Here is a 72,089-nt window from a genome sequence, read left to right as displayed (position 1 = left end):
TCCTGAAGACTCTCAAGCAATGCTCAAGTTCATTCTGAATATATTGCCATCGTATTTCGTCCCGTGGATGAGCCTGAACTACTGCTGCTGTCCATAATTGACACCATGGATACATGGAGCCAGTTGTTAAATGAATGACAGGATCATGAAATGCTTTCACCATCACAAGGGAAATCCCTGACCTAGAGTCTGCTCAAGTATAAACTCAATCTGGCCTGATTACAGCCAAACTATCTGGCTTTTTATAGAATACTTGAAGAATTTTCTACACACAACCAACAGGATGCAGAGAGAGTAAAGTAGAAGGAAAATACTTATGTAATAATAGATTCTGTTACTTATCAAAGTGGATGAATTTGACTCGTGAACTCTTAGGTCACGATATAAACTCGAGCTGAATAGACTCCCAGGTCACAGTGCATTTTATAAATCACAAGGAATTCTGGACTTTCAGCATATCCCAGGTGAGTAACCAGCAGTGTATTATTTTACATATTACAGAAAGCTCCCATTACATTTTAAAGAATGTCAGCATTCTAGCCTGCTTTAGGAAGAAGGAAATAATCCAGCTGTCTCCTTAGTAACAAGAGATATCCTTTTGGGCACTGGTCATCACTGCAGAATATTACTCAGATTAAAATTTTCTGGTTCACACCTCAAAGGGGTAAAATGACCCAGGCTGGGAACTTTGCAATTATTTGGCATGCAGCAAGGAAAACAGACAGGGAACGCTGCTTTCTCCAACCAATAAATAAAAGGGTTTAATTACCTTTTATCTCTTAGATCGTATCTAATCACTTACAAAGTCAACCTGGTTCTTGATGATTCCATCTTCCTCAATTCAAGAAAATCACATTTTAGCAAGACTCAGCTGTAGAATAATATAAAATCTAAACATTGGTCTTTGAAGTTGAAAGTAAATTTGTTAATGAAATACATTTACAACCCTGAGATTCATTTTCTTGCAGGCATACCCAGAATATCCATTGAATAATAACTATAATAGAAACAATGAAAGACTGCGCCAAATTGGCCTTTCAACCAATGTGCAAAAGACAATGAACTGTGCAAATGTAGGTAGAAAGAAATAATAATGATAATTAAAAAATGATCAAAAAGCAATAACTATTGGGAATGTGAGATGAAAAGTCGTGAAAGTGTGGCATTGGTTGTGGGAACATTTCAATGATGGGGCAAGTGAAGTTATTCCCTTTGGGTCAAGGGGTGGTTGTGGAGTAATACCTGTTCCTGAACCTGGTGATGTGAGTCCTGAGGTACTTTCTTCCTGAAGGCAGCAGCGTGAAGACAGCATGTCCTGTGTGGTGGATAAATCAAGCGATTTTACATCAGAATTTATAGTAAGTATAACTTCCTTCAACTGTGCATTCATTGATTCAACTCACAGCTGTTTTTAAATTTAACCCAGAGTTCTACCTTGGCCACGCAAACCAGTGTTCTCCTGCCTCCTCCTGTTTAGTAAGATGTCGTCTGATGAAAGGTGACCAAGCTTACCACTCTGTCAGTAAATATGAAGACAGACACATTTCAAGACGTTCTTTATACATTGTTTTATTAGATGTGGTCCAAGGCATTCACAACTGCAGATAGAAAATTACTTTTTTAGAAACATAGAAAATAGGTGCAGGAGTAGGCCATTCGGCCCTTTGAGGATGCACCGCCATTCAGTATGATCATGGCTGATCGTCCTACTCAGAACCCTGTACCTGCCTCCTCTCCGTACACCCTGATCCCTTTAACCACAAGGGCCATATCTAACTCCCTCTTAAATATAGCCAATGAACTGGCCTCAACTGTTTCCTGTGGCAGAGAATTCCACAGATTCACCACTCTCTGTGTGAAGAAGTTTTTCCTCATCTCGGTCCTAAAAGGCTTCCCCTTTATCCTCAAACTGTGACCCCTCGTTCTGGACTTCCCCAACATCGGGAATAATCTCCCTGCATCTAGCCTGTCCAATCCCTTTAGAATTTTATACGTTTCAATCAGATACCCCCTCTTAAATTCCAGAGAGTATAAGCCTAGTCGATCCAGTCTTTCATCATATGAAAGTCCTGCCATCCCAGGAATCAATCTGGTGAACCTTCTTTGTACTCCCTCTATGGCAAGAATGCCTTTCCTCAGATTAGGGGACCAAAACTGCACACAATACTCCAGGTGTGGTCTCACCAAGGCCTTGTACAACTGCAGTAGAACCTCCCTGCTCCTGTACTCGAATCCTCTTGCTATGAATGCCAGCATATGATTCACCTTTTAAACCGCCTGCTGTACCTGCATGCCCACTTTCAATGACTGGTGTACAATGACACCCAGGTCTCGTTGCACCTCCCCTTTTCCTAATCGGCCACCATTCAGATAATAATCTTTTCCTGTTCTTGCCACCAAAGTAGATAACCTCACATTTATCCACATTAAATTGCATCTGCCATGAATTTGCCCACTCACCTAACCTATCCAAGTCACCCTGCATCCTCCTCACAGCTAACACTGCTGCCCAGCTTCGTGTCATCCACAAACTTGGAGATGCTGCATTTAATTCCCTCGTCTAAGTCATTAATATATATTGTATACAACTGGGGTCCCAGCACTGAGCCTTGCGGTACCCCACTAGTCACTGCATGCCATTCTGAAAAGGTCCCGTTTATTTCCACTCTTTGCTTTCCGTCTGCCAACCAATTCTCTATCCACATCAATACCATACCCCCAATACCGTGTGCTTTAAGTTTGCACATTAATCTCCTGTGTGGGACCTTGTCAAAAGCCTATTGAAAATCCAAATATACCACATCCACTGGTTCTCCCCTATCCACTCTACTAGTTACATCCTCAAAAAATTCTGAGATTCGTCAACATGATTTTCCTTTCACAAATCCATGCTGACTTTGTCCGATGATTTCACCGCTTTCCAAATGTGCTGTTATCACATCTCTGATAACTGACTCTAGCATTTCCCCCACCACCGATGTTAGGCTAATTGGTCTATAATTCCCTGGTTTCTCTCTCCTTTTTTAAAAAGTGGGGTTACATTAGCCACCCTCCAATCCTCAGGAACTAGTCCAGAATCTAAAGAGTTTTGAAAAATTATCACTAATGCATCCACTATTTTTTGGGCTACTTCCTGAAGCACTGTGGGATGCAGACCATTTTGTAGACCATGAGAAATTGTATACTTATCAGAGCAAAAGATGATAATAGAAACAAATTAGATTGGAAAACTCTCTATCAGAGTGTATGGATGCAAATTTCTTGTCTCTGTTTGTCTTGCCTCTTACTCTCAGTGGCCAGTTTGTTAGGTACACCAGTACACCTGCTCATTAATGTCAATTGTGGCAGCCACTCAGTGCATAAAAGCATGCAGACGAGGTCAAGGTGTTCAGTTGTTGCTCAGACCAACATCAGAATGGGGAATTAATATGATCTAAGTGATTTTGTCCATAGAATGATTGTTTGTGCCAGGTGAGATACTTTGAATATCTCAGAAACTGCTGATCTCCTGGGATTTTCATGCACACAGGCTCTTAGAGTTTAAGAGTTCAAAGTTTAGAGAGAATGGTGCAAAAAAGAAACAAATATTTTTTTTAAAAAAACATCCAGTGAAGGGAGATCTGTGGGCAAAAATGCCTTGCTAGTGATGAAGGTCAGGAGAATGGCCAGACTGGTTCAAATTGATGGGAAGGTGACAGTAACTCAAATAACTCAAAAGTGGTGTGCAGAAGAGCATCTCTGAACACACAGCAAGTCAAACTTCGAAGTGGATGGGCTATAGCAACAGAAGACCATGGACATTCAATCAGTGGCCACTTTAGTAGGCACCTCCTGTACCAATAAAGTGACCACTGAGTATATATCTGTATCATAGTGTTTTAGCCATGCCTGAATCCCCTGCGCATCAAACACCCATTTACACTATTTCTGTGTTTATGCAAAGTTTTATCGTGCTCACATCCCTGTTAACTCTCCTGAGATTCTACAACTCACCTGTACACCAGGAGAAGGTACACAGAAGTAATTTAAACTAACCAGCAACACGTCTGGGATATGGGAGAAATCCAGAGTAAACATGCACAGTCACGGGGAGAACATGCAACCTCCATGTAGGCGGTACTAGAAGTCAGGAATAAACCTAGTTAGTTAAATTGTAAGGCAACGGCTCTATTATCTGCACCACTGCTGATCTTGCACCACAACACATGGCGTGTGAGTGCACAACTCTGCAGCGTATGATTCTTTGACAGACTTCCAACCATAAATTCAAAGATTCAAGATTCAAGGTACATTTATTATCAAAGAATGTGTGCAATATACAACCCTGAGCTTTGTCTTCCCACAGGTAACCACAAAACAAAGAATAACCATGGATCCACACAAAGAAAAACATCAAACTCCCAACATGCAAAAAAAAAGAACACATCAAGCAAACAGCAAAAAAGAAAACAAGTGAAAACACAGAATATAAAACACCAAACTACAAATCATCCAACCAGTCCAGACATATTCAGTTCAGCTCAGTTCAGTTCAATCCAGTTCTGTGTTGCCCGTTAACTTCAGGTTGCAGAGCTGGTCCACTCCAATCAAAATAGTAACAAAAAAAGTGCGACCAGAAACCAGGAACACATCATAACGTGAACTACAGAGTCCAATTCACAAAACACATCAGTTAAACCTTGCCCAAGACCAGGATGCCAGCACCATCTCCCAGCAGCTTTGAGGGAGAGGGAGAGCGAGACCATTCGAATGCCGGGACCTCCCTCTGGGAGCAGCGGATGAGAGGGTGAGAGAGAGAATTGTCACATGCAGACACCTTTCTCTGGCAGCACCAAGCAAGAGGCTGGTAGACGGAGCTGAACCTGCTCACTTTCCACTCTCGCCTCGATAATTTCATTTTTCCTCAATGAGATTGGTGAGAAGCAGTGTGAATCGTGGGCTCACACCCTGTCTCCAGGACTTTTGGCCTTCAGGCCGCACAGTTTGCATGAAATCTCACGGAACCCCCTTGGAGACAGCAAAGCACCAGATTGCGGACTTGGCCCGAAAACACACCACTGCAATGTAGATCACAGGGTCCAACAGTAGTCGAACCACATTTGAGAGGAAAAAAAAGTGAAAGAAGTAGTTTTGTGGACTGTCTGAAAGACGTTGGCTTTGGTCATATTGTTTGCTGGCGCCACCTTCACTTCTCAACAACCCTGCACTTCATGCCACATCTAATGCTGAATCTTCATAGGATGCCTAATGTATTTTTCTGCAATGGTGTATATTAAAGCTTAAACAATGGAATAAATGGTAACTGGGTTGGCTAGGAACTCCTTGTCCATCTACCTCTTCCATTATTGTATTCAGCATTTCTTCTTGGACAACTTCAGTTTGCACTACTATACTTTGCACCGTTCCTTTGGTTTGCACCTGTTGTTATATTTATTATTGTTACCATGTGCACTGTTTACTCTGTGATCTTCACATGAGCAAGGAGTTTTATTGCACTCCAGTGCGTATGACAATGAATAATCTGAAAATGAAATCTTTCACAGAAAAATGAGCATACCATGCAATGACATAATGGTCAGGTAAAATATCAAACATGAAGAGAAGAACCTAATCTGTGTGGGCATGTTGCAATCTTTTGGATTCCATTCTGAATGTTATAGCCTCAGGTAATGTGATTTCTTGGTCTGTGTCAGTTGCCCATCTGTAATATTAGCACAGATTTCCTCCTTCCCTATTTCTTTTCTTTGGAAGTGGTGGACGTGACCAGTCTCCCCCATTCTTTGTCTATGTTATCACCCTCTTACTGCTCCCATTTAATCACTGACCAGATAACTTTAATTGTTAGCCTAACTCCATGGTTACCCTCATTTTATCCTATCAGAAGCATTCCCCTTTCCTCCCATCCTCCACCCTACCTCTTTACGAGTGTCTTTGGTCTCCTTCCCAGTCCTGACTAAAACTCTTCAACCAGAAATGTTACCTCTGTTTCCCTTCCCACAAATGCTACTTAACCTACTGAATATTCTCTGCTTTATTTTGAACTCCTTCGCTCTACCGTCTATGAAATCAACCATTCCCACAGATGAAATCATACATTGTACTAAAGGCCAAAGTAGTTCTTTTTAACACACAAACATCTCAGTAATATGAAAACAAAACATCTAGCACCAGCTGGGCATAAAATGCCCCAGTTGCACTTGTTAAGATAAAGAAGAAAGTGAACAATGCTTTTAAGAAGTCGAGGAGATGTAAGTCTCTTGACGGCCATAAAAAGATTAAGAATACAGTAACGATGGAAATCAGGAGGGCAAAGAGAATATAAGAGATGGATTTGGCACTTAAGATTAAGCACAATTCTCAGAGGATGTCCAGCTACATAAAGAATAAAAAGGTGTCTAGAGAGAGCAGGTCCTCTTAGATACCAGCAGGGCCGTAAATATCTCGAGCCACAGGAAACAGGTGGGATAGATAAGTGAATAGTTCTCCACAGTGCTTGCTCAAGAGAAGGGGAAAAAAGTGGAGATGTTTTGGAAAAAGTTCGTAATGCCAGGAAGGATGTATTTGCAGCCTTACAGCACATTAAGGTGAATAAGTCCCCAGGGCCTGACTGAGTATGTCCTTGGACTTTGTAAGAGGATAGAGAGAAAATTGCAGAGGCCCTTGCAAAGATATTTGTTTCATTGTTAGTCATTGGTGATGTTCCAGAAGACTGGAGGGTGGCTAATGTTCCATTGTTCAAGAAGGGTGGAAAGGACAGGCCAGGGAACTACAGGCTAATCAGCCAGTTATCAGTATTGGGGGAGTAGATGGAGGGAATTCTGAGTGACAGAATCTATCAGCATTTGGGTAGACAGAGGCTGATTCGGAGGAGTTAGAATAGCTTTGAACATGGGAGGTTGTGCTAGTTGAATCTTTTAGAGCTCTTTGAAGAGGTAGCCAAAAGGGTAGATGAAGGCAAAGCAGTGGATATTGTCTATCTGGGCTTTAGTAAGGCCTTCAACAAGGTCCCACATGGTGGCCTGGTCTGCAGGGTTAATTCTCCTGGAATCCAGGGAGAGCTATTTAGAACATAGGACATAGAAATCTACAGCACATTACAGGCCCTTCGGACCAAACTGTTGCGCCGACCATGTAACCTACTCTAGAAACTGCTTAGAATTTCCCTATGGCATAGCCTTCTATATTTCTAAGCTCCATGTACCTATCTAAGAGGCTCTTAAAAAACCCTATCGTATCCGCTTTCATCACCACCACCTGCAGTGCATTCCATGCACCCACCACTCTCAGTGTGAAAAACATCCCCCTGGCATCCCCTCAGTACCTATTTCCAAGCACATTAAAACTATGCCCCTCTTGTTAGTCATTTCAGCCCTGGGAAAAAAGCCTCTGGCTATCCACACGATCAATGCCCCTCATCATCTTATACACTATCTCTATCAGGACACCTCTCATCTTCCATTGCTCCAAGGAGGAAAGGCCAAGTTCACTCAACCTATCCTCATAAGGTACACCCTCCAATCCAGGCAACATCCTCGTAAATCTCCTCTGCACACTTACTATAGTATCCACATGCTTCCTGTAGTGAGGTGACCAGAAATGAACACAGTACTCCAAGTGTGGACTGACCAAGGTCTCAGAGGTAGGTTGTTTTGTGGGTAGGAAGCAGAAGGGTGGTGGTTGAAGATTGTATCTCAGAATGGTGGCCAGTGACTACTCATGTGCCACAGGGGCAGGAGCAGTCACAGGGACACTCATACTGGACCTTGGTTATTCATTATTTATAGAAGGATGTTAATGCACAAGGCTTGATCAGCAAGTTTGTGGATGACACAAAATAAGGGAGGTGGTGTTGTTAGTGAAGGATGTTATCATCGATTACAGTGGATCTTGATCAGTTAGGGAAGTGGGCCAAGGAATAGCAAATTCATTTCAATACAGATAAGTACGAGGTGATGCATTTTGGAAAGTCATATCAGTTTAGGACCTATACTATGAATGGTAGGGCAATAGAGAGTGTAGAGGAATTGTGGGGTTAGTGGTGGTAAGAAGTGCAAGTGATTAGTTTATTAAAATCTGCAACACAGGTAGACAGGATGGTGAAAAAGGTCTTTAGCATGCTGCCATTCATCAGTCAGGGCAAGTATGTATAGAATCAAAATGAGGTTTATTTTCACTAACCTAGGTCATGAAATCTGATGTTTTGTGGCAGTGCAATACAGGACATAAAAGTTACTACAAATTACAAAATAAACAAATAGTGCAAAGGCAAATAATGAGGTAGTGTTCATGGATTTGCAAACTGTTCAGAAATCTGATGGCAGAGTGAAGAAGCTCTTTTTAAAGTGTCGAGTGTAGGTCTTCAGGCTCCTCTGAAGGTAGTAGTGCTAGAGGGCATGTCCCAGATGGATGCCAGCTTCTTGAGCTGCTGCCACTTGAAGGTGTCCACGATGGTGGGAAGTATTGTGCCTGTGATGGAAATGGCTGAATCTCCAAACCTCTGCAGCCTCATGCAATTCTGCACATTGAAGGCTCTGGACCAGGCTGTGATACAACCAGTCAGAACATTCTCCATGGTAGGGATTTGCAGGTGACCTTGGTTACATACCAAATCTCCTGGAGCTGTTGATGTCCCTTCTTTGTGATTGCATCATTGTGTTGGGCTCAGGATAGACACTGAGACATTGATGCCCAAGAACTTGAAGTTGCTCACCCTTTCTACCACTGAGCTGACAATGAGGAGTGGGGTAGATCTCCTGACTTTCCCTTTCTGAAATCCACAGACAAATACTCACACTTGCTGCTGTTGAGTGCAAAGTTGTTGTTATGACACCACTCAATCAACAGATCTATTTCACTCTTGTATGCCTCCTTGTCTCCTGGGTTGGTATTGGGATATAGTGTTGTTGTATAAGTTGTTTGAGAGGCTGTATTTGGAGTTTGTGTCACAAGGGGGGCGTTAATGGCGGACTCAAATGCAAGACACAGACACTGAAGTTCTAGGAACAGGACTAGGTGAGTCAAGCAAGCAAGGGAAGTGGGGAAGAAATGGCACTGGACAAGTCACAGGCCCTGCACGAGGCCAGGATACAGGGCTGGGCTAGGACTATGATGATATGATTATGAAGACACGCAGTCCTCTTTTATTATCATTTAGTAATGCATGCATTAAGAAACGATACAATATTTTCTCCGGTGTGATATCACAAAACACAGGACAGACCAAGACTGAAAAAACTAACAAAACCACATAATTACAACATATAGTTACAACAGTGCAACAATACTATAACTTGATGAAGAAGTCCATGAGCACAGTACAAAGTTCAAAGTCTCTCAAATGTCCCACATCTCACGCAGACGGGAGAAGGAAGAAAAACTCTCCCTGCCATGCCTGACCACAATCCGTCTCTGAGTCATCGGAAAACTTCGAGCCTCCGAATCAGCTCTCTGACACCGAGTACTGAGCGCCATCTCTGTCCAAACAATTCGACCTCAAACTCGGTCGCCAACGGCAGGCAAGGCCGGGGATTTTGAGGCCTTCCCTCCGGAAGATTCCTGACCGCGCAGTAACGACAGCAGCGAATGACTAGGGAAGCGGGACCTGGATGAGGAACAAGGAACTTGGAACCTGGACAAGGACTCAGAGCCAGAGACTGGACAGGGACCCAGAACCTGGGTCTTGACTCAGGCTCAGACCCTGGATCTAGGTGAGGACAAGATGTGGCTACAGGACGAGTACTGGCAATAGGATTGGACGTGAGACTCCAAGACAGGACAAGAGAACCCCAGCATCAGGCTGAGCGAGGTACTCCTGGGCTGGGCGAAGCACATGGACAGGACGAGAACACGAAGCCTTGACTTGGTTGAGGGAGAACAGGAACGCAGAGCCTTGGTCGAGGGAGAACAGGAATGCAGAGCCTTGGTCGAGGGAGAACAGGAACATGGAACACAGAGCTGGGACACCTCCTTGGGAACAGGACTTGGGGCCGGGGCTCTACACAGAGTCAGAACCCCTCCTAGGGAGCAGGACATAGGGCTGGGACTCATACACAGAATACTGAGAGACAGATCTCCACTCAAGGTAGCGGCAAACGGCCAGACCTACCTAGCGAAGGCGTGGACACAGACATGGTTCCTAACACAAAGTAGTGGCAAACGGCCAGACCTACCTAACAAAGGCGAGGACACAAAGAGACAGTTCCAAACAACAAAAGACAGTTCCCTATCTAGACACAGCAAGGCCCCGATCTTGCCCTGGTGGTTGAACCTGACAGCATTACAGGCAAGGACACAGGCGAAGGTAGCAGGCGAGGCTTCAGAAGGAAGAGGAGAGAACAGTCCAGCAACTGAAGCTGAACCAAGGAGCTGTTTATGTAGCCAGCCTAAAATGAGAATCATGTGCCTCAATTAAGGCACACAATAGGACAAGGGAAAACTAGAAAACCTGGAATAAGGAACAATGGACCGGACCATGAACTGGAAAGCGGGCTTCACGGACTGGACCATGACAGTTTGGTGTACAGTTTAGGTCACTTTATTATAGAAAAACTGCAGTTAAATTGGAAAGAGTACAAAAATGAGGGTATTGCTGGGTCTAGAGGGTCTGAGTTACGAAAAAAGTCTGGTCACTCTGGATCCTTATTACTTAGAATGTAAGAGAATGGTGGACAATCTTATAGAAGCATTTTAAATTATGGGAGGCATGGATAATGGGGAATGGAAGCAGTCTTTTCCCTGGGAAGGGAAACCCAAATCAGAGGACATTGTCACGGTCCGGTCTGTAAAATCCGCATTCCGGTTCACGGTCCGGTCCATCGATCTGTACTCCAGGTTTTCAGGTTTTCCCTGGTCCTGTTGTGTGCCTTAATTGAAGCATATGAAACTGATTTTGGGCTGGCTACATAAATAGCTCCTGGGCTCAGCTTCATTTGCTGGACTGTTCCCTTCCCCTCCCCTTCCTCCTGTGGACTCTCTCACGGTGGTTCTGAAAAGAGGATGCTGTCTAAGTTGCAGGCCATCTTGGTCAATGTCTCCCATCCACTACATAATGTACTGGGTGGGCACAGGAGTGCATTCAGCCAGAGACTCATTCCTCCAAGATGCAGCACAGAGCATCATAGGAAGTCATTCCTGCCTGTGGCCATCAAACTTTACAACTCTTCCCTTGGAGGGTCAGACACCCTGTGCCGATAGGCTGGTCCTGGACTTATTTCATAATTTACTGGCATAATTTACATATTACTATTTAACTATTTATGGTTCTATTACTATTTATCATTTATGGTGCAACTGTAATGAAAACCAATTTCCCCCTGGGATTAATAAAGTATGACTATGACTAAGCCCTGCCTGAAGCCTTACCAAGCCTCGCCTGAAGTTTTGCTTCGCCTGTAACCCTCGCCTGCACCACTGTCAGGTTCAACCACCAGAGCAAGATAAGGAACTGTCTATCGTTGTTTTGAACTGTCTCTGTGTCCACACCTTCGCTAGGTAGGTCTGGCCGTTTGCTGCTACCTAGTGTTGAGAAACATCTCGTTGTGTTCTGCATTCTGTGTATGAGTCCTGGCCCTACGTCCTGTTCCCAAGGAGGGGTCCCGGCTCTGTGTTCCATGTTCCTCTCTCCCTCGACCAAGGCTCTGCGTTCCTGTCTTTCCGTCGACCAAATCAGGGTTTCGTGTTCTCGTCCAGCCCGGTGCTGGAGTTCCTTCGTCCTGTGCTGGAGTCTCTCGTCCTGTCCAAGAACCTCGTCTAGTCCTGGCCACGTCCAAGAACCTCGTCTAGTCCAAGTCCTGTCCAAGTCAGGCTTTGTGTTCTCGTCCTGTCCATGTGCGTCGTCCAGTCCTGTAGCCACGTCATCTCCTTGCTTGGATCCGGGGTCCGAGCCCGAGTCAAGACCCAGGTTTCGGGTCCTTGTCCAGTCTCTGGCTCGGAGTCCTTGTCCAGGTTCCAAGTTCCTAGTTCCTCGTCCAGGTCCCGCTTTCCTAGTCAAGTCCTAGCCCAAGTCTGTGTTCTTGTCCCAGCTCCTAGTCTGCATCCAGTCCCGTCCCTAACTCTAGTCCGGTTCCTAGTACTTCAGTGTCTGTGTCTTGCATTTGGGTCCGCTCCCAGCACCCCACTTATGACAGGCATAAATTTAGGATGAGGGGGGAAATTTAAAAGGGATCCCAGGGACAACTTTTCCCACGCAGAGGGTGATGAGTATAGGGAACAAGCTGCCAGAAGAAGTGGTTGAGGAAAAACCAGTATCAGAATGAGAATCAGGTTTATTAATATTGAAATATGTCGCAGAATTCGTGGCAGCGGTACAGTGATAAGACATAAAATTTCTAAATAGTGCAAAAATCATGTGCAATAGTATTATATAAGAACCACTTGAGGGAAGGGGCCTGGAGGGATATGGGCTGAATGCAGGAAATTGGAACTGGCTAGAGATGGATAACGTGGTCTGCGTGGGCTGGTTGAACCGACGGCGCTGCGTTCGGGCCCTATTGTTCCGTGACTCTAAGACTCAGCCGGTATTTCTCGATACCAACCATTCACAGCGGACAAGTCCTCACCTCGCTTGAGTGATCGATCTCTTAAAGCAGGTGATCATTTGCTGAAATGAGAACTTAAGATGCTCCTCTCAGCAAGTCCGGCAGCGACATATTTTCTGCTTTTCTGTTTCATGTCTCAATGAAACGATAACTCAGTACCGATGCAGCGTCTCCATGCGAACTTCCCTCCCACAGATGCTGCTCATTCACCTTGTTCTTCCAGCACAGCATTACCCCTGAGTCTCTTGAATCACACTTTCTCTCAGAAATGATAAAAATTTTTTCTCATATTTTTCTCTGGATGCTCTCTGACCTGCTGAACGTTGCCAAAATGTTTTCGTTTTTACTTAAGTGCATCTGCTAGCTTTTCAGAAAATATTTTCAGTGGTTATTTACAAATTCCAGCTTCTCGTTTGCCTATTTCATCAGTTGTCAGTGCAAGACGGCCAATGCTTGGAACGATTGAAGAGTTGTTTAATTAAACTTTCCGCCAGTCTGCCACACGTGACGCACTGAAGTGAAACCGCCACAAATTCTGCAGCGATTTTACACTTTATAAAATGACCATCAGAGCTGGGTGATTCCTGCCCCGACTCTTCCTTCACCCAACATGTCACTACTCGGAATCTTACTGTACACGCTCTGGCTGTTTCTCCCCGGTAATTCACGCGTTCTCTCCGTTTGACATTTATTCTCGTTGCCTTCTCATAATTTTGAATCTTTTTGCTAATTGTGGTGATTTTCTGTTCTAGGGCCAATTGTTGCTCTGAAAGTGAATCAGACACCTTCAGCTCTGACCCTTCTCCGAGGACAGACAGCTCGGATCGGCTGTTCCCTGTTATCCGGGGACGAGCGGGTGGATTCGGCGAGATATTATTGGACTCGGATTAGAGACCATTCTGTAAACGGGTCCAATAATTTCCTGAAAAATGGCACTCGGTTCTCTGTATCTGTGAAGGAAGGCGGGCTGGTCATTCGGGAAGTGACTGTGGATGACTCTGACACCTACCATTGCTCAGCGCTGATAATGGATTCGAGACCCTGGGAAACATATTTTGGAAACGGAACAGAAGTAACCATCCGAGGTACAGTACGTATGAAACGAAACCAGTAAACACTGGAAATACTCAGCACACCGGGCAAAGTGTGAAGCGAGGGAACTGGGGCCAAAGTCTCAGACCAATGGCCGAGCTGGAAAACGAGTCTTTAGGTCCCTTTCTCCAAACGCCCTCTGACTTGCTGAAGGAATCCTGTCTTCGCCGCGTTTGGTTTGTGTTTTGCTTCTGACCCAAAGTAACCAGATTAAGCAACACCGAAACAATCTCCCGCATGGGGAAGAGAAGACTTGTCGCTGAATACATCAGCGCCACATCCCAAAAATTCAGTGGTAGAGAGGCGGGTAAAATAGCCGATCAGAAATCGGTTAAACACCGGAGGAATTGGTAATGGGGAATCGGAACCGCGAAACGTCCTTGTTGGGACACACTGCCAGTGTAATTTGCATCTTCTGACCAATGTATGTCTGGTCGAAAGGAGCTGAACAATAAAACTAGAAAGTGCTGGAAACACTCAGCAGGTCAGGTCACAGATGCGGAGAGAGAAGCAGAGTTAACGGTTGGTATTGAAGAACTTTCGTTGGACATGTTCGACTCTCCGACCTGACCTGCTGGATATTTCCAACGGGTTCTGTTTTTCAAAAAAATTATTTTTGATCTCCGGCATCTTTTTTTTTATTTTCACGCGCAGTAACATTTCAAATTCATTCCGTTCCCGGGCTGTATTTTGTTTCTCTTCTTGCCGGTGTGAAATTTTAAGGCACAAAATAATCAACTCGGTTCAGAGTGTTACCTTTGTATCATGCACCGTCTTCAGCTGTGTCCACTCTTGCTGTCTGTATCCATCTGGGTTACAGTAAAATTCACAATGTGTTAATTTTCCCGTTATGTGCAGCGAAGCCTGATGTCTCCCTCTCTCTGAATCCCAAGAACGAAGCCGCTGGGGTTCAGACCCTGATTTGTGTGGCGGCGGGATTTTTCCCGAAAGATCTGAATATTTCTTGGACTGTAACGGGAGATGTCTCGTATGAAACAAAGGCGGATCCGCTGAGGGTAAACGAGGACCTTACCTACAACCTGAGCTCCCGGCTGCGGGTGAACGACGCTCGGCGGGAGTCAGTTCCCGTCGCCACCTGCCTGGTTCGACACGTTACAGGGAGTGTGAGGACAAATTTCACTTTCAACCGAGGTAGGTGGTTTACACACGGAGTAAATCTCACAACCTGCTTCTCTCAACTACGGGTGAAATTTGGAAGTAAAATTAGGGATTTTTAATGGGGAATCGGAACCGTGAAACATCCTTGTTGGAACATCCTACCAGCGTAACTTGCATCTTGTGACCAACATGTGCCTGGTCGAAAAGAACTGAAAAATAAAACTAGAACGTGCTGGAAACACTCAGCAGGTCAGGTCGCAAATGTGGAGAGAGAAACAGAGTTAAAATTTGGTATTGAAGACCTTTCGTCAGAACTCTGCGTCTCTTCGACCAGACCAGCTGGATACTTCCGGCGGTTCTGTTTTTTTAACATTCTAAATCTCCAGCATCTTTTTTTATTTACACTCGCTGTAACATTCCAAATTCATTCCGTTCTCGGGCTGTATTTTGTTTCTCTTCCTGCCGGTGCGAATTTTGAGACACAAAATAATCAATTCAGTTCAGTGTTACCTTTATATCATGCACCGTCTTCAGTTGTGTCCACTCTTGCTGTCTGTATCAGTCTGGGTTACAGTAAAATTCACAATGTGTTAATTCTCCCGTTCTGTGCAGCGAAGCCTGACGTCTCCCTCTCTCTGGATCCCAACAACGAAGCCACTGGGGTTCAGACCCTGATTTGTGTAGCTGCGGGATTTTTCCCGAAAGATCTGAATATTTCTTGGACTGTAACGGGAGATGTCTCGTATGAAACAGAGGCGGATCCGCTGAGGGTAAACGAGGACCTTACCTACAGCCTGAGCTCCCGGCTGCGGGTGAACGACGCTCGGCGGGAGTCAGTTCAGGTCGCCACCTGCCTGGTTCGACACGTTACAGGGAGTGTGAGCACAAGTTTCACTTTCAACCGAGGTAGGTGGTTTACACGGGGAGAAAATCTCACAACCTGCTTCTCCCAATTACGGGTGAAATTTGGAGATAAAATTTGTAAATTTATAAAACCATATGTTGAACGCAATTCGTTCGGGTAACGCCTACAATATCTACAGTCTTTTATTGCGAAATAATTTATTCCAATTTATTGAATTGATAGAAAACTTGCGCTGTGTGTTATCGTGAATGTTTCAAATAATTTGCTACTTGTGAAGGTTTATGAAAGGAATTGGATAGAGACAAGAGCTGAGGCTACCATGACCTTGGTCCCTGGACCTGAAGCATACACTGTCGTTTACTTTCTACACAACCCGCGTGATCTGCTAATATCTCCAACATTTTGTTTCTTCGTGCGCTTGCACCAACGAAGTATTCTTTTTCGGAACAGCGTTACTGCAAAACACATTCACGAATTATGGCAATAGGCTACAGATATTATCTAATGAACCAATTCATATAAATCCAATCAAACAAAACTCAATACTGTAAAATATAAATGGCGAAAAAAAAGTAGAATTTTACCGGACTTCGTCCATCGTCCTGTCTGGGTTAGTGCCCTTCCCCAGGTCCCTGGCCGATACTACTTGGCAACGCAAAGTTCATATTGTAAAATTAATCTAATTTATACTGTCTTCATCAATTGACAGTTGAAATTCCACGGTTTATAAACTGCACTAGGTGGCCAATTGCAACACTTTCAGCTGGGTCATAGAATTTATACCCCGAAAGTTGCGGTGCTCGGGGAAGGATAGCAATGGAAAGAAACAACGTCCGAATTGTATTTATTGTGATCATTTGCCGCCGAGAGAATTTTCAATTCATGGGTGGTCGTGAATAGAGAAAATAACAACATTCAGCGGAATTGATTGTTATCAGGGCAAAATTCACTTTCTCCCCGCCAAATTGTAGCCAATTCCAATCGCTATAGTGCGCAGGAAATCGAAGTTTCTGTGTTCAGTGAACAAGTGCCTTGCCCACTCGGCGGGCGCTGCAAGATCAAATCCCAGGTCACGATGACTTGCTAAATTGCAGTTTTAGGCTGCGACGGGGTGTCCCTTTCAATCGCCTCTCACTGAAATTGAATTCATCATCATTCCAGATTTCCCTGCTCTAAATCACGATTGCATGGCGCTGTGCGAAAAATTAAACGGAGAGGAAACAGAATTAATGTTTAAAGGGTTCCAGTTGAACCGCCAACAAGGCTGACTTCCCAAGCAGGTTGAACAACCAATAAAAGAAAAAGAATCAGAGTGGGACAAAGCCAGCCATAAATGAACGACTGCAGCAGGAGCTGCTCCCACAAAAAGCGAGTTTGGGGAATTAATGGAAAAGAAGTTGTAAATCGGGAATTGGAAGAGAGGGAGGAAATTGGGGGAATTGCAATCGCCGTGGTAGTACTACTGGGCAAATTATCGGAGCTGTACGTGGACAAGTCCCTGAATCCTCGTGGACCTCACCTTAGGGTCTTAAAGGAAACTGCTCCTGGGAGAGCTGATGCACCAGTTTTCAATTTCCAGAATACCCGAAAATCCGATTTGTCTGGAAAATGGCATTTTAACCCCTTTATTGAAGAAGGGAGGGGAATAGAACCCAAGAAAACTACAGGCCAATTAGTTTAATATCTGTTAAAAGGTAAAATAGTAGAAGCTGTAATTAAAATATTATAGCATGTCAAAAATATTATAGTGTGCAGAAAGATCAAAAGAAAAGTCAGCGTGGTTTTCTCAAGAGGAAATGTTTGACCAATGCATTGGAGTTATTTAAAGGGGCCCCTATTGATGTTCTATATATAGATTTCCAGAGGTATTGGATAAGGTGGCACATCAAATGTCTTTGCAAAAATTAAAAGCTCACGGTAGAAGTTAATGTTGGGAGGGATAAAAGACCAGAGAGTCGAACAGAAAGCAGAGAGCACACAGAAATAGTTGGCAAGATGAAACAAATGGTATGCTAAATAGATTGATTCTGAGTTCTTATTATGCTATATATGATTTGTATGAAGATGTTGACTGAATGATTGCTAAATTTGTTGATGACACAGGGACAGGAAGGAAAGTAGGATAGAAGCAGGCTACAAAATGATTACAAAATGAAATTTAAGTGAGCTGGGAAGTTCCACCATCTGGAGCATAATATTGAAAAATAGGATATTGTACACTTTGGTGGGAAAAATTAGGAAGTACTAAATTAAAAATAACAAAGATGTGGTAGGATCTTTATCCTGAAATATTGACATTCTGGTTCTTTCTACAGCTGCTGCTTGAACTGATGAGTGATTCCAGCACTTTCTGTTGTTATTCAGATTTGCAGCATCAGCAAAGATGATGAATTCATTGCTGAATTCATTACCACTTCCCCACCAGGAATGTCCACCTGAAATTATTTCTGTTGCTCTCTCCATTGGCATTTCTATCTGCCTGTTTTGCACTGTGTTCTTACGAGGTCCTTAACTTGAAACATTAACCGTGCTTCTCTTTCCACAGATGCTGTCTGATCTAACAAGTCTTTCCAGTATTTTCTGTTTTTTCCCTCTTGTGTAATATATATATATATAAAATATAATCTCTCCCCCTCTCCCCCTCTATACATAGTTAATACAGTTAATTGGGCCCATCCAGTATATTTTAGTGCCTGGCCCAATTAGCCAACCTTTAATAGAAATAGTTAAAATATTATATAAAAAGAACAAACTACCATTTAACTGAGTAACAAAGTATGCATTTAAATGAAATACAGAACAAATTGGAATGCTACCAAAACTACTGATGGTTGCTGTCTTATCCAGCGATGTGCGGGGAAGTTTCTAAAGTGGAAAATCCACTGCCCAAGGACAGTCCCATTGTCTCCTCATAAGTCCGGATCCAGTGATACGGGCAGACAGCACAACAGGGGTCTCCTTGGTTGCAGTGGATGACTATGGCTTCTTCCCTGCCTCATCATATCCTTTGCTGTTCATGGACTGTTGCAGAACTGCCTTCCTGGCTGTTGGATCTCACTTTAGATTTCATTCACCCAGTCCGCCTGACATGACTTTGTATGCTAGAGCAGGCATGTCCCTATCTCACTGTGGTATGAAACCCTTCCCTGGCTACCCTCGCCTGCTTTAGCCTGCCTGTCAAAGCAGGGTATCAGGGCATGGCTGCTGTCGCATGCAAACAGCTACTTTGAGCCACAGGGGAGATGTGACTCTGGTGGGGAGCAAAGTTAACATTCAAGATGATTGTTGATACCCTCAAATTCTTCATAGTTCCTAACTTGTTGAAGTAGTGAAATAATTTCAAGTTTCACTCCCGGCCGATTCGTCAATCTCCAAGCCAGAATGCTTGAAACCACAGTGACAAAACAGTTCTGAATTGTCTTACTGCTTTTTTCTCATCAGAAATCAGTGACAAAAGTCATTGCTTCTTGAACATAAACACACTCAACTGTCACTGTTTAAAAACTGTTCACTCTAAGCACAGTGTAGTGTGCCACGCAGCCACGCAGGCACATGCCTCTGACGCTGGTTAGAAACTGTTCAGCAGCAGTCTTCTGCCCTAAATAAGCCAAGGGAATCCTGGTTGTTTTCTCCATTAGTTTTTGTTTTTTAAATGTTGTCCCAAATAACTTCTGGCCCAATTAACTGAAATCCAATGTATATATTTTATGTAAGATACTGTATAGATACATATAAAAGGTAAGGGACCACAGAGCTCTGTGATTCAGAGATCCTGGTGTTTTGCTGCAGCCAGTAACCCAGAGATGGCAAGTAATTATGAAAGCTGAGCATTATTTATGTTATTGGTCATTGTGAGGAGAAAAGAATACAAGTGGAGGGAGATTACAGTGACCTTCATGGAAGAGTCATCAGAAGAAAACCTTTCCTGCACTCTCACCACAAAATTCAGCATCAGAAGTTTGCAAAGGAACATCTGAACAAGCCTGGTGCATTTTGGAAACAAGTCCTGTGGACTGATGAAGTTAAAATACAACTTTTTGGCCGCAATGGTCTGTTTGGAGAAAAAAGGGTGCAGAATTTCATGAAAGGAACCCCTCTCCAACTGTTAAACATGGGGGCAGATCGATCATGCTTTGGACTTGTGTTGCAGCCAGTGGCATGGGGAACATTTCACTGGTAGAGGGAAGAATGAATTCAATTAAATACCAGCAAATTCTGGAAGTAAACATCACACCGTCTGTGAAAAAAAAAGCTGAAGCTGAAAAGAGGATGGCTTCTACAACAGGATAATGATCCTAAACACACCTCAAAATCCACAATGGACTACCTCAAGAGGCTCAAGCTGAAGGTTTTGCCCTTACAGTCACCCGACCTAAACATCCATCGAAAATCTGTGGATAGACCTCAAAAGAACAGTGCATGCAAGACGGCCCAAGAATCTCACAGAGCTAGAAGCCCTTTGCAAGGAAGAATGGGCGAAAATCCCCAGACAAGAATTGAAAGACTCTTAGCTGGCTACAGAAAGCATTTACAAGCTGTGATACTTGCCAAAGGGGGTGTTACTATGTACTGACCATGCAGGTGCCCAAACATTTGCTTCGGGCCCTTTTCCTTTTTTGTTATTTTGAAACTGTAACAGATGGAAATAATAAAGTAATCTTGCTTAAAATATTAAAGAAATGTGTCATCTTTAACTTTATGCCTTTTGGAAATCTGGTCATCTTTTACTTGCTTAGCTATTCACAGTAACAGAAATTTTGACTGGGGTGCCCAAACTTTTGCATGCCACTGTATGCCTCAGCTATAAAGTAGTTTTATGAGATCACATCCAGGGTTCTGTGTAGAGGATCAGGAGCCTTTCTTAAGAAAGAGTGCTTTGGAAGTGTCCAGAGAATGTTTACTGTTATGTTTCCTTTTGAGGAAAAGTTGGATAGGCTAGGTTTGCATCTTCTGGAGGTTAGAGGAATTAGAGGGGATTTGATTAACGTGTGGAAGATCCTTTATAGGGTGATTATGGAGAGAATGTTCCCTCTTTGTGGCAGAATCTAGAACTAATGATCATCTTAAAAAAATTGTCATTGCCCATTTTAGACTGTTATGGTGATTTTTTTTTCTTTCAGATTGTCTTGAGTCTTTGAACCTCTCTCCCTCAAAGGGTAGTGAAGACAGAAGCTTTGAATTTTTTTAAGGTTGAGCTACATGGATTGATAAGTAAAGGGTTTAGATGTTATTAAGGAGATGAAAATGTGGAGTTGAGGTTATAATCAAAAAAGCCACGATCTTACTAAATAACGGAGCAGGCATGAATGATGTCTCTGTCCTAGATTTGAATTTGTACATAAGTATTAATATAAGATGGTTGGGGCTAATCTACGGAGACTATAGGAAACTTTGCCCTAAAGTCCTGTGCTATATTGAAATAATAATGTGAAGATAGTCAATGATGGTGAAAGGACCTATACCTTAGGTAAGACTGTAAGACATGGCCTTAGTAACTCTGTTTAGTGGCTGCAAAGCAGGTTTGTGGATCCGAATCAGAATAGAAGTGACATTGTAACTCAAGACTTCAGGTTGCAGTTCTGGATTATTGGATTTTCCCTTGACAACAGTCATACAAACAGTAAATCTAATATTAATTTTCAGATTTGGTGTCTATCATTCAATTAGCATCTCTCCAAAGCTAGAAAATTAAACACAGTTGGACAATTTCAGAAAAGCTCACTCTGCCCAGGAAAACTAAGAAATTAATAATAACTCTGATTATCAGCCTCTGCACATAAGAAGCCAAAAACTGGTCTGGCCATTCCACTTTTGCCATAAACATCAGGACATGAATGAACAATAGCTGATGATTTAGAAATGATCAAAGATACAACTGTGTGTTAAAGGCACAAGATTTACTTCAACGAATTACATTTTATAAAACACCTTTATTTTAAAGCAACTGCAACCATTGAATGAAATGCATCATCTTTACAAATCCTTCCATATCTTTCATGGTGAGACAATCCATAAATGAAGACATCAGTGTCCCTAAGTAAAGATAGCTGATGCAGTACTTCCAGGAAACAGCTGCACTGTCTCCAAAAGCTACAACCACTCTTTAAGATATGAACGTTTCATACAAAACAAGAGTTAGATTTACTCCAGATAGTTAATTTGAAGAATATGAGAATAAGTAAAAGTGGTACTTTAATATATTATTTATTCTCTAGTATGACTTTGAAAGGAAAGATTAAGTAAGTGCCCCTACAAATGTGATTTAGAAACCTTCAGCTCATTTTCAGTTGTCCATCCCATTCTTGTAAATGAGAAGTATGAACAAAAGTAACATCAGATAGATTAAATTTTTAACTCCTTTGGTTATGATAGGTTCCAGTAGCAATTTATAAATGGTTTGATTGATTATAGTGGCAATCTCCAATGTGAGTCAAGAAAACACTTCATTTTAACCTCTACACACTGTCAGATTGAAATATTACCCGTCAACCTGAAAAACAAATAATTGTCATTTGTGCCTTGATCCAAATCAAAAATAGCAGAAGCAGATTCTGCCCTTGGTTGGCAAACCTCTGCCTTAAACCTGCATATAGATTAATACACGGAGGAAAGGAGAAGAAAGAGAAAGAACACATAAACATTCTGCAATTAACCACTGTTGTTTGTAGAGGAAGTTGAAGTTATGCTGGTTACTTCAAGAAATGCAGCAGGTATGGGGATAGAGAGCTCATTAAAGGATACATATTTCATGCTTTCAAGTGTGTACCAACAGTTCTGTACGTTATTATCTGATCATGGCACCAGCTTCCACTAATATCATTGAATACAAAATCAACAGACTGATTACGCAAAAGTTGGTCAGTTGCCACATCCAGTCTGTGAATTAGGAAGCAGGCATGCATTAGCCTTATCCTCGTTTCCAAATGTTTGTGTATTGTTTATTTTTCATTAACAGCTTGACGATTTATAACATGCATACTGTGGTAATTTATAATACACCGTACTGTGGTAATTTGTTGATGCCTGGCCAAGTGGTTAAGGCGTTTGTCTAGTGATTTGAAGGTTGCTAGTTTGAGTCTTGGCTGAGGCAGCGTATGTGTCCTTGAGCAAGGCACTTAACCACACATCGCTCTGCGGTGACACTGGTGCCAAGCTGTATGGGTCCTAATGCCCTTCCTTTGGACAACATCGGTGGCATGGAGAGGGGAGACTTGCAGCATGGGCAGCTGCTGGTCTTCCATACAAACGTGCCACCAGGCCTGTGCCCTGGAAACCTTCCAAGGCGCAAATCCATGGTCTCATGAGACTAACGGATGCCTACAAAAAATGTGGTAATTTATAATACACCGTACTGTGGTAATTTATAATTTATAATACACTACTGTGGTAATTTATAATTTATAATACACTGTACTGTGGTAATTTATAATACACTGTACTGTGATAATTTATTATTTATAATACATTGTACTGTGGTAATTTATAATACTGTGCTGTGGTAATTTATAATACACCGTACTGTGGTAATTTATAATTTATAATACACTGTACTGTGATAATTTATTATTTATAATACACCGTACTGTGGTAATTTATAATACACTGTACTGTGATAATTTATTATTTATAATACACTGTGCTGTGGTAATTTATTATTTATAATACACCGTACTGTGGTAATTTATAAGACACCGTATTGTGGTAATTTATAATTTATAATACACTGTACTGTAGTCATATATAATACTGTGCTATGGTAATTTCTAAGACACCGTACTGTGGTAATTTATAATTTATAATACACTGTACTGTAGTCATATATAATACTGTGCTATGGTAATTTCTAAGACACCGTACTGTGGTAATTTATAATTTATAAGACACCGTATTGTGGTAATTTATAAGACATCGTACTGTGGTAATTTGTAATTTACAATACACCGTACTGTGGTAACTTATAATTTATAATACACTACTGTGTTAATTTATAAGACACCGTACTGTGGTAATTTATAATTTATAATACACTGTACTGTGATAATTTACAAGACACCCTACTGTGGTAAATTATAATTTATAATACACTGTATTGTGGTAATTTATAAGACACTGTACTGTGGTAATTTATAATACACCATAATGTGGTAATTTATAATACACCGCACTGTGGTAATTTATAATATACCATACTGTGGTCATTTATAAATTATAAGACACCGTACTGTAGTGATTTATAATTTATAATACACCGTACTGTGGTAATTTATAAGACACTGTACTGTGGTGATTTATAATTTATAATACACCGTACTGTGGTAATTTATAATTTATAATACACTGTGCTGTGGTAATTTATAAGACCATACTGTGGTAATTTATAAGACACTGTACTGTGGTAATTTATCATTTATAAGGCATACGAGCAGAATTAGGCAACTTGGCTCTTCCAGTTTGCTCCACCATTTCATCATGGCTGATTGATTATTCCTCTCAACTCCATTCTCTTGCCTTCTCCCTGTAACCTTTGACACACTAACTAATCAAGAACCTACCTACCTCTGCTTTAAATATACTCAATGTCTTGGCCTCCACAGCCTCCTGTGGCAATGAATTCCACAGATTCACTACCCTCTGTCTCAAGAAATTCCTCCTCATCACTTTTCTAAATGGACGTCCCTCTATTTGGAGGCTGTGAACTTTGGTCCAAGATTCACCCACTATAGGAAACATCCTCTCCGCATCCACTCTGTCTAGGCTTTTCAGTATTTGATAGGTTTCAATAAGATCCTCACTCATCCTTCTAAACTCCAGTGAGTACAGGCCCAAAGCCATCAAACACCCCCATACATAAACCAGGAAATTACGGGCTGCTGAGTCTGAGATTAGTTGTGGTAAGGTTATTGGAAGGTATTCTAAGTGGCCAGATATATGAGTATTTGGATAGACATGGACTGATTAAGGATAGTCAGCAAGGCTTTGTGTGTGATAGGTTATGTCTAACCAGTCTTACAGAGCTTTTTTGAGGAAGTTACCAGGAAAGTGGATGAAGGCAAGGCAGTGGGTGTTGTCGACATGGACTTCAGCAAGGCATTTGACTAGGTCCCCGTGTAGGAGGTTGGAAAAGAAGGTTCAGTCACTCAGCATTCAAGATAAGGTAGTAAATTGGATTAGACATTAGCTTTAAGAGGCCAGGGAGTGGTAGTAGATGGTTACCTCTCTGACTGGAGGCCTGTGCTTAGTGGTGTGCCACAGGGATCGGTGCTGAGCCCATTGTTCTCTGTCACCTATATCAATGATCTGGATGATAATATACTTAACTGGATCAGCAAATTTGTGAATGACACCAAGATTTGGGGTGTTGTGGACAGTGACGAAGGCTATCATGGGTTGCAGAGGGATCTTTCAACTGAAGCTACAAGCATTCTTCAAATCCTTCCCCATCTTTCATTCTTCATCCTGACAAAGGGTTCCGGCCCGAAAAGTAGACTCATCATTTCTGACTGATGTTGCCCAACCTGCTGAGTTCATCCAGCGTACTGAAAGTGTTGCTTTGACCCCAGCATCTGCAGATTATTTTGTGTTATAGTTTGTCTGGTCCAGGTGACTTACCTAGTTCTAGACCTTTCAGCTTCCCAAGCACCTTCTCCTTAGTAATAGTAACTGCACTCACTTCTGCCCCCTGACATGCTCGAATTTCTGATATAATGAAGACTGACGCAAAATACGTATTAAGCTTGCTCCCGTTACTACATCTCCAGTGTCATTTCCAGCATTCCAATATCCACTCTCACCTCTCTTTTACTCTTTATAACTGAAAAAAAACTTTTGGTGTCTTTGATATTTTTGTCTACCTTATCTCCATATTTCATCTTTCACTCCTTGTGTTTTTAACTTTGTCTTCTGTTAGTTTTTAAAAAGTTCCTAACTTCCTCTAACTTCCCACTAATTTTTGCTATATGATATGACCTCTCTTTGGCTTTCATGCTGCCTTTAACTTCGCCAGTCACCCACGGTTGCCTTGTCTTCCCTTTTGAATACCCCTCCATCTTTGCGATGTTTCTAACCTGCACCTTCCGAATTGCCCACAGAGACTCCAGCCTTTGCTGTTCTGCTGTCATCCCAGTTAGTGTTCCCTTCCAATCAACTTTGGTCAGCTCCACTTTCATAGCGGATTATGCTGTGGTAATTTACAAAATACTATATCGTGGCAATTCACTGTATTGGTAATCAATGAAGTATGACAGTTCCTTGGCATGAATAATTAGATCATTACTCTGGATATCATCTTCCATGACAGTGTGGGTTTTGTCCACTGAAAGGCTATTTTGTGCATTTAAGGATTTTTGTAGAAATAGAATTAGATTGTACATAAGCAGAAGTATTGTTGATATTCTGTGTGAAGATCCTAAGAAGGGAATCTATTGGCATATTTCATGAGGACAACCTCTGAGAAATGGTAGATTTAAATGTAGTTCTGTCTTAATGTATGATTTATGTTATATGTATGAGTCTATTTGAAATATTTTATGTAAAGTAACATGCATCAGTTAGAGATCTATTTGCTTTTCATTGTGACATTGTTTTAATTTATGTTTCAATTGTAATTTTGAAGGATTCCCCAAGTATTATTTTGCTCTGCTGACTCTTATCCTCATTGTACCATTATGCTTCTGGATCATTAATAATCGATGCTGTAAACACAAGAATGGAAAAGGTAATCAGATACATTGTTTATTTTTACTTGGTAACGGAACTGAGTATATCAATGTGAACATCCCATTTAGTTCTCAAGCAAAAGTAATTAGAAAAGTGAAAATCTGTTTTAAATTCTACTCAAATAACATTTTCTGGAGAGAGTACTGTTATGTTTCGTAACTCCAAAACATAAAACTAATCAAAAGAAAAACGCGGGGAGACCAGGACAAATGTGTACTCTTCGTATTTATTTTCAGTGAGGTGCGTATTTATGATGTGGTGGCGTAATGATGTATGGCATTCATGTACTTTTACATATAATGAATTACTTATATGAACAAAAAATGCTTAATCAAACAATATATTTACAATATTACTCAAATATTACTGATATATTAAATGCACAACAAAGATAATAATGTAGCCTACAAAATTACAATAGTTCATCTAAAAAAAAGCAGTTGTTACATACACCTGTTAGGGTGCATTCTCCAGTTACCTTATAAGGTAACTGTAGCCTTCAGCCAGGATCAGATGTCATCAGGTGGTTCCCAACCTTCACCGAGTGTTTCGACCCTTAACCACGACACTCTCCAGTTGGTGGGCCGGCAGTGGTGGCCAAATCACTGCCCATCTGCTCCTGGCTTCCAGCTTCCCTCCTCTCGCCTACTCCAACTCCAACAAGAGGCTTGTTCTGCCTCTTCCCCCATCCTACGAGCTGCTTGTTTTTTGCTCCTTTCGAAATAAGCTTATATCAGAAAATGAGTGCAGCTAAATATAAATAGTTCTGCATCCAATTAAGCCAACATAGCTTTCAAATATAATTATTAATAATAATAATTTATTTATAGAATACTCTTCATACAAACGATGTAGTTCAAAGTCCTTTACAATTAGATAAAGTTCAAACATGAAAATAAAAGACAAATAGATGTTAGTTAAAAACAAGGTTAAGTAAATAGGTTTTGAACTGGTGTTTAAAATTGTCAACTGAGTCTGCATCCCTTACAGTTTTAGGTATTCAGTCCCACAGTTTAGGAATGTAGTTTAAAAAAGCTGACTTGCCAATTATTATTTGAAGAATTAGAAATTGAAATGTTGATACTGATTAGTATCCAATTGTTACTTACAGTATCAAGACTGTTACTTTTTTTGTTGATTTTCAATAATAATTAATAAAAAGATTTAAAAATGCAAAACAGTCAAAAAAGACTGTTGCTTCTATGTAAAAATATATGTCCCACTAACCTGAGATGCTTATGATATTCATGGTATTTTTATAGATTCATCAGCCCATGACAAAAATGTTGATAATCAAACAAAGAGAAAATGGAAGAAAGATTCAGTAAACAGAGTAAGTATACACTTTGATATCAAACAACTCGCACCCCCACCCCATACCGTATGCACATGATCTCTGATGTACTGAAAGTTCAGTAAAGTATTGCCAGCTTATTTAAATTAATTTACCAGTGCCATTAGATGGGAGGCACCAAGAAGGCAAAGTGGGGAATACATGGAGTCTGTTGAGTGGAATATATTTTAACTGCCTGCATATTAAGTTAATGCCAGATTGAAGGTTTCTACAATTGAATGACTTTGACAAGCGGTGTCCCACAAAGGCTGGTACTGGGAACCTTGCTGCTTTTATAATATAGCTGTAAGATACGTATTTCAACCTTCATATATATTTGTAAGATAAACAATACATTATAAATGTGTATGGGTGTGGGACGTTTGATGAGTAAGTTCACGGCTGGCATGAAGTTGATAGTGTGGAAGATTGTTTTAGGCTGCAGTGAGAGACTGTGCTGATGAAACATGGTATATGGAATTTTATCCAGACAAACATGAGGTGGTGCAGTTTGAGTGCCAAATGACCATGCATGGTAGAGTTCCGGGGAGTTCTGACAGCCAGATGGATTTTGGAGGACATTCAAAGGTCCTTGAAGGTGATAGCACAGGAAGATAATTGGTTAGAAAGGCACGTTCGATTGTGGCTTTAATTAGCTGGGGAAGGAAATGCAGAGGTAGAGAGGTTATGCTACTAATTTATAAAATATAGGTCATACCTCAGCTGAAGTACTGTGTGCAGCCTGAACCCCAATATACAGGAAGGATATGATAGAGCTGGGATAGAGAGGAGATTTGCCTGGGATGAAATGGTTCACTCCTGAGGAGACTGTTGAAGTCTTATCTGTTCTCTGAAGAGTGGAGGACATTAAGAGGGGACATGGTAAGGTATAAGAAATTATTAGTATAGATAGGATAGACAGTAGGAGCTGTCTTCCAAATCAGAGGCAGTTAAAATTAGATGACATAGGTATAGGTTAAGTGGGAGAGATTTCAGGGGGATCTGAGGGGGACCTTCTTCTCTTGGAACACACTTCTGAGAGTTTAGTAGCAGCTGGTTAACTGAAAGTATTTACGAAGTGTATAGATAAGCACCTAAACTAGCCAGTGGTATAGTGACATCAGCATCAGACTTCGAGGCGATTGGTCTCGGGTTTGAATCTGGCCAGCTGCTATCATGCTTTACATCTGTGTGTTGAGCTAGCAAATTGACCCCATAAAAACAGTCAAATGCTAAGAAAACAGTAAAAAATGCTGTCTGATGTGCCACAAAGTGCGAAAAGGAACAGCAATAGATGAGCACCTGAATCGCTTAGGCAGGGAGGGCAATAGACCAAGTGTTGGGAAAGGGCATAATACAGACGAGTGCCCACTGGATGGCATGGATGAGCTAAGACCATAAGACATAGGAGCAGAATTAGGCCATTCAGCCCATCGAGTCTGCTCCACCATTCCATCATAGCTGATCCTGGATCCCACTCAACACCATGCACCTGCCTTCTCGCTATAACATTTGATGCCTGACCAATCAGGAAACTATCAATTTTCACTTTAAATATACCCATGGTCTTGGCCTCCACAGCTGCCTGTGGCACAGCATTCCACAGATTCACCACTTTCTGGCTAAAAAACTTCTCATTTCCTTTGTTTTAAAGGGTTGCCCCTCAATTTTGAGGCTATGCCCTCTAGTTCTGGATACTCCACCATAGGAAACATCCTCTCCACATCCACCTTATCTAGTCCTTTCAACACTCAGTAGGTTTCAATGAGATCCACCCTGCATTCTTCTAAATTCCAGTGAATACAGACCTAAAAATGCCAAACACTCCTCATATACTAACCCCTTTGTTCTGGCTATCATCCTCGTGAACCTCCTCTGCACTCTTTTCAAAGACAACACTTCCTTTCTGAGATAAGGGGCCCAAAACTGTTGACCATACTCCAGGTGCAGCCTGACTAGTGTCTTATAAAGGCTCAACATTATCTCCTGACTTTTATATTCTATTCCCCTTGAAATAAATGCCAACATTGCATTTGCCTTCTTTACCACAGACTGAACCTGTAAATTAACCTTGTGTTTCCTGCCTGTCAGCCATTCCTCTAACTATGGCAGTATCTGTCCTGTAATGCCATGGGATTTTATCTATAAGCAGTCTCAGTGAGAGGCACCTTATCAAATGCCTTCTGGAAATCCAAGTAAATGACATCCACTGCCTCTCCTTTGTCCACCCTGCTTGTTACTTCCTCAAAGGACTCCATCAGATTTTCCAGGCAAGATTTCCTTTTACAGAAATCATGCTGACTTTGACTTATTTTATCATCAATCTCCAAGTTCCCCGAAACTTCATCCTTACTAATCGACTCCAAAGTGGGTCTGCCTTTGCCCCTTCTCTTGTCAGTAGAAACAGTTCTGCTAGGCCTAGTAGCTAAGGCACAGGTGAAGACCAAGAGTTGGACTAGGTTGTCAGAGGCTGTTAGAGTCGCATGCCATTTAGAGCATTTTATAGATAGTGGGAGCTTATCCCCACTACCACCCCCGGGCTGTGACAACCGTAGGAACTTGAGAGTAGGTTACATGGTTGGCAAAACATTGTGGGCTGAAGGACCTGTAATGTGCTGTAGATTTCTATGTTTCTATGTTCGAATATCAACTCTCACCCTCCTTTTACTTTTTGTATAATTGAAAAAACTTTTAGTATCCCGCCATACTATTGGCTAGTTTGCCCTCATATTTCACCTTTTCCCTTCTTAAAGCTTTTTTAGTTGCCGTTTGTTGGATTTTAAAAACGTCCCAATCATCCAACTTCCCATTCACTTTTACTGCATTATATGCCCTTTCCTTGACTTTTATACATGCCTTAACTTCTCTTGTCAGCCACAGATGCCTACCCCTGACATTTGAGAACTTCTTTTGTGGAATGTATCTATCCTGTGCCTTGACAACTATTCCCAGAAACTTCAGCCACCTCTGCTCTGCCGTCATCCCCACCAGTATCCCTCTCCAGCACAACTGGGCAAGCTCCTCACTCATGCCTCTGTAATTCCCTTTATTCCATTGTGATACTGATACATCTGACATATGCTTTTCCCTCTCAAACTGCAGTATGAATTCAATCATATTATAATCCCTGCCTCCTAAAGGTGTTTTTCTAACCTTAAGCTCCCTAATAAGATTCTGTGTTATTGCACAACACCCAATCTAAAATAGCCTTTCCCCATGTAGGCTCAAGCACAAGCTGCTCTAGAAAGCCTTCTCATAGGCATTCAACAAATCCCCTCTCTTGCGATCTGACACCAACCTGATTTTCCCAATCCTTTTGCAAACTGAAGTCCCCCTTTGCAATTGTGTCATAACCCTTATTACATTCCTTTTTCAGCTCCCTTTGCAAACTCAACCCCACATCTTGGCTACTATATGGAGGCCTCTATATGATTTCCATAATGTTTTTTTCACCCTTGCAGTTTCTTAACTCCACAAAGGTTTGACATTCTCCGACCCAATGTCACCTCTTTCTGAAGAAGTAATTGCATCTCTTGCCAATAGGGTCAAACCACCACTTAAGCCTATCTGCCTGTCCTTTTGATACAAAGTATATCCTTTGATATTAAGCTCCCAACTATCACCATCTTTCAACCATGACTCAGTGATGCCTACAATGTCATAATGCCCAATCTCTAATTGCACCACGAGTTTGTCTATCTTATTCTGAAGGCTACGCACATTTAAATACAGCACCTTCAGTCCTGCATTCTTCTCCCTTTTGAATTTTGCCTCTGTGGTACAATTTAACTCTTTGCACTGTCTGGAGTTGTACACATCATTGGTTTGTCGTTCCTTACATTCGTATTACACCCATCATGTACTTGCAGGCTCATCCTCAGTTCTATCATACTGGTTCCCTTCGCCCTGCCATATTAGTTTAAACCACTCCCAACAGCTTTAGTATATCTGGCTGCAAGTATATTGGTCCTCCTCAGATTCAAGTGCAACCCGTTCCTTTTGTACAGGCCACCCCTACCCCAGAAGAGGTCCCGATGATCCAGAAATCTGAATCCTTGCCCTCTGCTCCAATTCTTCAGCCACACATTTATCTGCCACCTCATTTATTTCCTATCCTCACAGTCGTGTGGCACAGGCAGCAATCCCAAGATACCTACCTTTCAGGTCCTACTTCTCTACTTCCTTCGTAACGCCTTGTATTCTGTTTTCAGGACCTCCTACCTTTTTCTACCAATATGTACCACGGCTTCTGGCTGCTCACCCTCCCTTTTCAGGATATTGTGGATGCGTTTAGAAAGATCACAGACCCTGGTACCTGGGAGGCAAACTACCATCCGTGTTTCTTTTTTGCGGCTACAGAATCACGTATCTGTCCCCTTGTATAGAGTCCCCTATTACTGCTACCATCCCCTTTAGTTCCCTAGCCTTCTGAGCCACAGGCCAAAATCAGTGCCAGAGGCACGACTGGTGTTGCTTCACCCAGCTATGTCGTTGCCCCCCCCCCAACAGTACTTATTGTTGAGGGAGATGGCCACAGGGGTACTCCCCACTGTCTAATGTTTTCCCTTCCCTCTCTTGGCAGTTTATCTGTGTCCTGTAGCCTTGGGGACGAGTTGGGCCAACTGTAGTAGAGTCAAGTGTCCTGTTTCCATGTTGTATGAATCCCTGAGTCTAAGAATTTAATATTCATTTTAACCTACTCCATTTACCATGACTGCACGATTATTATCTTCATTGTTAGCAGCTCCAAAATATTGAGCTGTGACGGAGACTGAAGGTTACCCTGGTTTCATGTCCCAGATATAGCTGGTCAGAATGCCATGCCCATCCCCTTGGTGCAGATTTTTCCTTGATGTTCTTCAAGGTGGATTTTATTTCCATGCATCTACCTATGCACATTAAATTATTGTGGCCTTCATCTAGAAAACCAAAAGCTATGTATGTACACCTCTTTCCTCCAGAAAAACTTTCAAAAACAGAGTCAAGTAATGTAGTTGCCTTTTCTGCTAGCTCTAGTTTCTTTCTCAGTAAATTTTTGATTCAATTTTAACAAATTACATATATCAGAATTAACCTCTGCCTAATGTGAAGAACATTAGCGACACCTTATGTCTTACTACCCCGCAGATATAGCATTCTGCACCATTACAACATTCCCATCGTTATATTCTTTCCACACTGACATCAATGAATAACTACGTGGGTAAGGAAAATGCCTGCTCCATAGTGAGCAGCATGCTAATTTCCAAATGTGGCTGCAGATTGGTGAGAGATAAATCATTCCTCTTAAAGTTGAAGCATTTGAGGGTAAGGCCTATTGATAGAGGTAGGTCAGAGTTGGAAATATTTATTTTGTTTATTTTTGTGAATGCTGCAATGAAACTCTCTAGACCAATGTGTTTCCATAACCTAGCGAAGTATTGGAGGTGGGAACAGGGTTGCTTGTTTTCCTTGGCCAACTATTTAATTCCAATTTTTTGGCTTTTGGTTACACATTAATTTTGTTGAGTTATCGCCCTTTGAGGTATATTACCTGACGTGTTGATAGCTAAGCGGGTGGTAGCTACTATTGATACATTTTGAAGTTGCCAACAACCTGTGGAGCCTATATCTGTAGTAAAAACTGGAAATGCATAAGTTACTGACAATGATGTCCTATGTCCCCTCGGACTACATAGCTAAAATTCCAAAAGGTAAAATTTTTACAAATTTGGAAAGTGAGATGAATTTACATTTTGTATTTTCTTCTCACTGTAAATACCCTTCAGAAAATCAAATCAAGGCATAACAGTTTTAAAAGCATAGTATGCCAGAAATATTACTAAACTTTTCTTTTGCTGTATATTTTTTGTAGAACATAAACATTCTCCTTTCCAAAGTAAAAAAAATCTATCGCTTTTAAAATAATCAAAAATACTTTTTGTGAAAAGTATGTTGATATTATGGTTCCTACCATAGTCTCATGTCTATAGTATATCTTATTCTTTATAATGCTTTCTGTACATTATAAAAGGTGTTTTTATCACTTTGTGGTTTGCTGATTATGAGTATTTTTTAATGTACTCTATTTAGTTTCATGCCTGTTTGGTTCTTTTAGCTAGAATGAAATTGCCAACAAAGTGAAATCCATGTCACAGAGCTATAATGAGTGACCATGTGGGTTTCCTCCAGGTGCTGTGGTTTCCTCCCACAGTCCAAAGGCAAACTGGTCGGTAGGTTAATTGGTCATTGTCAATTGTCCCATGATTAGGCTATGGTTAAATCGGGAGTTGCTGGGCGTTACTGCTCAAAAGGCCAGGAAAGCCTGTAACTCAATAAATAAATAAATAAATATACAAATCAATCAAGGAGGCTTTTCTTTGGTACAGAGTGCTGTTTCTTTATATTTGCCCTTAAATTCAATTTCATTGTTAATAATCAATTGCACAAGTGATGTCACTTTCACTTTGCATTGTATTTCAGTTTCTAACTAAGTATGTAAAATGACCTGAAAAATGCATCCAGTAAATGAGAATGTTTGCATTATGCGACATGTAGTTTGCATTAACATTTAACGGGTTAATGTACTTGAAACTTAACTTTTAAGGAAGTACAGTCTGCAATTTTAAACATCCTTCACCCTTCTACTCCTTAAGACTTGTAAAAGTTAAGAGTAAAAATTCGCCCTCTCAGTGGTTTTCACATTACGGTGCCCAGATGGTTTCTTCAGGTGTTAGACCAGTCCAGGGGCTGTATAGTAGTCAAGTGAAACATCTTGGCCGCAATTTTTTGCATATAAATTTACTCGTGCACATCAGACCGAGAATGCAGTTTTCACTCCACGTGTGAGGCTGTGGTTCAGTGGGTGAGAAACTAAAGTGCTGTTCATCACACGTTTTTACAGCTGGACAGATATAAAGTCAACCCCAATTTTATTGTCACATGTACGTACAAATACATGTTATGTACAGGTGCAGTGAAAAACTTAACTTGCAGCAGCATCACAGGCACACAGAATTACATAAGCAATATTCACAAGAAAAACATAAATTATTCACAATTGTTACAAGAATGAAAACAATTAGAACAAAACAAGTCCATTTTAATGTAAAACCATCAAATTAGTCATAGCGTTGCTGTCGCTTGCTTCTATTGTCTGCATGATGTGTGTTTTTTCCTCTTTCTCTGTGCAGTGGTTATGGTCTTTCTTTATTTTAATTGAGTTCTTTGTGTTTCTTGCTTTGTGCCTGCCTGTAATTAAACCAATCTCAAGGTGTATCATTTATACATTCTTTGATAATAAATGTACTTTGAATCTTGAATCTTTGAAGATGTAGAGTTAAGGTTTTGCTGACTGGTTCAGGAACTGAATGGTTGAGGGAGAAAATCTGCAGATGCTGAAAATCAGAGCAACACACACAAAATGCTGGAGGAACTCAGCAGGCCAGGCAGCACCTAAATGAATCTCGAAGCCATGTGGTGCAAGCTAGCAGCGAAGACATGTTCCCAGAAAGGATACATGGTTGTAGTCGCGGGTCTGGATAAGCACGTGGCCACAGAGTTGGAGAGCAGCAGGGATCACAGAGGGGGAGCAGTGAGGGAGGGTTTCACTGAACTCCCATCGAAGGGGAGGTTTAAACTTCTTCAGGGTAAGCATTTCTGGAAGAGACTTCACAGTGTAGTAATCAAATCACAAACAAGAGAAAATCTACAGATGCTGTAAATCCAAGCAACACACACAAAATGCTGGGGGAACTCAGCAGGCCAGGCAGCATTTAAGGAAAGTCATTGTTGTTGAACCTGATGGTGTGGGAGTTCAGGCTTCTGTACCTCCTGTCTGATGGCGGCTGCACAAAGGTGGCATAGCTTGGATGGTGGGGATCTTTGATGGTGGAGGTCTTCTTCAGCCAGTGCCTCCTGTAGATCCTACCAATGGTAGGGATGGATACGGTTATAATATATTGGGTAGAGTCCACTACTCTCTTTAGCTGCTTATGTTCCTGCACGTTCAGTTTGCTGTGGTGCAACCATTCAGGATATGTTCAGCACTACATCTGTAAAAGTTTGTTCATGTTCACTGGCAAGTTGAAGCTCCTCAACCACCTAAGAAAGTTCAAGTTTATTGTCACCTGGCTCTACACATCTACAACCAAATGAAACAATGTTCCTCTAGACCATATTGCACCCACAAAACATACACACAGCAAATAAAATAAAACCACAAGTAGGTTATTAAAATATAACTTAAAGTTCACATAATGCACAGCACAGTAAACAGCTCACTATCCTAGTGATGCATACTTGGTGGTGACAGGGTATTCATTAGTCCCACAGCCTGAAGGAAGATGTTGTTACTCAGTTGCTTTCCTTACGATTGGATCTTTGTGCTGTCGCGAGGACAGATTATCTGATATGTTAACACCCAGGGGTTTAAAGCTGCTGAGTCTCTTCACCATTGATCCTCCCAATGTAGATAGGTGTATGTGCTCCCCCCTTCCCCTTCTTGACGTCAACAATCAGCTCTTTAGTTTTACTGATATTGAGTGCAAGGTTGTTTTTGCAGCACCAGTCAACCAGGTGACATATTTCACTCTGGTAAGCTGTGACTTGTCCAATAACAGTAATGGCAGTATTATCAACATCTGTGATTCATCCAGAAACAGTAGTCTCACTGGCGAATTTGACAATGGCGTTGGAGCTGTGCTTAGGCACACAGTCAGCTGTGTAGAAAGACTAGAGCAGGGGGCTACGCATGCAGCATTGAGGTGCGGCAGCGTTAAAGATCATTAGGGAGGTGCCCTGCCATCCTCACTGATTGAGGTCTACTGATGAGGAACATTAATTTTTTGCTTGTTAGACAGACACCCAAAACAAGCAGAAATGTTTATGGTGCAAAGGCTGTTTAGTAGGTTCATGCTTTATGTTACAATATTTTTCAAGTTTTTAGGAAACATTCAGAAGAACAAGCCTGCTTCTACTTGTAGAATCCAAGCTCTCAAGTAAATTGCATCGTCTCAGCTGCTGCCTGATGTAGGTCAAGGAAGAAAACCTGGAATCTGCATGGATTAATAAATTCTGGCTGATAATTTACTTGGAGTTCATTACTGAGTACGTAACAGCAGAAAGTGAATGGGGTGAACTCTAAGGCAGTTTATCTAGGGATCTGACTGGTTTAACAGTTGGATGAACAGTGAAATGTGAATTGCCGGCACTAAACTCTCTGATTCCAACAAGCTTGCTGGTCTTGCATCAAGGTCTCTCTTCCACCCATCTGATATATTTATCTGGAACGCTGCATTTGCAAGGCCCTTAGCATTGTCAAACATCCCTCCTGTTTGACCCACAATCTCTTTGACCCCCCCCTAGCATCAGGCAGCGGGTGTTCCAGCTTTAGAACAAGTAGTGTTTGGACAGGAAACAGCTTGTTCTTCCAGGCCGTGAGATAACTGAACTTCCTGCCACCACCCAGGTCTCATCACTTATGAAGTGCCAGTAGTGTTATATTGTTTACCTTTTAACTAGTGTCATAATTGCACCTTATGCTAAATGTCAAACTTTTTTAGATTATGAGGACACTCAGTCCTCGTTTATTGTCATTTAGAAATGCATGCATTAAGAAATGATACAATATTCCTCCAGCATGATATCACAGAAACACAGGATAGACCGAGACTAAAACTGACAAAACCACATAATTATAACATATAGTTACAACAGTGCAAAGCAATACTGTAATTTGATAAAGAGCAGACCATGGGTATGGTAAACTTCTGGAATATATTTTAATATGTGTGGTAATATCTTTTTATGTGTTGTGTGTGAGTTACTGTATATGTACGTGTTATGCTCCTTGATCTGGGGGAACGTTGTTTTGTTTGGTGGTATACATGTATATGATTGAATGACAATAAACTTGAACTTGAAAGGACTGAATGCAATAGCTGGCTATTGCTTAAAGATAGCCTACTGTCTTCCAGGCAAGATTCCCTTCTTTTCCAATGAACTTTTGTGATCTGTCTACAACTATGGTAATGTGACATTGGCCAGGAGTTCAAGAATCTCCAACACGGACTTGGAAATGAAACTGATTATAAAGGAGGAAGTTGCTGTCTCATTAGTCATGATTTTACTGAAAATAAAAATTGGCCAACAGTGCTAGTGGTCAGACTCATGGTCACGAACACACAAATCCACAGCCCATTGGTATTTGCTGCTTAAGTTTAATACCAACATTTCCACATGGTTTTGCTGTGTACAGCATTTATGCCAAAATAGGGTCATCTAAAAATGTAATGAGGAATAAAATATAATGATACTTTTTTATTTTTGTGTTGCAGGTTAACGTTTCTTTAAGTGATGAAACTCTGCAATATGCATCTGTTTATTTTAGCAATCCTCCCACGGGGAAGCAAAGGCAAGAATTGAGAAGTCCAGCACAGGCCCATGAAACAGAATATGCTGCTTTAAAGGTCAAAGATAAAAATAATCTTATCTATGAAGAACCCGTATGTAACTTCACAGTCAGCGTTTGTCCCACGTCAAAGAGAGCCCAGAATGCTAATTGCCATACAACCACAAGTTTTTCTCTACAACAATTTGCATAATTGTTATAAGAAACAGAAACTAGAGAAGGTGGCACAGCTCCTGAAATTGACGCCTTCTTTCAATGAGCTCATGACTGGTAGCACGTCTGTGACTCATTCCCGATTCCTTGGGGCTCATAATCCTATTGATCTCAATAGCTGAGCATTGTGTGTGTCCATTGAGCCAGAGAATTCCAAACTAGGTCAATATCTTTCTTTCCATTGCAACTTTGAATGACTGAAGCTAGTGGTGGATTCTCTTGTAAGCGAACAGTCTCCTGTTGGTTCCTCTTTGAATCCTATGTTTCGTGAAGAAATCTGCTCAATCTCTCTTCACAGGACCACTCTTTCATCTCAAGAGTCAATCCAGGGACTCTGTCCTTGACTGAATCAAAGGTAGATTTATGCTTTCTTTAATAAGGAGGCATGTGCTCCAAACCTGTTTTCATTATATCAGAAAGACTAGCTTGATTTTGAATTCCAAATTCTTTGCAATGAACACCCATTTCTTATCTACTTTTCTACTTGCTTGCTATACTTGTATCATCGGACAAAGTCAGCATGGATTTGTAAAAGGAAAATCATGTCTGATGAATCTTATAGAATTTTTTGAGGATGTGACTAGTAGAGTGGATAGGGGAGAACCAGTGGATGTGGTATATTTGGATTTTCAATAGGCTTTTGACAAGGTCCCACACAGGAGATTAGTGTGCAAACTTAAAGCACACGGTATTGGGGGTATGGTATTGACGTGGATAGAGAATTAGTTGGCAGACAGGAAGCAAAGAGTGGGAATAAACAGGACCTTTTCAGAATGGCAGACTTTGACTAGTGGGGTACCACAAGGCTCCACTGCTGGGACCCCAGTTGTTTACAATATTAATGATTTAGACAAGGGAATTAAATGCAGCATCTCCAAGTTTGTGGATGACATGAAGCTGGGCGGTAGTGTTAGCTGTGAGGAGGATGCTAAGAGGATGCAGGGTGACTTGGATAGGTTAGGTGAGTGGGAAAATTCATGGCAGATGCAATTTAATGTGGATAAATGTGAGCTTATCCACTTTGGTGGCAAGAACAGGAAAACAGATTATTATCAGAATGGTGGCCAATTAGGAAAAGGGGAGGTGCAACGAGTCCTGGGTGTCATTGTACACCAGTCATTGAAAGTGGGCATGCAGGTACAGCAGGCGGTGAAAAAGGCAAATGGTATGTTGGCATTCGTAGCAAGAGGATACGAGTACAGGAGCAGGGAGGTACTACTGCAGTTGTACAAGGCCTTGGTGAGACCACACCTGGAGTATTGTGTGCAGATTTGGTCCCCTAATCTGAGGAAGGGCATTCTTGCCATAGAGGGAGTGCAAAGAAGGTTCATCAGATTGATTCCTGGGAAGGCAGGACTTCCATATGAAGAAAGAGTGGATCGACTAGGCTTATACTCACTGGAATTTAGAAGATTGAGGGGGGATCTTATTGAAACGTATAAAATCCTAAAGGGATTGGACAGGCTAGATGCAGGAAGATTGTTCTCGATGTTAGGGAAGTCCAGAACGAGGGGTCACAGTTTAAGGATAAAGGGGAAGCCTTTTAGGACTGAGATGAGGAAAAATTTCTTCACACAGAGAGTGGTGAATCTGTGGAATTCTCTGCCACAGGAAACAATTGAGGCCAGTTCATTGGCTATATTTAAGAGGGAGTTAGATATGCCCCTTGTGGCTAAAGGGATCAGGGGGTATGGAGAGAAGGCAGGTACAGGGTTCTGAGTTGGATATCCAGCCATGATCATACTGAATGGTGGTGCAGGCTCGAAGGGCCGAATGGCCTACTCCTGCACCTATTTTCTATGTTTCTATGTTTCTTTTTCACATCTCAGGAACTAATACCTTAAGACTTTAACACACCAATGATTTTACCTTCTCACTTAAAAAAAGGACTGGCAATTTCTTGTGATCAATGAAATTAAGGCAGCCCCCATCACCATGCCTCTCACCACCCTTCCCCTTCTATCACCATCCACACCAGCATGGACCTTCAGCTAGCAACTTCATCCAGCATGTTGGCTTAATGCTTGGTGAAGGCCGACACAACATAAAGTCTTCAGCAAATACAGGTGTCATGGGGCCAGGCTTAAATTAGCTCTGACTGCAGAACTGCCTTGACAACCACCCAAGTGTGATATTAATCAGCTGTTTTCAAACTTTTGAACCACCAACAAACTTTTAATTCAATTAAAATTAAGAACCCCCAATTAATTCAGGAAGTTTCAAATGAGCTGAAAACAGCCTCTCTCCATCAGAGTCATTATTGTCAACAGAAAGAATTGAGTTGCAGAATCTGGTAGTGCAGTGAACAAATATTCCAATAATATTTTTAGGAACCTGCAAGAAGTTGGTGCGGTATCACAACGAGTCCATTGTCAGGGAGCAACAGGGAATTAATCAGCAACAAGAATGTTTTGGACTTCTGCATTTACACATGATGGCACTGGGGCCTGCAACATCCTGACACCTATAGACGGAAGAGCATTTCTTAGGAAAACCTGTTTCTTCATTCTTCAGACCAAGTATTTTCAAGATTATACTCCATCTGCCACTTTCCTGCCAACTTGTTTGACAAGTCCACAACTATTTGCAGATCCTTTATTTCTTCTTCAAAGCTCAGCTTCCCACTTGGATCTGGATTGCCATTACTCAGCTTTTCACCTAAGCCACTAATAGATTTGAAAGCAGGAACCTCCTACTGCTTCCAGAGGCAGTCACTCGTGCCAACTTTCCAGGCAGACAGTGACTTGTTTATCGCACAACACGCTGAAGGAACTCAGCAGGTCGGGCAGCATCCGTGGAAATGAACAGTCAACGTTTCGGGCCGAGACCCTTCAGTCCTGACGAAGGGTCTCAGCCTAAAACATTGACTGTTCGTTTCCACGGATGCTGCCCGACCTGCTGAGTTCTTCCAGCATGTTTTGTGTGTTACTTTGACCCCAGCATCTGCAGATTATTTTGTGTTTAGTGACTTGGTTATTCTGTATCTCACTGCATGACTCCAATATTTCAAAACAGTCAATCATTGTTTATTCAATGTGAAGTCCAACTGATTATTAATACTTTAAATGCTTAAGATACAACACAATGCTAAATTAATCCATTATATTTTCATATGCATTTAAAATTAATCTTATTAATAAATACAATATATTTTAGATTTAATCATATTTGTTATAGTTCATTTTTGATAAGAAGGAACAAAGAATAGGAAATATTAGAGACATTACTCCTTTGTGCCTGCTCCACCATTCAATAAAATAGGTAAATAGGTTTATTATTGGCCACATGTACTGTGGTGCAGTGAAAACTTTGTCTTGTGTGTTCATGCAGATTATTTCATTACAGCAGTGCATTGAGGTTGTACAAGGTAAGTCATAGTCATAGTCATACTTTATTGATCCCGGGGGAAATTGGTTTTCGTTACAGTTGCACCGTAAATAATAAATAGTAATAAAACCATAAATAATTAAATAGTAATATGTAAATTATGCCAGGAAATGTCCAGGACCAGCCTATAAACCGTAATAGAATGAAGAATGGAGTGTTACAGAGAAATTGCAGTGCAGGTAGACAGTAAGATGCAAGGTCATAGCGAGGTAGATTGTGAGGTCAAGGGATGATCTTATCATAGGGAACTGTTCAATGATCTTGGACAGAAGCAGGACAGATCCTTGTGGGTCAAGATCATGGATGACTGTTTACCTCAGCACCATCTTCTCAGATGCACTTCGTGACAGAGCATCCGCAAGCCTCTTGGTCAGTGAATTTCAAGGATTCACTGTTGTTAGGATGATTGTGTATTTTCATAGGTTATGTAAAATCAAAAATGACAGCTGTTTCCTTTTCTTAATTGAGTTTTCCTGTCAGCTTGATGCTGCAATCAGACTGTGGGTGAGGTTTTCACTTTATTTTTGTCATGCATAAAAAAACTCGAACAAAAGTGCATGGAAAATAACAAGAAAAAACCTAGTACTGTTTACAATTGTATCTATTGTTGATCAGATCTGAGGTCAGATTAGCTCTAATGGTTAGACCATTACCTTGAAGCAGGCGATGGCCATTTCAGTAAATTTACGCAAAAGTCAAATGATATTTTGCAATCTCTATGACTGCCACAACATCCTCCTCCTGTGTATCAATTTTGAAAGCAATTTTGAAGGATTTGATGCTGCTTCCTCAAACCCAAGAACTGATAAATAGTGCAGAACATTGCTCTGTAAGATGATACGGGTAGATAAGGAAGTGAAGAGATTGTGAGTAACTCACAGTGTATATGTTAATGTGTTTATTCGCTTTCTCTATCTTAAACTGATGTTAGGAACTAATGGACACCAATCTATACAAAGACCACCCCTTGTGGAAGTTAAGGTCTATCTGTACCTGAAACTTCTCTCCCAACATTCATCATCTAGAGCAGGAGTTACTGCTAGTGTTTGAGAATGTTGAAATTACATTATGGAAATCGGCTCTTCAGAACAACTAATCTATAGGACCCCACAGTAGTGTAGGGGTTAGCGCAACGCTATTACAGCACAGTGCATTCTGGAGTTCAGAGTTCAATTTTGGCATCAGTGCTGTCTGTAAGGAGTTTGGTTCCCCATAGCGGTTTGGTTTTCTCCAGGTGCTCCAGTTTCCTCCCACAGTCCAAAGATGTACTAGATAGTAGGTTAATCGGTCATTATAAGATGTCCTGTGATTAAGCTAGTGTTAAACAGGTGCATTTCTGGGTGGTACAGCTTGTTGTGCCTGAAGGGCTTGCTCTACACTGTATCTCTAAATAAATAAAAATCTCTGGGACACCTGTATGGTATTAATCCCAAGTCCCACAATGCATCCATATTTCTTACTGCACTTTCCTCAATTACCTTTAACAGCCTTTGAATGGCAATGTGACTCTTCCTCAATTATTAGATCTGATCATGAATTTCACAGCCTCACAAACGTCAGGGTAAAGATGTTTTCCCTGTCTTATGTTCTAACATCCACCTTTTACTATAGATTCATCAGTGCTTTTACCCTTAAACGGCCTGCAAACATCCTTTTTAAACAAAAGCATCCTAGCTGTTTGAAGCCTTCTGCATTTTGATGTCTTCAACTACCAGCCAAATTCCCAGTGAATTTCTGCAGCTTGAGCTCCTTGCATGCCTGAACCATGCTCTTATTAAGATTCACCATATGATGTGTATCCCAAATTTCTGGTAGACAGAAACCAATATTTATTTATGTCTTATCCGCAAGCTCTTCTCTTCAAACTACGTGCTTCCTCAGTGGCTTCAGGGCAGGAGATCAAAGGCTGCTGTTGATGTGGGGTTTCTGGAAATAATTGTGGCTTGGACGCAGACAGAAGTTCTTCAACTGCTACTTGGTCACTCTGACCTAACTGGCGAGGACTGTACGTGGCGAAGATTGATGTAACGCCACCATGAATGTAAATTGGGGCACTAGAGTTGTGGGTCATCAATTCCCTGATCCATAGGGCAGCAAAGTCAATGAAGCAAGTGACATCACCAAATCAGGCTTTGACAATGAACCATTTGGACCACTATCAAAGCTATAGTACATTGGCTGGTGAGAGTGGCAAGGTAGCATAGCAGTTAGCAGAACGCTATAACAGCAGTAGCAATCAAGGTCAATTCCTTTCACTGTAAGGAGTGTGTATGTTCTCCTTGTGATCACATGGGCTTCCTCCAGGTGACCTGCTTTGCTCTCACATTGGAAAGATGTGTAGTAAGTTGTGGGCATGCTATGTTGGCATCAGAAGCTTGGTGACACTTGCTGCTGCCCTACCACGATCCTCGGCAACACACACAAAATGCTGTAGGAACTCAGCCAGTCAGGCAGCATCGATGGAAATGAATGAATTTTGGGATGAAACCCTTCCTCAGGACTGGATTATGTTGGACTGTGGTTCTTGGAATGTGTTGGTCATTGATGTAAACCAAAAAAAACCAGTGTCCAGTGTATATTTTGATGGTTTGATGTACAGTACATTTGACAAATAAAGCTAATCTTCCTTTTTTTAAATTTCCCATTATAAACACCATATTTTAAGATAGACCTCCGCATCCCTGAAAGGGAATTGAGTGTTCATGGTATGTAGACAAGATGGAATTCATGCTGTTGTGGCGTGGATGAAATCACTGGAGAGACAGAGTTACTGGTAGATACAAAGCAGCTTCTTTATTCGACACAACAAGGTACAGCAGGCATCATACGGACGGAGACGCTTTCGGTGGAAAGGTCTGCTAGCCCAATGTGGGCTCGATATTTATACGCTAAACACAAAGGGCAATCGCTATTTAAAAAGTGGTAGACAATGCTTCCTTTTGAAGCTACATACAAAACATCACACCTTCTGACTTCATCCTTTCGTTCCAACGCCAGCATGTCTGGGTTGGTATCCACAGCCTTTAGGAATGCAAGTTAAATCCACAATACATTTACTTGGCATTTTACATGCTAACATAGAAGACAATTCATATCTATGAAGTATAGATAATGCTGTTTTCGAAACTCCCTGTAAACTTCATCCCAGAGGCATCAGCAGTGTCTGGTATTCACAGCTTTTAGGAAATGCATTGTTACGAATGAACTCAATCCACAAGACTTGTCAAAGAGGAGACTGGTGGCCAAGCCATTTAAATGTAAATGAATCATCTAACAGTCCCTCCTCTTGGCCCTCCTGGACAAAAATTAAATTTGTACCAGAAAAGGCCAACCTAGGAGGATCTGCTCAAATAGGGCAGCAAAAATGCTCTGTCTCGAAATTCCTCCCCCCCCCCCCCCCGTTTTAGGTACCTGGATATCTATCCTAGCATTCCCTAATCACTACCTACCAAATGTTAAGCAGAGAGGCTGTTCCAAGCCTTTAGAAATGCGGCTCCTTTTGTGTGGCTTTTGGCTCTTTCCCTGAAGGCTGACTGCAGCTTAATCACATTCCTTTGTCCTCTGGTCAATGAAACTCTCCTTCCAGGAGCACCCACAGGCCTTCTCATTGATGTACAGGAAGGGGTTGGGGTGGCCTCTACGTAAACGTCTGCAAGGACCTCTCTCGGGTGGCACCCCCTTCCAAACTGTCCGATCGATCACTGGCCCAACTGCTGAAAAGGGCCCAGCTCCTCAGACTCGGGGTGACTGCTTCCAGATGCCGTGTGCAGTCTGAAATGCCATCGAAGTGGTGGAACTTGCCGTCGCTGCTTTAACTCAAAAATCCCTCCCCGTCTATTTCACAATAAATTTCTATACTATGCTATAAAATGAATCATCCACCTTTAGCAACCAGCCTTCTTTACAGAGTACCATCATCATCACACTTTAGCAGGCTATTCATGGTTTTCCAACATGTTCTCAGTGTCTTCTGCCACGTTCTTGGCGTTGTCTGTCTTTGCTTTTCCTCCGGGTTTGTTTTTATCAGCTGTGGTCAGGTCTGGCATGGCCGGCTGGTGTTCCTCTCTTAGGTTCTCTGTAATTACATGGTTACTGGGTACACTTGGTTCCCCACTCTGTCTGTGGGAGCAACAAGAGGGTGAGCCATGTGCTTTAATCTGGGTCCAGTGTTGTCACTGGCTGCCTCGCCGAATCTGTACACAGACACACATATCACTGGCTAAGAGTACCGTCTGTGGTCCTATCCACCTGGGGGAAAACATTGGCCTTTCTAGCAGCACCCTCACCATAACTTGGTCGCCGGCCTGTGGAAGGACTATCCCCTTTCCCTCTGGCTCTCTCTGATCAGTGGTTCGCTGCTGTTGTTTCACTCGGTCCTTCAACACTTTAAGTTGGTTACAAAGGTCTTTCACATATTGTGTCAATCTATCCCTGTAAGCCTCAGGCTCCCTGCAAACCATAATTACCCCATAAAGGAGTCGCATTGCTCGCCCCATCAATAATTCGTAGGGGCTGAAACCCAACGTGCAGTTTGGGGTTGTGCACAATCTCATCAGGATTCCTGGTAATACATCAACCCATGTCTTTCCTGTCTCAGCTATAGCTTTGGCTAACGCATTCTTGATTGTTCGGTTCATCCTTTCTACCATCCCTGAACTCTGGGGGTGGTAGGGTACGTGGAACTATTGTCGAATCCCTTTTCTTCATCACTTTCCCCATGAAATGTGCTCCCTAATCTGAATCCATCTGAAATGGGGTTCCCCACCTGGGGAGGATTTCCTGAACTAGGATCCATGCAGCGTTGCTGGCTGTACAGTCCCTTGTTGGGAAAGCCTCTACCCACCGGGTGAAGTGGTCCATAATTGCTAGACAGTAGCTTTTCCCCCTGCTTTTTGGCAGGGGCCCTGTGAAGTCTATCTGGATGTTTTCCCAGGGTCCTCTCGGCTAAGGCTGATTTGCCAGCTGTAGCTTTCTGCCCTTACCAGGGTTATGCTGGGCACCAGTGATACAATGGTGGCAGAATTTCTCAACATCTCCGCCCATCTCTGGCCACCACCAGTCCTGCCGGAGGGTTGTGATCATGCTCTGCCTTCCCTGATGCATCGCCCCATGATATAACTTTAGTAGTATCTGTCTAACACAGGGTGGGGCCACCGTGACTCTTTCCTCCCCGTGTGTCCAGCACCCATCTGGTCCCTCCTTTGCTCCTTTTCTCCTCCATTTTTCCCTCTCTTCTGCCTCCACCTCTTCATATAATTTTACTAAGCGGGCTTCTATCGTTTCCTCCTGCACACTTGCAATTTAAATTGCCTCTTGATCCCCTGCTTCCTTATTCACAGCACTGTAATGTCTGTCCTTGGAGGAACTGGGAAAACTTTATGTTCTGGAGTGGCCGTAGTCTCTCTGAGTATCCCCTGGTGTTTTTGTTCCTTCGCAATACCCTGAACAGTGGTCAGTGTGTCAGTTTTTTATAGGGTCCTGCTTAGGGGGTTTATACAGACCCTCCTCTATTTCAACTGAGTTTATCTTTACTCGACCACAACACTGCTGGGAACGGCTGACAAGGTAACCCATGGACCTCATCCGGGCCACAGTCTCTGGTGATCGGGGCGGCTGTGGCTATGCTAAGCAGGTTGTGTATTCTGTTGGTTGTATGTGTAAGGGGTCTGAACTCAAACAAAGACCTCACCCACCATGCATGCAGCAATAACCAGCAAATAACCCACAGAGACACACATTACAGATTTAAACAGGGCCATCACACAGCATACCAGTAGATCCAATCCCGGACGAGCCCCCACAATGTAGCCCCCCTGGCCAGCCTCAGGGTCGCTCTGCTCGCTGTTGCCTAGGGAAAAAGCCCGCGGCCCCACCAAACTGGGGAATCAGTTTGTGTGGATGCTGTGTGATGTACCCCACCCCGCCCAAATAACAGGGGGGCTACATATGCGTTCGCTGCCCCTGACTCGTCCATATTATTTCTCCCTTTCCCGAATCAATAACAGCTCCTGCTTCCCTTAGGATGTAAATTCCAAGGATCGTGCCCTCATTATTTGGACATACCCAGAAATACACTGGAAGCTGCACTCCCCTGATTTCTAGTATTTGTGACTCGCTTCTTTCTGCTTTTACCATTTTCCCTCCTACACCCCTGATATAACTGGCCTATCCGGTTGTTGGTAAGGGTAAGTCTGTTATCGATACTGACGCTCCTGTGTCCACTAACATATTGCATTGCTGTCCCCCCAACAATGCCGTTGTGTACATCCGCGGGTCACCAGCACTGGCATTGGAGCCTGCTGCCACACCTTTTCCTGCCCTGAGAGGCACCATTACTAGCTCTTTGATCTGATCGACAGTCAGACTGGTTGCTGATGGGGTGAGTGACTGGGTGTCTGCCGTGACCTTTGCCTGGGATTTCCCCCTCCCTTTTGGACGCTGTCTCCAGCCATGGCCCGATAGGCCACAGCTGTAGCATATCAACTCCTTCACTGTCTTATACCTGGCCCAACAGTCCTTTTGCTAGGTGCCCTGGCTACTGGCAAGCAAACCAAACTCTCGGGGACATCACAGCAGCTGCATCCACTATACTCACTTCATGATTTCTCTTGCCTTTTCTTTGGTCTATCTCACTGGCCCACGAACTATCACAGAGTAGTTGGACCCTTGTTATGCCTAAATCTAAAACTTCCTGGTGGGCTGAGCTCAGGCCTTCCTTCAGCATTTTTAGAAAGACTTGATCATCCCTCCCTGGATTATCCAAGCCTGAATCCTCCTCATATGCTCGATATTTACATTCTGCATAATCCATAGTTGTCCTGTCAGCCCTCTCTGTCACTGCCATTATTGTTCCCCAGCCCCTGCCTCACTTCCCCTTTAAAAGAGTGATACCTTTCTTCATTACTGGCGCTCCTAGTAGTTGCCCATGTACCATCTCATACCCCCTGAGCCATCCTGTCCCACATATTCCTCGGGCACTTCGCTTTTACCAACGTGTGTATATCTTTGGGGTGCATCTGGTGAATTCCAACCATTTCCTCGAGCTTGCGCCAGAATCCTGAATTCCCACAGGCGACTTTAAGTGAGGCCAACTCAGACAAGATGCTCTGTTTCTCCCCGCGGGGTGAAGGGTTTATAGTCGTAATCAAGGTCAAAGGCTGGCTCGGATCATCAGGGTTCTCAGCCTGATGTTACCTGACCTCGATAGGTGCCATTCTGGTAGATATCTCTGGGTGAAACCTCTTCCTGAGAATTCCCCACACTAATTCCCACACTACGCAAAATATGAAAGACAGGTAGCAGTTAAACAGTACATACTTAAAACTGCAGAGTATGTATTCCACAATCTGCCACTTATGGGTACCTGAACTCATGATGCCTGCTGTATTCCCTTGCATCACACTTGCAAATGCATACACTAAAATGCAGCTCCCTGACCGAGTATACACGCCCCTACTCTGGCGTCCCAAATCGTACCATTAGTTACAACCTTTCGCAACTGTTGGTCCAAATTAACATGCCAAGATTCCTCACTAACATAAACAGTCATGCACGTTCACACACTACTTTTATATCCACCCGCTCAGCTCTCTACGTTCGTGATACCTCGTGACCCATGCACCACTGACCGAACAGATCCAAGTGTGAGTGTTATTTTAGAAAAATACTCACCAACTTAGACTGCTAGGAATGCTGGCCACACGGCGGGTCACGAAGATATCCCACTCCTGACACCAAATGTTGCAGCATGGATGAAATCACTGGAGAGACAGAGTTACTGGTAGATACCAAGGAGCTTCTTTATTCAACACAACAAGGTACAGCAGGCATCATACGGACGGAGACGCTTTCGGTGGAAAGGTCTGCTAGCCCAATGTGGGCTCGATATTTATGTGCTAAACACAAAGGGCAATCGCTATTTAAAAAGTTATAGATAATGCATAGATGATGCCTCCTTTTGAAGCTACATACAAAACATCACATCTTCTGACTTCAACCTTTCCTTTCGACGTCATGTCTGGGTTGGTACCCACAGCCTTTAGGAATGCAAGATAAATCATTTATTTGGTGTTTTACGTCCTAACATAGAAGACAATTAATATCTATGAAGTATAGGTAATGCTGTCTTCAAAACTCCCTGTAAACTTCACCCCAGAGGCGTCAGCAGTGATTGGTATTCACAGCTTTTAGGAAATGCATTGTTACAAATGAACTCAATCCACAGTACTTTGTCAAACAGGAGACTGGTGGCCAAGCCATTTAAGTGTAAATGAATCACCTACACAAAAACTCACTCTAACAACGCTTAGAATGGATAACTGTATTCTGCATTGCTGTGATGTCTTTTCAATAACTTGATACAAGCAAGTTTGATTGCAAGGCTTCTGCCCCGTAGGAACCAGTCACTCAGGCTGTGGGTTCACTGTGTGTTGCAATCTCATACTCAATCTTTCATGCGCTCTCAGTGCCCATATCCAGTTTGGAACATGAGACAATATCACTGCTGAAGGGTTATGTCTCAGCATCTCTAAGTTTAAAAAGCCCACAAACTTATGGTATTCATGAAATAACTTGAACCGGCAGAAGCAGTGGCTTTGTGTGCAGAACATCTGCTTAGAGGCAGATAGCAAGTCTCAGGAACAGTGCCTCATCAATAGTCAGCCTGCCACAATTTCTTGAAAACATATTCTCTTGCCATCTACCAAGGGTTCCTTTTCATATGATTCTTGCTGATGATGGAGCCTTGATGGAGAGACAGATGGAAGAAGAATTAATAAGACAATGGCTGGCTGGACAGAACTGTAGGTTCCTGTAATGTGGAGATACACGGGGAGGCACAATCTATTATCAGGTCTGTTGCTGCGTGAATGAAATTGCCAGAGAAAATTACCGGTAGATACAAAGCAGCTTCTTTATTCGACAAAACAAGGTACAGCAGGCATCATATGGAGACGCTTTTGATGGAAAGGTCAGCTGTCCCAATGTGGGGCTCGATATTTTATGTGCCAAACGTCAAAGGACAACTCCATATTTACAATGTATGGACAATGCTTTCTTTGAAACTACATACAATCTTCACACCTCCTGATTCACATTCATACCACAGACATCAGTATTGTCTGGACTGGGATTCACAGCTTTTAGGAATCCACTGTTCAGAGATGCCCTCCAAATTAAATCCACAATACATCTACTTGGTATTTTATGTGCTAAACATAAAGGACAATTCCATATTTACAAAGTATAGACAATGCTTTCTTTGAAACTACATGCAAACTTCACAGCTCCCTCTTCGCACACACACCGTAGACATCCAAGTGAATTTTAATCAGCATTAACTGGTCTGAGATTCACACCTTTTAGGAACCCATTGTTCAGACCTACACTCCAAATAAAATCCACAATACATGTTCAAAGGCAGAAGACTGGTAGCTCTAACAGGTCGTCCAGTTTGAGAGATGCCAAATTCAATATGAATGTATGTAAGAAAGAATTAGGAGCAGCAGGAGGCCATTAGCTCCTCAAATTCTTTTAATGAGATCGCTGTTGATCTAGTTGGTATATTGGTTTATGTACAATGAAAAACACATCTTGCACACTGTTCATACAGACCAATTCACACAATGATGCATTGAATTAGTCAAGGTAAAACAAAACTGAGTACAGCATGAAGTTTTTGCAGTTACGGAAGAGGACAGCACAGGTAGAGAGTAAGGGGCAAGGTAGATTGTAAGGTCAAGCATCCATCTTATTGTACAAGTGAACAGTTCAATAGTCTTATAACAGGAAGACAGAAGCTGTCCTTGGGCCTGGTGGTATGTACTCCCCGGTTTTTGTATCTTCTGTCCACAGAAGGAAGAAGAGATGAGGTCCAAGGTGGATGGGTCTTTGGTTATGCTAGAGCTTTACTGAGGTAGCAAGAAGGGTAGACAGAGTTCATTCAGGGGAGGCTGGTTTCTCTGGTATGTTTAGCTGTGTTCACACTCTTTCCGGTTCCTGCAGTCTCAGGCAGAGCAGTTGTCATACCAAGCTGTGAAATATCTGGATGGGAAGTTTTCTATGGTGTATCAATAAAATTGGTGAGGGTCAAAGGAGACATGCCAAATTTCTTTAGCCTCTTGAGGAATTAGTGTTTTGCTGACCTTGAGGGAAAGGTTGCAGTCATGACACCGTGTCACCAGGTTCTCTATCTCCTTCCTGTATTTGGACTCATCATTAAGTGAGATGCAGCTCAGTATGGAGATGTCATATGCAAATTCGTAGATGGAGTTAGAGCAGAACGTGGCCGCGCAGTCATAAAGTTATAGGGAGTAGAGGAGGGGGATGAGGATGCAGCCTTGTGGCTCACCAGTAATGAAATTGCAAAGACTTGCTTCATATTCAGTCAGCTTTCATTCACTTGCTTATCAAAAATTGTGCAAGTTAAGAAAATTAAAAAAATAATACTGAGAAGGTAAGTTGTAAAGTTCATGAGAGTGTGTACATATATAGTGGAATCAGCGCAGTGTTAAGGTGAGTGAAGTTATCCTCACTGGTTCAAGAGCCTGATGGCTGAAGGGTAATAACTGTTCCTAAACCTAGTAGTGTGGGATGTAAGGTTTCTGTACCTCCTGCCTGAAGACTCTGCTTCCACTGCACTTCGAAGAAGAGAAGTCCAGAACCCTTTGACAGAATTTTGCCTCATCTGTAAACTGTTTAGGACCTCAGAGCCTATTACTATCCCAGTGCTGGCAGTTTTGTCAAGGAACATTTCTTTACTGGTCTCCTTCCTCTTCTCAATATTGTATGTGGTTCTCTGTTGCATTGGAAAGTAGGGCAGAGTTATGGGTGCATTAAAAATGACCAGGGATATGTATGGAGTGCAGTTGGTGCTTAAGCTGAGGTAAAAGAAAGGAGAAATTTGTTATTTAAACCCAAACTCTGGCCCCTCCCCTGACTTCACTCTCCATAGCCTTGGACCTGATCCCAGAATGTAAGAATTTCCAATCTATTGAATTTGCAGAAGAAGAAGAACTTGTATGACCTTCCTAGCTTATTCCTTGTGGTTCAGTGTTATGGTACATTTCAGCAGAGTTGAGACTAACTGCAAAGATGGTAGTCATTCCATTCTGGTTATGACTAAGAAATTACAAAAGTGTGAAAGCATGGTGCGTAATATGGAATGAATTAGTCATTGGCAAGATTGACCACAGAAAGAGAACTTGCTGAACTTTTGGTCCACCATTATAACACTATTGAGGACCAGAGAGCAACAGCTCAATACTCGTCGTGTTCCTTTTCAACTTGCGGTGAGAGTAGCAGCTAACTGAGGCTGCAGTTGAAAGCATATGGTTGCTCGAAAGAATTAAGAAATTCTGCAGAAAGCTTAGAGTACTTAGAAAACTTGACTTGGAGTTTCAAACCTGGTCAAAAAGGATGATTTGTAAAATGTTTTACAAGGTGGTAAGTGAAGAAAGAAGACCTCATAAACTGATCTTGGCGCAAAAAGGTTTGACACAGCACTCAGTGTGCCATTGTGGCCCAGGTGCCACTTAATATAATTGTATGAAGAATGTTCCATTGCTCTGAACATTGCGACAGAAAGGCACATGGGTGGTGAAAGTCATACTCATGGAGCCTTTTTGAGTCTTAGATATACATTGTGTCTCTTTATTAGGTATCTCTTGTACCTAATAAAGTGGCCACTGAAGGTATGGCTGTGATCTTTCTCCTGCTGCAGCTCATTTATTTCAAGGTTTGACATGTTGTGCATTGGGAGATACTCTTCGCATCCCTGTTGTAACACATTGAGTTACTGTTGCCTTCCTGTCAGCTTGAACCTGTCTGGCTATTCTCCTCTGACCTCGCTGATTAACAAGGCGTTTTTACAGAACTGCCACAAACCGGATGTTTTTTTGTTTTTTCGCATTTCACTGTAAACTCTAGAGACTGCTGTGCATGAAAATCCCTGGAGATTGGCAGCTTCTGAGATAGTCAAACTACCCTGTCAGGCACCAACAGTCATTTCACGGTCAAACTCACTTAGACTACATTTCATACACATTCTGGTGCTTGTCTGAACAGCAACTGAACCTCTTAACCCTGTCTGCATGTTATTATGTATTGAGTTGCTGATAAGATATTTCAAAGTTCAAAGAACTTTTATCAAAGTATATTATCTACAACCTTCTTACAACAGCCACAAAATCAAATTCAATTCATTTTATTTTCCGTGAGGAACTTCGTTTGTGCAGTGGTAAGGGCAACATCACAGAGCTTAAGACACACAACACCACACTACATATAGTTAAACACAATATAAGATACTCACAATAGGTTATGACTACTTAGAATTAATGCATGTGATTTAAAATGCAAATATATGTATTAAAACTGACTGTTTTTACTGTTGAAGGTGCTATGCATACTATATATTCAAAACTGAGCATTGAGAAGGCAAATGGAAGAAGGCACAAAACTGGATAAGGCTCTTCTGGTGCTGATGGGCTGGAACCTGTAGCGGCGTCCAGATGGCATGAGAGTGTGGGATGTGTGACGTGTATGTGTAATGTCCTCAGCTATCTGTTGAGCCATCTTTATTGTCCATCTCTTATGGGTGCTGCTGAGAGATTCTTGTTCCTGGCCAATGATTTTACTACTTATTCCGATAATTCTGTGGAGTGGGCCGAGGTTATGGTGCTCATTACTCCGAACCGTACCGTGATGTTGTAGGTTAATATTGATTCAACAAAGCATTTATCAAATGTCCGGAGAATCAATGGCTGGACCTGAAGTTTCCTCATCTTCCTAAGGAAAAATAGCTGTTGTTGGCAGTTGGAGAGTATTAACCCACCATTGGTCTTGTTATCTATAGTTGTGCCGAGGTACTAATATTCTCCAACATGCTTTATCGACTGGCCACTTATTTTCAGGGTTGGGACAGTGTACTGTTCTTTTCTAAAGTCTACTACCATTTCCTTAGTTCTACTGGAGTTCAGATCCAGATAGTTGTTTGTGCACTGTCCAGCAAATTAATTGATTTCTATAAGACCATAAGGAGCCAAATTAGGCCATCTGGCCCATTGAGTCTGCTCCGCCATTCAATCATGGCTGATCCTTATCTTTCTCATTCTCAACCCCAGTTCCCGGCCTTCTTCCCGTAACCTTTGAATCCACGTCCAATCAAGAACCTATCAATCTCTGCCTTAAACACACCCAACAACCTGGCCTCCACAGCTGTATGTGGCAGCAAATTCCACAAACTCACCACCCTTTGGCTAAATAAGTTTCTCTGCATCTCTGTTTTGAAAGGGCGCCCCTCTATCCTGAGGCTGTGCTCTTTTGTCCGAGAACCTCCCACCATGGGAAAAATTCTTTCCACATCTACTCTGTCTAGGACTTTCAATATTCAAAATGTTTCAATTTGATCCCCTCTCATCCTTCTGAATTCCAGCGAGTACAGACTCAGAGCCATCAAATGTTCGTCATATGATAACCCTTTCATTCCTGTAATCATCCTCATGAACCTCCTCTGGACCCTCTCCAATACCAGGACATCTCTTCTAAGATGAGGAGCCCAAAACTGTTCACAATACTCAAAGTGAGGCCTCACCAGTGCCTTATAAAGCCTCACCATCACATCCTTGCTCTTGTATTCTAGACCTCTTGAAATGAAAGCTAACATGGCATTTGCCTTCCTCACCACCAACTCAACCTGCAAGTTAACCTCACTGATGCAGTCATCAGAGTTGGTGGTGTCGATGATGACTGTGTCATCTGAGTATTTGATGTACTGCGTCCCTGGGTGTGAACAAGACTAGTGAGATTACCGAGCCCTGTGGTGCTCAAGTTGATATTTGCCTTTTGGTGCTCATATAACCGTTATATCTCACTTTTTGATGTCTGTTTGTGAGGAAAGAGAGGGTGAGGAGTATGAGGTTAAAAAAGACCGTCAAACACCCAATGTGCGACCTTTTGAATCTGACCCTGCACTTAAATTGGCCAGACATTAGCTCGTTCCTTGCTTTTGGGCCCAGGCTTACATTCAACTCCAAGTCTGCTCCAGCAATGGCTAAACATCGGCTTGTTCCTTGCTCTCGGGCCTGGGACCCACTGCCTTGATTTGGCCTGCACCCACCACGTCGCTGCACTGCCCCTTTGAGACTCCAGTTCACCAAATCCCCCAGAACACCACAAATATACAGGCCATAAAGGCGATTCAAAAACACTACTCTGAAAGGGAAGTGATTGCAGTGATCCTTGTGGAGAGTAAGTGTGATTAATAGAGTAGTTAGTAGATTTGTTTGCTGCCAGTAAAGCTTTAACCAGCCTGTTTGTATTAATGACCGGCGTGCATGTGTACCTAATAAAGTTCCAACTAAGTGTATGAGTGAGAACACAGAGAGAGAGCTGACGAACGCTGGGTTTGGGCTATGCCCCGATGGGAAATATTACAATGTCATTCATCATCGGATGATTGGATGTTTGAATCTTTTGTCCAAAAACTGGGAAGAGGATTTAAATGCAAGGAAAGAATGCAATAGTTAACAATGAATTTAGCTGTGATAGCTTATATTTGACCATAGGAGATAGCAGAATTAGGCCATTTGGCCCATCGAGTCTGCTCCGCAGGATCTGGCAGCAGGGTTACTTTCAAATTTTGTTGTTTTCGTCTGCAACTACCAATTCTATTTCTAAAATCAAATGGCAGTGTCAAGCTCTAAATCAGCTTCCTGCTCTTCAAGGGGGTGTGCCTTAAGGTTTTGAATTTCATTATCATCAGTTTGTTGGCATCTCTGAGACTGGAATCTTCCAACAGTTCTCTCCTGATTGGAAAATCCTGATGCATGCACATTTCAACACTTTCACCTCCAACTTCAGATAGCTGCAACTCCCACCGCAAAATGAAAAGGGCCATCCTGAGTATTAGGCTGTGCGAGTGATATACTGAAGGGTCAGAAGTACAGGAAATGTTCTTTTGAGGTCTTCCTTGCCAATTACTAACTCATACCAAACATTCTCCTTGCACATTTCCAGGAACTTGAAACTTTCTTCGAGCAGATGATGTAAGTTGCTCAGCTTCTAACCCTACCTTAAATTCTGCTCTGTTATGGTGGTTGTCTGCAGCACTACCATGGCATTGCAGTGCTCTTCTTTGCTGAAATGCTAGAGTATAAAAGATTCTTGGCAGCTGTTTGTATGTTACCATATAAAATACACTTCAAATGAAAAGCAACACACATAAAAGTTGCTGGTGAACGCAGCAGGGTCATTGCCCATCTCTCGTTGTTGGTTTGTTAGATTATTTCAGGGGAATTGAAGAGTCAACCATGTTAGTGTAGATCAAGTGTCACATATGGGCCAGAATATGTGATAGTTTAGTGGTCATCATAGCTAAGACCAGAAAAGTAATTGATTATCAGTCCATACTGTGAGTTACCTGTTTTGCATTTGTCTTTCCGGTGCAGATGGAGGCCACTGTTAGATCTATCCTGGCCCTCAGAGCAATCCCATAAATCCCATTACTCTGACACCCTCCATTTCCCTGTAACCTAATCTCTCACATGTCTATCAATTTCCCCTGATTCTCCTATCACTTTCCAGGGTCCTGGGGGGCTTATTGGCAGCCTCAGATTTCCAGCACAGCTGCATAACCTTTCCAAAGGGTCAGAATTGCTAGTGATAAAGTTAAACTTTTAACAAATGTTCTTTGCTCAGCTTTTTGTTGTAAACAAGAAACAGTCTACAGTTCTTGATGTAAATTGCAAGCAGATATCAGTTTGAAGTTAAAAGTACAGGCTGTTGTCCCACTGGAGGTGGTTGGCTGCTACGAGGTCTAATTTGCAAAGAGAAGTGACCAGGCAACACCAGGAACAAGAGAAGATCTGCAGATGCTGGAAATCTAAGCAAAACACACAAATATACTGGAGGAACTCAGCAGGCCAGTCAGCATCTATGGAAAAAAGTACAGCCGACTTTTCGGGCCAAGGTCCTTTGGCAAGACTGTGTACCTCCAGTGTTTTGTGCAGGAAACAACCGGTCTGCATTGGCCAAACACAAGTCAATGAGGCTTTGTCTGTTAGCACATCAAACATGATAACAAGTTGGGATGTTTGTTTACTCAGAGGGTCGCCCCTCACAGCATTGATTGTGGACGTTTGGAATCTCTGTCACCAGAAACTTTTAGGACCATCTGCGTGAGTTACTTTGTCCCAACAAAGTTATCTGTAAAACATCACTTGTAGAAGATGTCAGCTTGTAAAAAATAGTATACATATCAGAATTATTAGACCATAAGACTTAAGAGCAGTTAGCAATGCCAGGAGAATGACAGAAACACAGGGTGACAGAAAGAAGAACTAAAATACATTACACAACCTTCAGTTTCTGTGATGGATGACTCACTTGTTTACAACTTGTTTCTCTAGTTTTGTATGAATTGTGGAACTTTTTTGTAGTTTATAAATCTTTTGTAATTCAGAAATCTTTTATAAATCAAAAATCCTCTGTGTATGTTAAATGTGTGTTAAGAACTATTTGTTTAAGTTTAAAGGCATATCATTACAAATAAATAAGATGTGTTTAAACTACAAACGTTTGTATTTCATTAGCTACAAGTATCTCCTCCATAGTAGAAAGGCGAGTCCTAGCACTCAATCAGTAGTATTGCCAATTAGACCTTGCCGCAGAGACTAGATAGGAAAGTAAATTAGTCCTTGAAGAGTTGCTAGGCGCAACATAACCTCCCTATAGTGAGGGCAAGTGTAGATATTTTCTGTATATTGGATAGGACTTAAAATCTGCTTTTGAGTTTAGAGCTCAGTGGATAGGAAACCTAACACCATCATACTCCTGCCATCCAAGGTAATTTCTAGTAGCCAATTAATCCACCTGTAAGTCTAGGTAACATGGACGGAAAGTAGAACACCAGGGAAACCAATATCATAACAAGGAGTTTGATGGAAATTCACTGCCCATGGCCTGAGGGGCATTTTTGCCAAACTCACTTTTTAATACAGCAGCTGATTCTTTCAGGAGTCAAAGAGTTGTGTTTGGGTAAGTTAACTTCCCAACCAATATTTCTTGTTTCAGCTTCTTGTTGTAAATGAAATCCAGTTTTCAGTTCTTAATGTAACTTGCAAGCAATAACCAGTCTGAAGTTAAAAGAACAGCTTTACAAACAAACAACATTGTCTATAGAGCACAGACTGCTGGCCCACAGCACAGGGCTGACTGCTTAAGAGATGTAAGATAATGGGTTTATGTTAACTGAGCCTGTTTGAAATCAGACAACACTGGCTAAGTTATTTAGTTCAAGAAAACTTGCAGACAAGACTGATACCATCACTTAGCACATCAAATAGCTGATCTATCAATAATTGGGAGATTTTGTGTACTCAGAGAGTCAGCCCCCATGTAATTAATGTTGGGTGTCTGGGCAGGGCCAGATTTAGTGGGGTCGGGGCCCCTGGGCTGGAGGCCCTGATGGGCCCCTGCTGACACCGTAAAATGCCGATGTACCAAGCAAAAAAAGGCAAGAACAAGAGCAAAGGTCGTACTGGTCTAAATATCAAAGCTGTGGACCAAGACATTGGTTTAGTACAATACGTAGGCTGTAAACTTACAGGCCTTAAGAGGGAGGACGGAAAGTAATGCAGATTCTTAGTTTGAAGGACAGCATCTAAAGCACTCAAAAATTGACCTAGACTTAGTTGGCTTAGTAAAGTTATGAGGGAGACAAAGTATGATGTACCCAATCTTAAATCTTTACTTAGCTATTGCTGCACATACCATAGGCCTTATTTCTCAAACAATGCCAAAACATTTTTATCTCGGTATTTTTCTCAACCGTGTGTCCTGAGAAAGTAAAATGGAAATGAGAGACAAAAAGGCCAAGAGAGATGGCACTATGGCAAACTGGGAAACTTGACAATACAACAATCTTTTTGAAAAATGAGATCTAGCACATACTAACTTATTGCTGTGCTTTGTGGCTTGCAAAGTAAAGACCACTTATTACTTACTAGGTTTGTAAACAGTCAACTATTAGCCTATTGCCACAAAAACAGGAACAGCGCTGACACACAAGCCTAGATACTTACAAAGTCAGATGCTTGTTTTTCAAAATTAAAGCCTAGTTCTTCTGGATTTCTTCGCGGCAAAGTCCTTGATCAGATCACTAAAATCCAGTTTCCGAACAATATCACTTTCGAGTGACATCAAAGTAAGATGATTCAGCCTGTCCTGTCCCATTGTGGATCTGAGCCTATTCTTCACTAGCTTGAGCTTGGAGAAAGATCGCTCACCACTTGCATTTGTGACAGGGAGAGTCAGGTAAAGCCTCAAAGCAATGCTTACATTAGGGAAGATGACCCGCAAGTTGTTTTTTTTCTCTCTCTGAAGAAGCATAAAAGCTCTGTTGCGGATGAAATATCTTTGCCACTTACAAATTCCCTGAAATGGATAATCTCCTCCACAAAGTCTAACTCCAGGTCAGCTGAATATCTGCTTTGGAGATCAGATGCTCCCTTGTGCAGATGTTGTACAGAGAGAGAAGGGATATTGTTTAGGATGCCAAATGCATTGTTAAGGTCATTATATGATGCAAATCTGCAATCAATTTTTGCAAGTAATCTATACATCACGACCAAAAAAAAGTAGCTGAGAATTTTTCTCTGGCTGGCAAGCCAACATCAGGTGTTGTGGATTCATCCAGAAAGATTTTAAGTTTTCTTTGTCGTTGGGTGTCTTCTTTGTACACTTGTGAGACTGTTGGAGACATAGTTTTAGCTTGGGTTTCAAAAGTACCAAATTGATCATGCAATCTTGCTATGTATCCCCGTAGTGATCTCACCAAATCCACAGCATTACACAGGTCTAGATTTACAGCTTGCAATGCAACACTTGCACTTTCAAAGCGCTGAAGAATGCAATGCCCCAGTTTGCTCAGAAAAGCTATCTCAAGCTTGTCCATTCTTTTGTACAGTGAACTTGCTTCATTTCTAGTTGCCTCATTCTGATTAATGTCATCTGCAATGCTCTTTAACGAATCTTGAATATTGGCATGATTTCCACACAATGCCTGTGTGGCTTCTGCATGTGCTGCCCATCTAGTATTAGAGACAGACTTCAGAGTTTCAATGCGCTTGTTCACATTGGGCTGAAGTCCTGCGGTCACCGCCTCCCACCGAGAAGTTGACTTGGAGCAGAAGTTGAACACATTCTGCATGAAGCTGAAAAAAATCAGCTGTTGTCACACAACAGTTGACACTGTTGATTCCAACAAGATTCAGTGTGTGTGCTGCACATGGAACCCACTCAGCAAGTGGATTGATTTCCTTGATGCGGGATTGTAAGCCTTTGTATGCACCGGACATCTGTGCAGCATTGTCATAGCACAGCCCCCTGCAGTTGCTTATGTCAATATTCATCTCTCCTAAAACTTTGAGCAGAGACTCTCAATGAGTAGAAATCGTAAGAATCGCTCCTGAATGTTTCCATCAGTTGACACATAACGTAAAATGAATGTGAGCTGATCTACGTATGCAACATCTGTGCTTGAATCGATGCTAATAGAAAAGTTTTTGGCTATTTTGACTTCACTTGACGATCTCTGACAGAACTCGATCGCTCTTGAGCTCAATAAACGCCTCACATGTTTTAGGTGAAGGATATGGAGGGGTGCCTGATCCTGCATTTCCAAATTTCTGTATGTGCGCCTTCAAAAACGGGTCAAGCTCACTTATTACCTCTAGAATGCCGATCATGTGGTTGCTGTTATCAGGCCTGCCAAATATGTCACTGAAGCCTCGGATAGCCAGTCTCCTCTCGACCAAAAACTTCACAACCGCCACCACTCTTCTCAATACGTCGGTCCAGTAGATACACTTTGACTCGAACTGTTTTTGCAGTTCTGTATCTATTCTCCCGCTGTTAGACGCTAGTGTAACGTAGGTCAGTATCGTTTTCCTGCGGTGTTTGCTATTTTCATGCTCTCCTATGTGCTCAGCGGCAAGTTTCCAGTTGCTAAAGCCAGTTTCCAAGATAGACTGACGGTTACCATCACTGAAGATGCAGCATGTAAAACAAAACTCACAGCCGGTGGAAGGGGAATATAAGATCCATTGACTTGATATGTAGTGGCCTTTTATGAGCTTGTGTTTGAAGTGAAATTTGGAGAAAAAACTTCTCTGCTGTTTGTATACTCGTTCTGAAGCTTTGATATCCACATCCCTATTCCCGCAGGACTCTGGCACTTTCTTGGCCCAGTATGCTCGGTCTGAATCATCTAACGTTTGGGGTCCCCAACCTTTTTCGCACTGCGGACCGGTTTCATATTGTCAATATTCTTGCGGACCGGCCGACCCGGGGGGCGGGGGTAAGGGTTGTCAACGGACAAGAGTTTTGTCAATACGCTGGGTTTCCCCGAGAAAAACTACAATGACCATGAAGCCTTGCGCGGACACCAGTGCGCATGCGTAACTTTGCGGGCGAGTGTACGATTTTCTTCTATAAATCGTTTTTGGCGATTCTGTTCGGGGGGTGGGGTGTTAATCACGACCGGAATATAGATCATTAGCTAATACACTCAATTTCGTTTCTAACAGGGTTTATCTAACGAATTTAATATTAAACACACAGCGCATATTTTCCTCGCATGAATATAGTGATAAATCAATTATCAGCGGAGCTTGAAGTAAATGTTGAACGAACTTCCAGTAAAGTGGTAGAGGCAGGTTCGATATTATCATTTAAAGAAAAATTGGATAGATATATGGACAGGAAAGCAATGGAGGATTATGGGCTGAGTGCAGGTCGGTGGGACTAGGTGAGAGTAGCGTTCAGCACGGACTAGAAGGGCAGAGATGGCCTGTTTCCGTGCTGTAATTGTTAGTTATATAAGTCAATGGCATCATAACATTTTAAGTATCGTTTGGATATTAAACATGTAGCACATATTTTCCCTGTATGAACATATGAAGTCATTGCAACGCACCAATATCGCTGAATCAGTGGGAGCCCTGGGCTTGTTTCCCTGCAACAAGACGGTCCTATCGAGGGGTGATGGGAGACAGTGATACTCGAAGGAGGTTCCTTATGTCCAGTCTGTTCTGCAGTTTAGTTCATTGCAGAGATACGTTGGAAATGGAAGCAACGTTTTCAGTGCTTTCCTGGATATTTAGCCTTGACTTTGATCCAGAATGCCGGCAGAGATGTTATGTCAAACATACTTTTCAGCCCGCCGTCATTTGCAAGCTCGAGGAATTGATCTTCTTCCCGCGCTGACACGGATGACGCGCGGGTAATGACCTCGCATGCGTGATGGCTCAACAGTGGGCGTGACAGGGAATGAGGAAAGGTGCAGCTGACTCATATCGCCAAACCATATGGTTTCCTCGCGGCCCAGTAGCGCATGCCCTGCGGCCCGGTACCTGGGGACCGCTGCTGTAAGGATCCTCAGTAGCGGTAACGTTAACATTAATGGCGGCCCAACCTGGTTGTTTGGGGGCCTCTGTGGTCAGGAATCCCAAAGTCATGCTCTCTGCCTCTTCAACGTTAGCTGCTGACTGTGGCAAGGACGGTGGTCCTGTGTTAACGCTGGTGCTAGCACTAGCTGTTGAACAAGTCTCCATTTGTCCACCAGTCTCAGACTGTGACAAGAGCGATGGTACTGCTGCATCATTGAGAACAGGTTTAAAAAATTCTGTCAATTTCATGTCTTTTTTAATGCTTCTTTCTCACAGTCCTGTTTCTCTCGTTTCTTTATTAATTTTCTGCGCTCCACTCTCGTACTTTTTTTGTCCACCATGATGATAGCTCCCTATTTTAGGCCCCTCTGTAGCTGTGGCCCCTGGGCTGCAGCCCAGCCTAGCCCTGCCTAAAGTCTGGCCCTGTGTCTGGGAACTCTGTTCCCAGAAGTTTTTAGACCATTTGTGTGAATTTCCCAACAAAGGTATCTGAAAAACATTACATGCATGTGAAGTCACCAAGTAGTGAAAAAGCAACAGTTAGAGAGAAGTCAGGCTTTTTAGGAGCAGTCAGGAATGATAAGAAGAATGACAGAAAGGTGAATAGAATTCATTCCCCTGCCTTCGATTTCTGCAATGGACATCTCATTCATCTGCATCTCGTGGGTATGTCTTTTTAGCTTATAGGAATTGTACCGGTATTTTGGAAATCCTTTGTGTTTTAAAAATTGTTTGCAGTTTGGAAATCTATTATAAGACATAAATGCTCTGTGTGCTTTAAATGTGTTTTAAGAACATTACCTAAAAAAAAGTATTAATAAAAATAAATGAAGTGTGTTTAAACTACTTTGCTAGTTGGAAGTACCTCCTCTTTGGTAGAGAGGGGAGATCAACCACTCACACAGTGGGTATTGGCCGTGGAGGATAAACAGAAAGTGATCTGACCTTTGAAGAGTAGGTGGCTATAACCTCCCTTTAGTGAGGGTACCCCTAGCCATCTGTACCCGATAGGGTTTAAAGTCTTTGTTTGAGTGCAGAGCTGTGTGAACAGCAAACTCAATGCTGTCACAACAGAACATGCAGCCTCTACACTAACACCCCAGGAGCAACATGACCTGTGAGCCACGAGGAAATCTGCAGATGCTGGAATTTGAAGCAACACACATAAAAATTGCTGGTGAATGCAGCAGGCCAGGCAGTATCTATAGGAAGAGGTACAGTCAACATTTCGGGCTGAAACCCTTCGTCAGGACTAACTGAAAGAAGAGATAGTAAGAGATTTGAAAGTGGGAGGGTGAGGGAGAGATCTGAAATGATAGGTGAAGACGGGGGGGGAGGGATGAAGCTAAGAGCTGGAAAGTTGATTGGCAAAAGGGATATGAAAGGACCATGGGACGGGAGGCCTAAGGAGAAAGAAAGGGGAGGGGGGATCCCAGAGGATGGGCAAGGAGTATAGTGAGTGCATTAAGCATTCATAAGGAATTGCAACTACAGAGTGATGCTAATAGAGAACTGCAGGCTGAGCTAGATTGTCTAAAGTAGAGAACTCCAGGACATATTTGGTTGGAACACTACAAGTCTAGCAGGTAGCGGTAATGCACCGAAAAACTGGTTGCCAACCGTCATAAAAGAAAAAAAGAAGAAGAAGAAGAAGAAGCCCTGGGCTGGGGGATGAGCAAGAGGTCTTGGGCTGGAGTCACTTCTGGGGAGGGCTGGCTGCATGCATGCTTCTTTGTTGTGGCAGGGCTGCTGGCTGGAAGTTGGGGTTGGGCCAGACTGGCAGTTGGGGCTGTTGATTGAGTGGGTGGGGGCTGCAAAAGGGAGGTGGGGGGGCGTGGTTGAGACTGAAGTAGGAGGGTGGGAGACTGTGGAATACTCCAGAAGTAAGGGTAGCCAAAAAAAGGGTGCATCAAGTGAAAGACCTGAAGTAATGGGAGACAACAAATTGAGGAAAATAGGTGAATTGGAGGAATTTATAGTTCTGTATAAAATTAAAGGTCGGAAGGAAGGGGAAGGAGGATTTAGAGCCCTTAGTCCTTTGAAAGTGGAAGCAGCATTAGAGAACCAAATAGGTAAAGGATCCCAGGCCAAGATTTTGTCTAATGGATTGCTGAAAATTTGTTGCAAAGATATTGACCAATATAACAGTGCTAAAATGGTGGGAAAATTGGTTGTGAAAGTGAAGTGTATTACTCCGAAAGAAAGGAAGGGGGTTAAGGGGGTAGTGTATGGTATTTGGTCTGGCATGACTGAAAAGGAAATTTTGGACAATATTAAAGGTGGTCGAGTGATTGAAGCCAAACGATTAAAATTGAGAGAAGGTGGTAATTGGGATTCTTCTGTTCTTCTGGTTTTTGCAGGTGATGTTCTTCCAACTAGAGTTTATGCATGTCTTATCAAGTTAGAGAATACATTAGACCTCCCTTATGCTGTTATAATTGCCAGAGATTTGGACACGTTGCTGGTTCATGTCGAGGTAAAAGAAGATGTATGAAATGTGGAGAGGATCATGATATTAAAGCATGCAAGGCAGCGGTGCCTAAACGCAGTAACTGTGGAGGGGACCATATAGCGGCATTCAGAGGATGTGAGTATTTTAGTAAGGCAAAGCGGATTCAGGATGTTAGTATCCAACAAAAAATATCATATGCTGAGGCAGTAAAGAAAGTTGATTGAGAGCAAAGGATAAGTAAAGAAAAGATTGGAATGATGGGGAGTCAGTTCATTCTGAGTTTTCCAACTATGGTTCCTTCAGGTGTGTTGCTGATGATTAAAGAGTCTTTTTTGGAGTTTGTTGTTGATGTACTGGTCGGGGCTAAAACTACAGCCAAGAGGTCGGATATGATAAAAGTAGTTGTTGGAGCTGCAGTGAGATTCCTTGATATAAAACAGATTTCACCGGAAAAATTACATGAGTATATGACAGACAAACAAACACTGAATACTTCCCAGTTGTCGGGATCAGAGAGTACGGAGGAGCTTTATGTGGATGAAGAGGCCAATAATTAGTATTTGGATGTTTTTAATATTACAAGAAGTTTATCTGCAAATGGTCAAGAATTAAAAAGATTACTTGGAACTTTTAAAGACAAGCCTGATTTGATCTGTATACAGGAGACATGGTTAAAGTCTCATCTAGATTTTGTGATCCCTGGATATGATAGTTTGAGAGCTGACAGAACGGGTAAATCTGCTGGAGGGTGTGCAACATTCATAAAAACAGGACTCCAGTTTAGAAGACTTGATTTTAAATCTAAACTTGAAATTATGGAGTTTTGGAGCTCTCATGGTCAAATAATTTTGATTAACTTTTATAATCCAGGTAATATGATGTTATCAGATTGTGATGAAATTACGAATAAGGTAAAATCCCCAGTAATCTGGGTTGGAGATTTCAATGCCCATAATCCTATATGGGGTAGTGAAAATTAAGATAGTAATGGAGCGGTAGTAGAGGAGTTTCTAGATAAATACAACATGGTACTGCTAAATAACGGAAGGCCTACAAGATTTAATATTGTAAAGAATACTTGTAGTCACAGACTTATCTATGGTTGGGGAATGGGATGTTATGGACTGATACACACTAGGATGTGATCACTATCCTATATTATGTAGATTTGGTAGAAATTTGATAGTAGAAGTTGAGGAGAGGGCTGCTAGGTATAATTTTTCTTTGGCCCATTGGGTTGAGTACCAGGCAAAAATTGTGGATATAATAGAAGAGATTAATAGCAAGGGCTCCATAGATGATTGGAATGAATCCCTCTGTTCTATAATTCATAACATTGCTCAGTTGACTATTCTGCTATGGAATGTTCCTAAGGCTTGAGCACTAGTTCTGTGGTGGAATAAAAATTGTGATATAGCAGTAAGAAACAGAAATAGAGCTTACAGAAAATTAAGAAAGTACCCAGTGTTAGATAATGTCATGGAATATAAAAAGGAAAGATCAGTAGCAAGGAGAGTAATTAAAAATGCAAAGAGGGATAGTTGGAGAAGATTTTGTGGAACCCTGAGCCCTGAGACACCTATAAAGCAGCTATGTACGATCATTCACAGAATGTCAGGGATATGTAGCTTTGCTGGAAGGAGATATTGAAGCTGTAACCAATAAAGAAAAGGCTGATATGTTTGTAGAGGTGTTCCAAGTGTTACACAGTTCTGGAGAGTTAGGTGATTTGAGAAAGGAAATTGTGTTAAAGGAAAGTTGGAAATTGGACAGGAGTTTGGATGATAATAGCTCCATAAATTTGTTTTTCTCCCTTCAGGAATTGCAGGAAGCTGTCCAATCGGGTTCAAACACTTCTCCTGGTCGGGATGGACTGTGTTATGAATTGCTTAAACATTTAGAAGACTCTGTATTAATAGAAATTCTAGCATTGTTTAATTCAGTGTGGAAAGAAGGAAAATTACCAGTAGAATGGAAGCATGTGGTGGTAGCTCCAGTTTTAAAGCCAGGTAAGGACATGTCCAGTCCTAGTTCGTATTGGCCTATAGCTTTAACGTCAGTGCTTTGTAAAATTATGGAACGTATGGTCACCAACAGACTTGTTTATTTTTTGGAAAATAAGGGACATTTTGCTGCCTACCCCTGGTTTTAGAACTGGAAGATTAACAATGGAATCTGTTGCCCTTTTAGATCATGATATTAAAAAAGCGTTTCAAGATAGAGAAGTAATGATAAGTGTATTTCTAGATATTGAAAGAGCATATGACTCACTATGGAGGGATGGCTTATTAATTAAACCATGATGCGGGAATTAGAGGTAGAATGTTTAATTGGATCAAAGATTTCCTTAAGGGAAGGACAATTCAAGTAAGAATAGGCAGAACAAGCTCCAAGCCAGTTAAAATAGGTAATGGTACCCCTCAAGGAAGTGTCGTTAGTCCAGTTCTTTTTAATGTCATGATAAATGATATCTTTGATCAGGTAGGGACAGGATTTGGCAGATCACTGTTTGTAGACAATAGTGCAATCTGGAAAAGAGGAAGAAACATCAAGTATATATTGAGGCAGGTACAAAAGGCTTTAAGATCAGTTGAAAACTGGGCTAGTAAATAGGGTTTCAGGATTTCTGCTTCTAAGTCCAAATACATGATTTTTGGCTTTAGAAGAAAGATTCCTGCTTGTGAATTGTGTCTATATGATTCTCCACTAGAAAGAGTCAAGGTATTCAAGTTTTTAGGTGTCTGGTTTGATGAAAGACTTACTTGGAGGGTTCATATAGATAAAGCAATTGGAAAGTATGAGAAAGTTTTAAATGTTATGAGAAGTATTGCTGGATGTGACTGGGGAGCAGGGCGGGAAACTATGTACTTAATATATCTAGCTATGATTAGATCAGTTATAGATTATGGTTGTATTGCTTGTGGTTCCACTGCTACAACAGTGCTTGGAAAACTAGACACTGTGCAGCCCAAAGCACTTAGACTCTGTTGTGGAGCTTTTAGAACAACATCAGTCCTGGCATTAAGTGTGGAGATGGGAGAAGTGCCTCTACATTTAAGACGAATTCAGTTGGGCCTGCAGTATTGGGTAAAACTAAATGGATTCAATCACAGCTGTCCATCAAAGTGTCTTTTGCAAGGGAAGTTGGAGCGCCAAAGTAAAATTAAAAGATACCCATTTTTAGATTCGGTTAATAACTGGGCTGTGAAATTGAAACTGACTGAGGAAGACATAGTTGACCAGATTTGCTTGCCACCCGTCCCTTTTTGGCTCTTTCCAGAACCAGAAGTAGACCTATTTCTCCTTTTTCAGCTTCAAGGAAGCAGTGCAAGTTCCTCAGCGTTGATCACAAATGAATATTTAAATAATAAATGGGGATCTTATCTGAAGATTTTTACTGATAGCTCAGTGGACCCAGAGAGCAGTAGGGCAGGATTTGGGATGTATGTGTCTCAACTTGGAGTTAAGGTTGGTCACTGGGTTTCAGATGGTGTTTCTGTCTTTGCAACAGAATTATTAGCAATCCTCTGGGCCTTATGGTGGATAGAAGACTCTCGACCACGTAGGGTTATCATCTGTTCAGATTCTGCTGCTGCCTGAGAGGGTATAAAAGGAATTAAATCAAAAGCTCATCCTGACATAGTTATTGAGATTCTCTTAGTGTTGTTTAGAGTAGGGAAGATGGGTTGTGCAGTTAGATTTTCATGGATACCTGGGCATGCTGGGGTGGAGGGAAATGAAATTGTGGATGGCATTGCAAAGTCTTCCTTACAGAGCAGGCAAGTAGAAATTAGAGTTCCCCTAGGCAGAGCAGAATTGAGAAGTAGGATTAAAAAAGGTATAGAGAAGAAATGGCAGGAGGATTGGAAAAATGAATTAAGGGGCAGGCATTATTTTTCTAGTCACCCACTAGTTAAAAAGGTCTCAGACTGTTACCTTTTAAGTCGTAGAGATGTGGTGAAATTAACAAGACTTGGGCTGGGGCATTGTGGGTTAAACTATTATTTAAAGATAATAGGAAAATGTCCTACTGGATTATGTGACTGTGGTAGTCCAGCATGTTTTGCTGAGCTGTAATCGATACAAAATTGAAAGAAGCATGTTGTTCAAGAGGCTATCTGGTTTAAATTTATTTTGGTTTTCTATTAAATCTTTGTTTGGCCATCAGGAGAATGAACATCTGATTGAAGAGTTTATTATTCAGTTTATATGTGAGACCAGGTTGGATTCGAGAATGAGTTCCTTGAAGTTCTATAATTAATTATACATCCTGCGGCGGGCTGTAATACGCCTACATGCACCTAAACAAGAAGAGGAGGAAGAAGAGGAGGAAGAAGAGGAGGAAGAAGAAGAAGAAGACGCCTCTGGCTGCTAGATTGTTCCTGTCCATACCCCCTGTCTGAATGCCTTCCCCTCGCCTCCTGTCAAGTTCAATCGCTGGAGTAAGATAAGGAACTGTCTATTGTTGTTTTGAACTATCTGTGTCCACGCCTTCATTAGGTAGGTCTGGCTGTTTGCCGCTACCTTGAGTGCAGAACTGTTTCAGAGTTTTGTGTACGAGTCCCGGCCCTACACCCTGCTCCCTAGGAGGGGTCCTGACTCTGTGTAGAGCCCCGGCCCCAAGTCCTGATCCCAAGGAGGGGTCCTGGCTTTCTGTTCCATGTCTCTGTGTTCCTGTCTCTCCCTTGACCAAAGCTCTGTGTTCCTGTCTTTCCCTCAACCATGGCTCTGTGTTCCTCGCCTCGCCTAGTCTTGTCTCCCAAGACCACGTCATATCTTCGCCTAGTTCGGGAGTCCGAGCCTGAGTCAAGACCTAGGTTCTGGGTCCTTGTCCAGCCTCGTCACATCCTCGCCTCGAGGAACCCAAGCCTTGTCACGTCCTCACCTCGAGGAACCCAAGCCTGGTCACATCCTCGCCTCGTCACATCCTGTAGCCACGTCATGTCCTTGCCTAGTTCTGGGGTCTGAGCCCGAGTCAAGACCCAGGTTCTGGGTCCTTGTCCAGTCTCTGGCTCGGAGTCCAAGCCCAGGCTCCTAGTTCCCAGTTCCTAGTCCTGGTCCCACTTGCCTAGCCAATGTCCTAGCCCAAGTCTGTGTTCTTGTCCCAGCTCCTAGTCTGCATCCTGTCATGTCCCTAACTCAGCTCTCTAGTCAAGTCCTGTTCCTAGTACTTCAGTGTCTGTGCCTTGCATTTGAGTCTGCTCCCAGCGCCCCCTTATGACATTTATGGTGAATTGCATACAGATATCCATCAGTTAGGGAGATGGGCTGAGGAATGGCAAGTGGATTTCAGCTTAGGTAAAATTGAGGTGATGCATTTTGAACTTTCAAAACAAGGTAGGATTTATACAATAAATTTTAGGGCACTGACCAGTGTTATGGAACAGAGGGACTTAGGAGAACAAATCCACAATTTGCTGAAATTGGCTGCGCTATTAGACAGGGTTGTGAAGAAACTGTTTAATAGCTTTCACCGGTCAGCTGAGTTTCAGTGTATTTCTGTTATAAAAGTCATTGGTGAGGCTGTACTTGCAATGTCGTGTACTGTTTTGGTCACCCTGTTATCAGAAAGACATTGTCATCCTGGAGAGGGTGCAGAAGAGATTTACAAAGATTGGAAGCCTGTGGTTTTATATTCATACCTTACCAGTTCAAATATTGCATTTCAGTGTTTTTGGCCATGGGTCATCAGACTGACTATAATCACCTTCCCATTGGATGTATGCAAAGGGCTACACAACTTCATGCCTTAAAGTGACTTCTTTTGTTCCCTTCGATTTTGGTTCAAACCAATCAAACCAGATCACTCGGACACTGAGCCAAGATAATGAGATTACTTCTGCAAACTTGCCATTGTACACGATACACAGCTTATAAAACATAAAAATTTACAGCAAACATTACAGGACCTTCAGCCCACAATGTTGTGCCAACCATGTAACCTACTCTACAGACTGCCTAGAATTTCCCTAGGGCATAGCCATCTTTTTTACTAAGCTCCATGTATCTATCTAAGAGTCTTTTAAAAGACCCTTTTGTATCCACCTCCACCACTGCCACTGGCAGTGCATTCCACGCACCGACTACTCTGTGTGGAAAAACTTACTCCTGGCATCCCCTCGGTACCTAATTCCAAGCACATTAATACTATGCCCCTTCTTATTAGCCATTTCAGCCCTGAGGAAAAGCCTCTGGCTATCCACACGATCAATGCCCCTCATCTTATACACCTCTCTCATCTTCCCTTGCTCCAAGGAGAAAAAGCCAAGTACACTCAACCTATTCTTGTAAGGTACGCCAGCCAATCCAGGCAACATCCTTGTAAATCTCCTCTGCACTCTCTCTATAGTATGCAGCTTATCTGAGAATGATCTCAGATTTAACAGATTAATAGCAAAACCTCCTTGTGTCCTTGTTCAATTGCTCTGATTATATTATCCCAGAGCATGAATCAGTTCTCAAAAAGTTCACAAAATGGAGATTACAGAGCAGCTTCACCAAATAACAGCCTCCATTCCTTCAATTACATGGCAAGAACAA

At 42.1% G+C, this 72,089-nt stretch overlaps 1 protein-coding gene across 1 annotated transcript; it reads left to right on the top strand.

Annotated features, from left to right (window-relative positions):
- The first annotated feature begins 13,146 nt into the window (after nucleotides 1-13,146).
- On the top strand, nucleotides 13,147-41,045 carry LOC134348708 (tyrosine-protein phosphatase non-receptor type substrate 1-like). The gene is made up of 7 exons (XM_063052517.1): nucleotides 13,147-13,195; nucleotides 13,289-13,621; nucleotides 14,487-14,780; nucleotides 15,360-15,653; nucleotides 26,225-26,326; nucleotides 27,591-27,661; nucleotides 37,978-41,045. The coding sequence occupies exons 1-7, from the start codon at nucleotides 13,147-13,149 to the stop codon at nucleotides 38,242-38,244; spliced, it is 1,410 nt and encodes a 469-aa protein (XP_062908587.1). The 3' UTR covers nucleotides 38,245-41,045.
- The last annotated feature ends 31,044 nt before the right edge of the window (nucleotides 41,046-72,089 follow it).

This window comes from Mobula hypostoma, chromosome 6, assembly GCF_963921235.1.
Source record: "Mobula hypostoma chromosome 6, sMobHyp1.1, whole genome shotgun sequence".
NCBI lineage: Eukaryota > Metazoa > Chordata > Chondrichthyes > Myliobatiformes > Myliobatidae > Mobula > Mobula hypostoma.
This window is presented reverse-complemented; position numbering and strand designations above follow the sequence as displayed.

Excerpts from the sequence above, each read along its gene's own strand:
- LOC134348708 (XM_063052517.1), top strand. The coding sequence starts at position 13,147 with ATGTCACTACTCGGAATCTTACTGTACACGCTCTGGCTGTTTCTCCCC. Across the intron at positions 26,327-27,590 it reads TAAACACAAGAATGGAAAAG|ATTCATCAGCCCATGACAAA; the intron begins GTAATCAGATAC and ends GTATTTTTATAG. Across the intron at positions 27,662-37,977 it reads AGAAAGATTCAGTAAACAGA|GTTAACGTTTCTTTAAGTGA; the intron begins GTAAGTATACAC and ends TTTGTGTTGCAG.